The 72,089-nt window shown below is 34.3% G+C and overlaps 4 protein-coding genes and 1 long non-coding RNA gene across 6 annotated transcripts; 3 read left to right on the plus strand and 2 right to left on the minus strand.

Moving 5' to 3' along the window:
* Positions 1-15,937: 15,937 nt before the first annotated feature.
* LOC145128490 (uncharacterized) lies at positions 15,938-16,485 on the plus strand. Its single transcript, XR_013716938.1, has 3 exons — positions 15,938-16,074; positions 16,234-16,267; positions 16,424-16,485. It is a non-coding gene; the product is annotated as an uncharacterized LOC145128490 (long non-coding RNA).
* Positions 16,486-19,469: 2,984 nt separating this feature from the next.
* On the minus strand, positions 19,470-29,233 carry LOC145130649 (adenylate isopentenyltransferase 3, chloroplastic-like; the record flags this gene model as incomplete). The annotated part of the gene is made up of 3 exons (XM_079065420.1): positions 28,833-29,233; positions 27,387-27,830; positions 19,470-19,482 (listed from the first exon to the last, which is right to left on the minus strand). Coding segments are annotated over exons 1-3 (858 nt in total), but the record flags the coding sequence as incomplete, so codon positions are not given.
* On the plus strand, positions 23,907-27,953 carry LOC145132250 (Ubiquitin carboxyl-terminal hydrolase family protein). Of its 2 annotated transcripts, XR_013717959.1 has the most exons (3): positions 23,907-25,417; positions 27,298-27,490; positions 27,596-27,952. XR_013717959.1 is itself a non-coding variant. In XM_079066966.1 (2 exons), the coding sequence occupies exon 1, from the start codon at positions 24,213-24,215 to the stop codon at positions 25,413-25,415; it is 1,203 nt and encodes a 400-aa protein (XP_078923092.1). In that variant the 5' UTR covers positions 23,907-24,212; the 3' UTR covers positions 25,416-25,417; positions 27,298-27,953. The 2 variants fall into 2 exon arrangements, 1 of the variants encoding a protein (XP_078923092.1); XM_079066966.1 differs by having other exon boundaries at positions 27,298-27,953.
* Positions 25,416-26,456, plus strand: LOC145132251 (Tetratricopeptide repeat (TPR)-like superfamily protein). The gene has a single exon (XM_079066967.1). It carries the CDS (start codon positions 25,624-25,626, stop codon positions 26,197-26,199), a length of 576 nt encoding a protein of 191 aa, XP_078923093.1. The 5' UTR covers positions 25,416-25,623; the 3' UTR covers positions 26,200-26,456.
* Positions 29,234-53,489: 24,256 nt separating the features above from the next.
* On the minus strand, positions 53,490-55,058 carry LOC145132416 (adenylate isopentenyltransferase 3, chloroplastic-like). The gene is made up of 2 exons (XM_079067191.1): positions 54,460-55,058; positions 53,490-54,145 (listed from the first exon to the last, which is right to left on the minus strand). The coding sequence occupies exons 1-2, from the start codon at positions 54,918-54,920 to the stop codon at positions 53,593-53,595; spliced, it is 1,014 nt and encodes a 337-aa protein (XP_078923317.1). The 5' UTR covers positions 54,921-55,058; the 3' UTR covers positions 53,490-53,592.
* Positions 55,059-72,089: the final 17,031 nt, after the last annotated feature.

The following is a 72,089-nucleotide window of genomic DNA, read 5'->3' on the forward strand; positions in this document are numbered from 1 at the left end:
TTCACTATTTACGTCGCGTAGTGTCATGCCGGTTTTGTCGCGAAACTTCGACGAGTCATAACTTCTTCATTATAACTCGTATTTCGGTGTTCTTTATATGTACGGAACCCTTGTAACATATACTACCACTTGGTTAAGATTAATCCTTCTAAATAATCTTCCATCAAAAAGTCATTTTGACGCTTATTGTCTTTAAATCGACTAGCCCAAATCTGCGGGCGTTATAGTTATCTCCCCCTTAGGATGATTACGTCCCGTAATCATCAACGAAACATGTATGTATAATGACTCCATACGTTATCTCTTCATCCTAAGTAATAATCGTATCTTCTATGTTGCTTCAAACGAGTATCTAACTCTTGGACTCCATAACTGCAGGCGGTGCTCGATCTTGCACCTGCTCCCTATCTCACGTTGGACTCCAAATTACAACCTTCAAGTCACAATTTCGATCCTTACTGGAGATTTCTTCTTCTTCTTAATAATCTTAGGATTACTACCATGGACCGATGTGTCATATTGTAATGACCTATCATCGTATGTTGCAACGCTTAGACTCAGGTCTTTTAGAGTCAAATTTCCAGAACAGACTATACCTCCCTTCATGTTCTAATGTGATATAATCACATCTTAAAAGGTAGCATTCCTAGCTACAAGCAACTATCGCGATACCTCTACTGATCTCTTTGATTGTCTTTCACTTTAATCTTCTAGCTTAAGTCAGATGCTACATCGGACTTGGTTCTCTGAACCATGTAACATACTCGTCTTAGTCGGACTCAATTTGATATGACCACTAGGGTCGGAATAACAACAATCTTCTTAGTCATTACCGAAACAATGGTAACGACATACTTGAATAAAATGGTATCAATTACTAGCTTCTTGGTAACCTTGTGACTTTCCCTGATCCAAGTGTGAGTCATGTGCTTCCGGTAGTATAGGCCTCTACTACCATCCACACCTACTCATACTCGTCCCAAGTATTGTCTCGCAGTCCCCAAGTTATTATCACAAAAACAATTTTAACACATACAAATGTGTCCAAACAATCATATAATTTTCCCTAGACTCTACTAGGACTTCTTCCATGCGTATCTTCAATCATCCATTCTGCTTTAACTCGGTTGTCAGACGATGGGATAACTTCATGGATTATACCAAAAATCTTTCTTTTTGCTAATCGAAAGTGTACTTCTCCTGTACTAGACGTATTATTTATTAGACGCGTTCTAAAGGCAAGATATAACTCTTACGATATCTTCCGATAGGTATCATTCACTATCGTAAGCCTTCTCATTTCCTCCATTTACTCAATTCACTACGAGTCTTCACCATGATATTCTGTACACCAAAGCAGGTGTTCGGCGTATCGAGACTCGAATATAGACAGAGGAAGATTTAGACGCGTATTCCTCCTTATTACTCCAAAAAGTTACATGCTAGTTCTAACACCGTAATTAAACGTTTAGAAATTTGAACACATAAAATTTCCAGATCCGGTCAGCAACAGACCATAGATCCGATTAATCGATAACATCATAAAGCATATAAGGCAACATAAATCACTTAGCACATAAAAGCAATTTAGTCATCTTCCCTAAATAAGCTAGTGCTTGTGTCAATTCCGGTGTACTACCTAAAATATAATAGACACACTCATCACGATCATCACTTAGCATTCTAAGTTTAAGTCTAGAAATAAATCCTTATTCCTAGTTCGCTTAAACTAATTCTCTGATACCAACTGTGACATCCCCATTTTCTCGGCCAGAAAAGACCGATTTTGTTTATGCTTTATAAAAATTAGAGTACCTCTTTTAATAAAAATGTTGCGGAATTTGTTCCCAGATAAAAAACATGATAAATACGTTATCAAAGCATTTCCGAAGAAATGTGTTTTTATCCATTTTAAAACATTTGGGATGTCATCGTCAATATAGAAACATAAGCATAAACAGAACTTACATTCATTTACACTAGTGATCTACATCTCTTTTAAATCTCTTACTGTAAAGTAGCTTCATATCGACACATGTGATACAAATAAGCTTGAGTGGGTCAGGTTGGGAAACCTGGTGAGTACATAGGGTTTTCAACCCACAATAATATAATTATTATGTTCAACATCAAACAATCAACCTAATTACCCATCCCCATTATCTTCTTTACTCTTAAGGATCTTCCCTAAGATTCAGCTATTCCTTGTTCATTCATTCCTAAGGAGTATCCTAAGGAATCGACACTAAGTCTGCATATCGCCAGGTTTTATCTCGTTTATTCACAGTATCGTTTTCGAGAGTCCACTCGCAATACATGTCAATGGGTTTTTTTAGAGTACACCGGGTGAACACATCGTTCACAACACCTACAGGTTGCGAGCCTGCTACTGTTCCACTAGACTGTCTAGAATAGCCTGTGGTTGTCATCCATACTCTGCTAGATGATGGGGCCATCGTTTGGCTCATCGTTTGGCTCATCATTTTGGCTCATCGTTTTGGCTCATCACTTTGGCTCATCGTTTTGGCTCATCGTTTTGGCTCATCGCTTTGACTCATGTTTTTGGCTCATCGCTTAGGTCATCGCTTCGTACCATATTTTATCACTCATATATCATCGCTCATCATTCATCTCATCTTTCATCGCTCATCATTTATCTCATCTTTCATCGCTCATCATTTATCTCACCTCTAATCTACCCATGTTTTACCCAACACATTTTGTAGATATAAAATACATATACAGTTTAGATCATTTAAAACATGTATAAAACGTTTCATCCAGCATATACAGTTTAGATCATTTTGTAAATAATCTTCCATCAAAAATTCATTTTTGACGCTTATCGTCTTTAAATCGACTAGCCCGAATCTACGAGCGTTACAGGAATGGCTGTCATGGAGCCTTGGCGAACTCCATGATCCACGAGTGTTTGTGCCAGACGTTTGGCACTATCAAAAGTAAGTGGATTTGCAGCTATAACGTTTCCTTGGATCGGGGGAGTTAGTCCCCAGATGTACCGTTCCACTTTCTTACTTTCCGGGGTAACCATCCCGGGACATAATATAGCGAGGTCACTAAATCTGGTAGTATAAGCAGTGATGTCGGAGTCCTTCATCGTCAGACCCCAGAGTTCTTGCTCTAGCTTTTGCACTTCGCCTCTCGGGCAATATTCTGCTAGCATCAGAATTTTTAAATCTTCCCAGCTCATTGCGTTGGCTACTGGGAGAGTCAACGATTTGACATACCCATTCCACCAGGAGAGGGCTCTGTCCATGAAAGTGCATGCTGTAAATTTCACTTTGCTAGCTTCAGGGCACGTACAGATTTCAAACACTGATTCCGTCTTCTCGAACCAGCGTGTTAGAGCAATGACACCTCCGGTGCCATCAAAGGATTTGGGTTTGGCATTCGAGAAGTCTTTATAGGAACACTCCCTTGGGTGTCCGAGACTTTCTCCGTGATTAGAATTGTTGGCATCACTACCTGCCCCACTAGCACCACTTGCGTTAATTTGCGTCATGGTGGTAGCCACGACGGATGTTACTGCTGCTTGGAAAACAGCAGGGTCATACTCTGGAGGTGGTGGCGGTGGTGGAGTGTTGTTGAAACGCCTGTTTGATTTACGTGGCGGCATCTTTTTCTATAAGGTTTAAAGAGCAAGTGATGATAAGTCCTCTATAGTGGTCGCGAGTCAGGTGATATTGAACAAGATATATCTTAGTGCTAAATGCATCATATCCTGACCTTTATAGTGTTCTATCAGCGATTTACAATAGAAGTCTACTAAAATAAGTAAACAATCGCAAATTTCAATTTATGAAATTTATAGCAACACTGTTAAACGAATTTGTATAGTGTGACTCATACCGGGTCCTCCTATAATCACATAGTGTATACAAATTATATATAACCAAGATCAAACAGACCTTCGAATAAGTGATCCTACTCTAAGTCCACAACCAAACAAGGAACAGGAAGTAAAGCGAAATCATCAATTCTAAGTCTATAAAATCTTAATCATATATAACCCTAACGTATACACTTAGCAATTATAAATCTACCAACAAGGATCCTTTGTTTTCACATGATTAATTCTGGTAAGAAGGCCCTTCTCGACTATTAGTTTATATAACTTTCGAGGCCTAAATGGTGTTGTTCTAGTGTTATAGCGTCATAAAATACTCCTATAGTATTTTAACTTTCTGTTTGGTTCTAAAGTATCCTTTTGTATATAGAGTTGGTAAGTTTTAGACTTGTTGCAACACCATAATCACTCCCAAACACATGTTGGTCGTATCTCAAATAAATATAATTGATCAGGCTATATTTATCCCAGATATGATTACATAACTGTCCATGTTTAACTGTAGTGTCCAACTTATCTAAATACTTTTATGTAGTTCTTACTGTGATACTGTTTCTGGTATGTATGCATGTCCGTATACTTTTACAAAAATACTTGTATTTTTAAAAGTATACTTTTAGTCAGAGCTCCTTAGTCCCATTGTACTTATAGTTGTATATCTTTGTGTGGTTTGATATACTTAGTTCACTATAAACAATGCTCTGATACCAATCTGTCATACCCCTAAACCAGAACGGCGAAAACGTTCGGGGGCGGATGACGTCATGAACAGTATCACAACAATTGCATAATAGTAATCAAAGTACAACAACCATGATATTGATAATGTAAAGTTTTATATCTGTGTTCAAATCAATGTTTACTTGACACAAAAATGTATAGCAAAAATTAAAAGACGTGACACTATGAAGCTCCATCTTCCCAAAACCTGTGTGGATACCTGTCTACTGATTCCCTAAGAATACAAGTGGTTTTGAAAATAGTGTCAACAATTAAGTTGGTGTGTTCATAAGCATGTTTGTATTTGAAATCTGTCATTTGTTCCTTGAAAATGTACGTGTTTTCTTTCAGAAAATCCAATATTTTATGTTGTAAATGAATTGTAGTCTTAGTACCTTAAGACTAAAATGTATAAGTGTTGTTGTACTCTGAGATAGTGTAATGTAGTTTTAATTCACATAAAACCATAAAATGTATGTTTCTAGAAGTGTAAGTTTTCTCTGTACTGGAAATAGTATTTTGTATTTGTATTGGTATTTGTATGAAAACTCTGTAAATATAAGTGTTTGGATCCACCAGCTGTACTGTAAAATATTTTATTGTAGCTTTATTATTAAATAAAACCATATGAAGTTGTTTATGTATTCGTACACGAATCGTATTGTTCAATACCAAATTGTGAGTTATTATAACCATGCTTGATGACCTAAGATGGCCTGATACGACATTCTTCAGGCGTCGGAAATGGTACGACATTTGTCATCCCAGGCCTGCCGGCCTAACTGTAGCTAACAGTTTAGGTGCGGGATTGCCAGTCCCGTATAGATTTATACACAAGTGTCACGCTCTCCCTCCAGGAGACTCTGGTTATAATTTCAGAACTTGGTTGGTACGTAGATAAGTACTTGAAGTATGTCTCACAAAGCTATATTGACGGTTACGTGTAGAATAATGAAAAGTCACTTTGTAATGAATAAACTGTATGTATGTTTCATAAACTATACCTATTATAGTTTATATGTTTGTTTCTATTGAATTGAAAACCTTTGTATTATTAACGACTTTGCAAGTTTGAAATCGTAAATCCGTGATAAAGATATTCCGTGAAATTTAACATTTATGTTCAAATGGTAATAAAATAAATTGCAAAAATATTCTTTTTGTTTAACAAGTTTAAATAGTTTTATACTTATATATATATATATATATATATATATATATATATATATATATATATATATATATATATATATATATATATATATAATACTTATATAATTACAATTAAAAAGGAAGTCGAATAAATGATTCTACCATAAGCCCACAACCAAACAAGGAACATGAAATAAAGTGAAATCACAATTCTAAGCGTGTTGAACCTTAATTATATAAATATATACATATAAATAAATAAATATATATATATATATATATATATATATATATATATATATATATATATATATATATTAGTAAAAACAATAATTGAAACTGTTTGAAATAGTTTAGATATTAACACAAGATTCCTTGTGTTTTACTTGTATTCCCCCCTAAAACAATGAAAAATCGTAGAAACGTAGGGATATGAACTCACCTCGGGTGTGTGTTCTTGGTTAGGTACGATGTAGTTGCGATGATCCTCGGGTTAGAACACGTATAATTTCCGGGTTAGAACACGTTAATTAACACTAGTTATATATATATATATATATATATATATATATATATATATATATATATATATACACACACTTACAAGAAGTCTTTGGAATTAACTTGATATATTTGATTTCCTAGGAATACTTGAAGATGTTCTTAAGGAAACTTGAAGATTTGAAGATGATCTGGGTAACTGCTGTGAAGATATGAAGGATTGAATATGGGTTTTGAGAGCAAATGTACGAAACTTAGAAATGAAGAATTGGAATTGTGAAGGTTGATTTCGGTTGGACATATAGATATGGGGAAATTGTGACGTGATATTTGCATAGGGAAGTGTATTCTATCACATTGGGAAGGTGAATAACAAATCAAGTGGCATAAATATCTAGATATTTAGGAGGATTTCAGCCAAAAAGAAAGTGATTTCGGTCGTAATTTGATTCACAAATGGGATTTTGGTCATATACTTCTCATGGAAGGAAGTGATTTCGGTCCAAGCTTCCGTAAAGGAAGTGATTTCGGTCCAAGGGATAAACATGGTAGAGTTTTCGGTTTTGACATTCCCCATGAAGAGATTTTGGTTTTGGTATGGGATTAGATTCCCAAAACCGAAAACCATATATATACTACGAAATATCATGATTTACTTTAAGTGTTTGACTTTTATTTGAACAAGTTTGACTTACATTGACTTTTATTGAGTTGAAATAACGGGTTGTTACATAGTGCTGGAAAGTTCTATCGAGTTACATGACCCCTGTTCCTAACTCCCGAATCTTCTACAAATAAGCCTATGCGACCTTGGTCCTAGTGCTAGAAAGTTATATCGAGTTAAGTGACCCCTGGTCCTAACGTCCTAATCTTCAACAAACAACATATAAAACCCTTGGTCCCGGTGCTAGAAAATTACATCAAGTTATGCGAACCTTGGTACTAACTACTAAATCTTCTACAAACAACTTATATGACTACCCAATCATAGAAAAAGAAAATCATCATAAGTTTCTTGACCTCAAGTCTTAGTTGCAGATGTGCAAACACCTTAAGCATCTATTCATACCAACAACATGAAAACGAAGTCTACGATTCAAATTTCTACAAAGAAAACCAACAATTCATAGAAACAAATGAAGAAATTATCGTAGTACAAACATAGGAAACCATTAAATGGAACAAGCACCACAAAAAAACAAGGAAATGAAAGTTGTCCACATGGCCAAACCGGCCTACAACCTAATACAAAAAGTAATGGTTTTCAAACATAAACCCATCACTCATTAGCGGGACGAACAAACTCCTTCAACTCATTAATATCTAAGCATCCCAAACTAAACAAAGAATCAAATTCCAAAGTAGCGAACGACTCCACAACTCTATCTTCCAAACTCACCATCCTTGCCCGTAAATCCTCTCGAAATTTCCTTCGGCCCTCTTGGCATCCAATATAAATTATGCATCCTGAAACTGGTTCACACCTATAACAAATTCTTGACTATCCAGAACCTTGTAAGAAACTCCTATGCCACCCCCCTCAACAACCACTGAAATTCTATCTCTAACCCTTCCAAAGCAGACATCTTCTCTATAGCAACACAATCACGTTTGATGGCATCCCTCTGTACTCTCTACCTGAGTAGCACCCTTCATTCTCATTTTGTTCTCTCTTCAACTATTCACCTATCTTTATGTTGGATTAGGTGTCTAAGCCCATAACTATTTTGGTATGTACTTGACCCGATTGTGAGCATGGTCCTTTTGGGTTGCCTTCACCATAGCAACTGATAGGATGAATTAAGGAGAAAGAGGATTAATTATGATTTATTAATATATTATATGAATAATATATTAAAAAGAGAAATCATATTGTTTAATTAATATTAGTCAAGAATTAATAAGAATTAATTTTGTGGCTAAAAGAGATTAATTAAATAAAGGGGACTGATATTGTAATTATATGATAGTTGCAATTGGGCTATGGATTCCTAATGAAAATGAGTTTGGACGAAATCTATGGGAACCCCGTATGGATTTCGTCCAAGGGTTTCTAAGGGAACTCCATGGGTTTCTTAAGGCCTAAGCAGAGAATTAGGGTTTCATCTGAAACCCTAGCAGCCCACACAAGTATATAAAGACCCCTAAGGCTCCCAAAAACGTGGCTAAGTGATCTCTAAGGGTTCTTGGACGTTTTTGGTGCTCCTCCTCCTTCTCTTAAGTCATCTTGTTGCTCATGGTGTTTGTGACTCCATTAGAGGTGCAACATTTGAGGCACTAAGCTTTCAGAAGTCAAGATCAAGAAGGTTTTGAGATTGTTATTACTATATAACAATCAAGGTAAGATCTAAACCCTATTCTTATGTTAATATCGTTTATCATATGCTAGATCTAGGGTTTATGAGCTTTGGATGATTATTGCATGTATATTAGACAAACTAGATCCAAAGCTTTAGGGTTTGCATGTACACCATAGGATTGATGTAGTGCTCAAAACCCATCACTTTATGCTATTTTTCTCTAACAGTGATACGAGCTCCTCCAAACTCACTTTCTCAACATTAATTAAATCAAGCTTTTCAGGAAATCCACGAGAGTGTGTCTCAAGAGAATTTCATTTTCCATGTAGAGCCATCCCCTCAGTACACAACTTAACATTCTCAGCAACATAACCATGCAATTCCTTTTGGACCTGCATACGATCGACATCCACCTTCACTAAGTCCTGAATACGGTTTTCCGCCTCATCAAAAGAACAAGAACTTTGAGCAACAACAAAATGAAGAGGAACCACTAAATAAGCTAAAGTATAGTTGGACATCTCTACCTCAGCACTAGGAGGGAAGGCATGGAGAATTTACTCATTAGTAGTTTCAAAAACAGAAAGCCTTGCATCATTACCTACGCTCCAACAAGGATAAAAACGAACTTATTTAAACCCACATCAAGCATCATCACCTGACCCTGAAACATCAGCAACACTAGATATATTTCATGCACCAACTCCCTGCGCCTTGGGACCCAATGATAAAAATTCAACTTCCCTTGGCACATTATTCTCAAAGTGAATGACAAATTTCCCAACATCAACATTCTTCCTATGCTCAACCCCAAAAATCGCATCCACAAAAAAATTCCCAACATTAACAACTACATCCTGCTCTACACTCACACCCACAACAACCGCACCATCCACAACCTTCTCAATATTGGTAACATCTTACCCTACATCTCCTTTAACATGAGAATCATTAGGAATCTCAATAATACCCTCTAGAACCTCAGATTGTTTAGAACTACCCCGACCCCAGATTACCATTTTCGAGGCTAAAGTGAACGAACTAAACTAGATTCAATACCCTTTGGCAGTCGACCAAACCCTCACAACAATACTTTTCTCTTACTCAACACACCCAACATTGCATCCTTTCTATCCTCCACTGACACTCTAGAAACACTCTTTAGCCTAGACAAATATCCGATGAGAACATCTTGTAACACAGAATCGGAAACACTAGTTCTTGAAGCACCAATCATCTGACGATTAGCCTCTTGGATATAGGCAACCTTGGAAATAAATTGCTTATTCCTGGAAGGGAAAGAGGGCAACACGGGGTCCACAAGATCGATTTCCCGATAATGTAATTTCCCAGTGTACTTCTTCTTTAACATATCGGTAAATGGAAAATGTTTCTCCACACCTAAGGATGAATCGCTACATTAACTTCTATTTTTTTAAAAGGGATGAGAGAAGGAGAAGGGAAAATAGCAGAGACAAAATAAATAATATACCCTTCACAATCACATAGAATTCCAACATCTTCCCCTGAAGACGCCATTAGGTATTCATCCTAGCGCCCACAAGAACATACTCGGGAAAATCATCAACAACAACCTCGAAACTCCTCAAAACCTTGACAACATTCTCTTTATCAGAATATAAAGTGTTTGTATCGAAAATTGACTTGGTCATGTGCACCATACAACTAACACGGTCGTTGTTCACTCAAAACTAGTGTTTCTGCTAGTTTTTAGGATATCCTTTCTGATCCATCACCAAAGTATAACTATACTTCCAAACAAAAAAGGTATAGTTTTCATTGGTAAATGAAGAACACAATAAGAAAATATGGAGAAATAGCCGACACAACATCTCAAAAGCAAAAGTATTATTCACGCCGTTAAGAATAAGCCGGTAAATGTGGATCTTATGATGATCCAAAAGCTCCAAGACAAAGTCAGACGATGGTAGATGATAATTGATGTCAAAGTGTTTCATGTAAATCCTCGTCTTTCCAGCAGGTGGAAGTGTGATAAACAAATTCTCAAGGGGAACATCACCCAATCATCCGGTTGAAACCCATATCGGTCTCTTAAGGAATCAGATTATTCTGCAAAAGGACCGATACCGACTGGAAACTCCATAAAATCATAAAGCATAGAGAAAGAAAATAGAGAAAATGAAGGAAATAGAGAAAAAAGGTAAGAAAGAAAAAATGAAGGATAAATATAAAGGGTCGAAAGAGGTGAAAGCGGGAAAACCCCTAACGATAAAAAACCGACATCATCCTGAAAACGCGGCCACGTCAAGGAAACTGGCAAGAGGGTACTTAACTACAATGTAACACCTAGATTGACTAGTCTAGCCATCATGACTAAGCAAGCCTACATCATAATGGCTAAGCCTAAGGAGACCTGATAGCGTGCCACTGAGCCACGACAAAACTTAAGCGGCGAGAAAACCTTGAATCGTATTCTAGAAGCCAAGCAGGACTGCTCATGCGCCAACTTGCAGAAGGCAATGTCTTTGGGCTGCCTTTCCAGCACCAAGTCTTGATCGACATAACAGCGGGAAAGTCTCCTAGCGACAAAACATTATCTAAAGAAAACATAAGTAGTGCACATACCACCACCAACATGCTCTTCGAGCCAATCAAGGTTTAAAACAGGAAACAAATTATACCTCCACTAATGAGCGTCACTGTCCCGAATCATGACTGACGCTCCTGTCTCCTAAAGGAGGAACCTCCACTCATGCCTTACTATATAAAGTCGATGATCACGAACAGAATGGTAAGTGATCAATACTCTCTTTTCACTCTAAGAGAACCCACTCGGAATGTACTAACTGGATCGTCGGAACGTCCTCTCGGGATCCCCTCTAGGAGTATGGATGATAAAATTGTTCCTTGTTTTCCAAGGCTAAACTGCAGGCGTTTCTCTCACCAGAGTTATCGAAAGAAACAATTTTGCATCACCATAATTTAGAAGCCACCTTCTACCTTCAAATTTTGTCGGAAAATTAGACTAATGGGTTTGATTGATGTTGAGTCGGAGGAAAAATAAAGATAATAGATGTTGAGTTTGAACCGAGAAAAGCAGAAGGTTGAATCGGAGGTTATACACAACAACCAGAAACCTGATGAAGATTAAACGCGCACATGAAAGCTATTAGTTTGAGTTTTCCGGTGTGTATGTGCTTTAATGTGTAAAAATGAAGTGTTTGGTGAAAGAAAATAAAAACCCGATGAAGATAAAGATCAAATGGAATTTTTTTTTTTTTTTTTTTTTTTGAGAGAGAGAGAGAGAGGCCCCTACATTTATATTTAATAAAATTTTAATTTTAAAAATAATAAATTCTAAAAAATATAAAGAGGAGCAAATTAGTCTTTTTAATTTGAAGATGAACCAAATCCAAAAAAAAAAGATACACAAAATGACCATGAATCTATTTTTCAAGGTTTGGGCCCGTTTCCTAAAAAAATGCAAATTGCAAGAGAACTTTTTTTGCAGTTTTGTCAATTTTATATTTTGATAATTGACATACGAAAAGTTTGTTTTGGTTTGTATTCTAACAATTTATTATATTTTATAAGACTATGTATATGAAACATAAATTTCATCAAAATAAAGTAAACTTTCGAAAACTAAATCTTGGCTAAAAAAATATGGCAGCATAGGACTTGAGAGAAATTTATTTCAAGAAAGATAGATCAATGTCATGGACATTCCAATGATAGGAAAGTGTTGGTGGTTAATCCGACCCGACTCAATCAATAAAGCAATCAAAAGCTCTGCAATGTTTTGTGAGATAACCCAACTATAAATGTTAGTTTAACTATCTTCTATAGTTGGGTATCTCACAAGACATTGCAAAGCATTCAGTGCATTCACATAATCACATTCTTATCCCCACGTGATTGCTTAAACGATGAGAATATTTTGTAAATGATTTCTCACGTTTAAGTCATGGTCCATGGAGTATCATCTTTCCTTCCTTTAAAACATGGGGTCACAGTACCCCATTCATATTCCCTCAGTGACAAACCTCATGATGGAGAAGGTAGACAAAATATACTTTGGATGATGGTTTTGAGTTCTACCTAATCTGCACATGGTGGGTGGCACAAGAGCACATGACATTGTTTGATTCATGCTAAAAATGTGCAGGGAATAATATTAATTTCGGCGATTCTGAGGCTCAAAAAACGTATACATAAAAAACAAATGTGTTTTGCTTCTAAAGTCACCAAACAGAATTAAGAAAACAAAACAATGAATGCGACCTTAATCTAATTGCACATGAATCTTAACTCAAACTATTTGAAACCTTTATTCAAAACTTTAAATAATCAACATATCGTATGCTTTTAGAACACGTATGCATGTTAATGCGAATCTAATGTCATTTTTGGAGGAGTAAATATTAAATCGTTCCGACTCATCCTCCTAATATCAACATAATGACACAATGCAGAATCCAAGAGAAGATATGAGAGGCACAACCGCACAACAATAATTACTTACATTTACACAACGTAATTAAAACTGACAATCTCCATTCATCTCACATATTTACTAGGTTAAATAGGTAAAGATCAAACAACTTCGCTAAAAAGCAATTGATTTAATAACTAGATCCGTAACGTGTATTCAAAATTTCAAATGGTTACTTTGGACAAACTTGTTGTAATTTAAAAAAAAAATTAGAATATTATTGTATACGTATAATTTTGAGAAATCTCCAATAAAGTCTCAATGTTTTGGGTTAGTTCACATTTTAATCCCAAATTAATTTTTGTTTAGAAAAAAAGACAGATTACCGGTTAAAACTTCGGAATAATCATTTTTGGCCGGTTTCGCAAACTTAGCCAATATTCTGTCTTTTTTGGTTAATTGGTCAAGATATTGAGACTTTTCTAAAGATGCTTTATCTTTTACCAATAACCAAAATATTAAGAATTTTCAGAAAAATTGAGATTTTTCTGAAAATTACTCTTGAACTAATCTATATTATTATGTTATTTTTTACCAATAACCAAAATATTGAAATTATTCTGAAGATTACCTTTGAACTAACTTTGGTTATTGGTAAAAAAATAACACAATCTTCAGAAAAGTCATAATATTTTGACCAATTAAAGTAAAAAGACGGGATACTAACTAAATTTGTGAAACCGGCCAAAAAAGGTTATTTCAAAGTTTTTGCTAGTAATCTGTCTTTTTTTTGTAAACAAAAATTAATTTTGGATTAAACCGTAAACTGATACAAAATATTGGGACTTTATTGGAGATTTCCCAATAATTTTGTATCATATGTAATATTTTATTACTAAAAAATTAAAATAACAAATTAGGAAGCTAAGTAGTATAACGAATTATGAATATTAATTATTACTATTGTTGGAGACAAGATGATCGCTAAACTAATTAGGTACCTTTGTTTGTCATTCATTACAGGGAAAAAAAATAAGGAAGAATGACTTGGAGAAAATTATACTAACAAGTAACAACCACAATCGAGATTTCAAACGAGAAAGATAACATTCGTTATAAATCCGCTGCTAAACTTGTTAATTGTCAGTGGATATGTATATTTTGGATATATATGTTTATATATCCCGGCCCAACTCATGTATAGATGTTAGCCCAATCCATATTTCCTATGTAAATCTCTCTCTCTCTCTCTCTCTCTATATATATATATATATATATATATATATATATATATATATATATATATATATATATTAGGCGTAACCTCGCTCGTTGCGCAAGAATGTATTTAAGTAGTTAAAATAATTATGGGGAAAAAATAGAAACACGTTGAAATTTAAGTTTTTTGTCATGTTTTGGGCATTAACCGAATTATCAAATAACATAAAAATCCATTAATTTATATTTTGATATTATCTAATATAGTTCATACCTTATAAACTTTACTTTTACTTTTATAATATCCAATATATATTATAAGTTTTTGTATAACATTAATATAATCTAATTTTCTTATGTTCAATAATATTTTTTAGATAAAATAAGAAATAAGTTGTTTTGAATGAACTATTAATAAACAATATTGAACTAATAAATTTTGTATTACACTATTTATATTACACCAAAACATCCAAGGTTTCATATATGAACTTTCAAATATTAAACATTGAAATTAAGAATGAAGTCATATAAAATATATCATTATACATAAATGTCATCAAGAGTTTTAAAATAAGTCGATTAGTAAATATGATATTTAATTTTAATTACATATTTTGCAAGGCGTACGTTTGACGTTATGTTGGTGCGTCGATAATCATTTTCCTTAGTTTGTACCTAAAAAATTAAGGTGAATAGAAATATAAAATAGATATTACTAAGCATTAATATAAATAATTAAAAAGGGTATGTGGATCTCCTACCACCGGTTAAAGACAACATACCTCTCTACTGGTATCGAATCCTATGTGAAATTGAAGTAGTCATTCTATGTACACATTGTTTTCTAAACATACCTCTCTAGTGGTATCGATTTCTATGTGAAATTGAAGTAGTCATTCTAACAAATTAAATAATATAAGTTTAAGAGTTAGGAGTTTCAAAACATTAATATTTTTATTAATCAATCAATTAAGTAACACATGTTGAAATTTTTACAATCATTATTAAAAAGCATTTGAAATATTAGATTTTAAATAAATTTTGGTTGAAGTGTTTTGACATCTATTATAATATATATATATATATATATATATATATATATATATATATATATATATATATATATATATATATATATATATATATATATATATATATATATATATATATATATATATATATAGGAGTAGGATCAAATGAGAACACCTAAAAGGTTGAGAACGCGAGAACAGATCTAGACCATCTAAATATTCAAATCTAAGGCTATTATCAGACGGACCATTTATGTAAATTTTGAAAATTATTGGTATTAAAGTGTAACTTTAAATGGTGAAAAGGGTATAATAGTAATTGTATGTTTATTTAATTTCTATAACTTCTCACACACTGATATCTTTCCTTTTAATTTGCCGTCTGTCTCTCTATATACCTAGGACACGCTTCGTCGCCTCCTTCATCTATACACCACCAGAGCATCTAAAAATGTGAAACAGATGAGAGAGTACACGAGGATTCAGAGTGAGATCGAGAAGGAGGAGGGGGAAGTAGCGGTGATGGAGTTATGTTGGCGGCGAACAGTGGCAGACCCCAGCGATGACTTTCGTTCTTCATCGTCTCGATGCAGGTATGTGAGCAAGAGAAAAAATGGCGAGACCCACTTCCTCTTCTTTTCTGATTCGAATCGCAACCCTTTTTCTTCAGAATCAAGTTTTTCTTTTTCATTCCCGTCTCTCACGCCGTCTTAATCTTGGTTGCAGGTAGAAATCGAAGAACAGGGAAAAGACAGGGAACTGGGAATTCTTCCTTTTCTCTGCGCGATTTACGTATTACAGTAGAGTGCTGGCTTGGTGGTGGTCGAAAGTGGCGTTTTACAAGTGTCTTAATCTTGGTTGCAGGTAGAAGTCCACCTCTTCTCTTGATTTGAGCCTTACAATGCTATATATTGTTCGAATCTGTACATGTGCAATCTTTTTTTCTTGCAAAATCAATTGGAAAGCCAAATGTTATGCTGATTTGAACCTCTTCTGTTGTTTATTTTATTGTATGCACCAAAGCTTCGCAATTCTTTTGCTTGAAAATGTTTCTCAGGTATGGTACTTTACTCATTTAAATTGGCTAATAGGGGAAGAAGATAAGTTATGCACATAAGGTGCTCGATGAAATGCCCGAATTCAGAAAAATGGAACTTGAATGCTTGCAGTTGTAATCTTATATGAATATAATGTTAGATGTCTCATTTTGCAGTTAATCATCAATGAATACTCCATGAGGCTGGTCCGAGAGGAGCAAGGCAAGCAACCACAACCAGTATATTTATGTGTGAATTTATGTTTGAATGACTATATCTATTTATGAATAACAGGGTATTCACTTGTGAATATCAGTGTATTTATGTGTGAATGACTATATAATTATACATAATTGTTTCATTAACATTTTTGCAGATACAATGAATAAACATGCATATAGTGGGAGGTGAGAGATTTACCAAATGAAACACCGACACCAATACCTCTTTTGGAAGGAGAAAAAAATGTGTTTTATTCATTTATGATTGTAATTGTAGCACTAGTTTCCGTGTCAAAAAAAATATATATATTGTAACTTATTCATTTACTATTATAATTATATTCTTATATGAATAGAAATGTGTTTTATTTATTTATATATGAGTACCATTTTAGTTGATTTTATAATCTTTTTTTCGGGTTTTATTCATTTATGATTTTACAAGTGTATTCATAAATACAACTGAGTTAATTCATTTATAATTTACAATTTTATTCATTTTTAAATGTAATGTATAAATCATTATTTATGAAGATATGTTTTTTTAAATAAATGAGGTAAACCGATAAATTATTCATTATCAAATATTGTTAGTAAAAATAAAAATATAAAACAAATAAACGTTTTTTTTAATTCATGTTAAATGATATTTTTATTAATTTATTAATTAAAAGGAAGATTTTAAGTATTCTTAATAATTGGGGAAAAAATTCCCATGATTTTCGGAATTGATTAATTACTTTCCATTTATCCATATTTAATTAAATTGTAAAATGCCTCTAATGCCCTTATAAAATAATTGGTCCACAACTGTTCTCGCGTTCTCAACCTTTTAGGTGTTCTCATTTGATCATTTCCCTATATATATATATATATATATATATATATATATATATATATATATATATATATATATATATATATATATATATATATATATAGAGAGAGAGAGAGAGAAAGAGAGAGAGATGAGAAGTATAACATATGTATGAGTTTTAATTAATTATCTTTTTGAAACGATACAATTACAAAACAAAAAAAAACATATTTAAAATATTTAATTAAATATTTTCGACATTACATATATAACATATGATCAATATATTAACGATTAAACCACAATATACAACGACTGTATTACAATAATCCAAAAACGAATAAAATTTAAAAGTAAATTAGTATAATAAACTTACAAATTAAAAGCTCTAATATAATAGCATATCCCCAAAAGTGGTCATAAGACCTCAACCAAACACAAAAACCTTTAAGTTTGTTTTCTTTCTGAAATTTGTATATGATTTGTATGCATGTCTTCCCAAAAGATTGACCTTTTTATAGTAAACTTTTCACTAAATGCTAATTAAACATAATATAAGTTATAAAAATTTTGAGTGTTAAATCATAATTAAGAAAACTTTTGAGTTGCATTAGTTAAAAAATGGGGTTTCAAATGAATGTGGTTTGAGGAAGTTAAAAAAGGAGGTTTCAAATGCGTGAGATTCAAGAAAAAATGCTAGCTTTATAAGTACTAGCAATGGAGACGACGCCTTGCAACAATGAAGTAGATGAAGTTTTTAATTATTTTCCCCAAAACGTCGAAAAGTATCAGAGAAATTAGAGTTGGAGAGAAAAAAGGAATCGTATCAATAAAAATTGAGATCTTGTATCAGATAAACATGGAAACAATTTTGAATAATTCAAGTAATTAGAAAAAAAAAATGAACGTATTAGATGATTTGCTACAAAACGATGGCGTTTCAAATGGTTCTATACCCAATCTTAGTTACCCAACAACCACATATTCACTTTTCTATATATATATATATATATATATATATATATATATATAGGAGTAGGATCAAATGAGAACACCTAAAAGGTTGAGAACGCGAGAACAAATCTAGACCATCTAAATATTCAAATCTAAGGCTATTATCAGACGGACCATTTATGTAAATTTTGAAAATTATTGGTATTAAAGTGTAACTTTAAATGGTGAAAAGGGTATAATAGTAATTGTATGTTTATTTAATTTCTATAACTTCTCACACACTGATATCTTTCCTTTTAATTTGCCGTCTCTCTCTCTCTCTATACCTAGGACACGCTTCGTCGCCTCCCTCATCTATACACCACCAGAGCATCTAAAAATGTGAAACAGATGAGAGAGTACACGAGGATTCAGAGTGAGATCGAGAAGGAGGAGGGGGAAGTAGCGGTGATGGAGTTATGTTGGCGGCGAACAGTGGCAGACCCCAGCGATGACTTTCGTTCTTCATCGTCTCGATGCAGGTATGTGAGCAAGAGAAAAAATGGCGAGACCCACTTCCTCTTCTTTTCTGATTTCGAATCGCAGCCCTTTTTCTTCAGAATCAAGTTTTTCTTTTTCATTCCCGTCTCTCACGCCGTCTTAATCTTGGTTGCAGGTAGAAATCGAAGAACAGGGAAAAGACAGGGAACTGGGAATTCTTCCTTTTCTCTGCGCGATTTACGTATTACAGTAGAGTGCTGGCTTGGTGGTGGTCGAAAGTGGCGTTTTACAAGTGTCTTAATCTTGGTTGCAGGTAGAAGTCCACCTCTTCTCTTGATTTGAGCCTTACAATGCTATATATTGTTCGAATCTGTACATGTGCAGTCTTTTTTTCTTGCAAAATCAATTGGAAAGCCAAATGTTATGCTGATTTGAACCTCTTCTGTTGTTTATTTTATTGTATGCACCAAAGCTTCACAATTCTTTTGCTTGAAAATGTTTCTCAGGTATGGTACTTTACTCATTTAAATTGGCTAATAGGGGAAGAAGATAAGTTATGCACATAAGGTGCTCGATGAAATGCCCGAATTCAGAAAAATGGAACTTGAATGCTTGCAGTTGTAATCTTATATGAATATAATGTTAGATGTCTCATTTTGCAGTTAATCATCAATGAATACTCCATGAGGCTGGTCCGAGAGGAGCAAGGCAAGCAACCACAACCAGTATATTTATGTGTGAATTTATGTTTGAATGACTATATCTATTTATGAATAACAGGGTATTCACTTGTGAATATCAGTGTATTTATGTGTGAATGACTATATAATTATACATAATTGTTTCATTAACATTTTTGCAGATACAATGAATAAACATGCATATAGTGGGAGGTGAGAGATTTACCAAATGAAACACCGACACCAATACCTCTTTTGGAAGGAGAAAAAATGTGTTTTATTCATTTATGATTGTAATTGTAGCACTAGTTTCCGTGTCAAAAAATATATATATATTGTAACTTATTCATTTACTATTATAATTATATTCTTATATGAATAGAAATGTGTTTTATTTATTTATATATGAGTACCATTTTAGTTGATTTTATAATCTTTTTTTCGGGTTTTATTCATTTATGATTTTACAAGTGTATTCATAAATACAACTGAGTTAATTCATTTATAATTTACAATTTTATTCATTTTTAAATGTAATGTATAAATCATTATTTATGAAGATATGTTTTTTTAAATAAATGAGGTAAACCGATAAATTATTCATTATCAAATGTTGTTAGTAAAAATAAAAATATAAAACAAATAAACGTTTTTTTTTTAATTCATGTTAAATGATATTTTTATTAATTTATTAATTAAAAGGAAGATTTTAAGTATTCTTAATAATTGGGGAAAAAATTCCCATGATTTTCGGAATTGATTAATTACTTTCCATTTATCCATATTTAATTAAATTGTAAAATGCCTCTAATGCCCTTATAAAATAATTGGTCCACAACTGTTCTCGCGTTCTCAACCTTTTAGGTGTTCTCATTTGATCATTTCCCTATATATATATATATATATATATATATATATATATATATATATATATATATATATATATATATATATATAGAGAGAGAGAGAGAGAGAGAGATGAGAAGTATAACATATGTATGAGTTTTAATTAATTATCTTTTTGAAACGATACAATTACAAAACAAAAAAAAACATATTTAAAATATTTAATTAAATATTTTCGACATTACATATATAACATATGATCAATATATTAACGATTAAACCACAATATACAACGACTGTATTACAATAATCCAAAAACGAATAAAATTTAAAAGTAAATTAGTATAATAAACTTACAAATTAAAAGCTCTAATATAATAGCATATCCCCAAAAGTGGTCATAAGACCTCAACCAAACACAAAAACCTTTAAGTTTGTTTTCTTTCTGAAATTTGTATATGATTTGTATGCATGTCTTCCCAAAAGATTGACCTTTTTATAGTAAACTTTTCACTAAATGCTAATTAAACATAATATAAGTTATAAAAATTTTGAGTGTTAAATCATAATTATGAAAACTTTTGAGTTGCATTAGTTAAAAAATGGGGTTTCAAATGAATGTGGTTTGAGGAAGTTAAAAAAGGAGGTTTCAAATGCGTGAGATTCAAGAAAAAATGCTAGCTTTATAAGTACTAGCAATGGAGACGACGCCTTGCAACAATGAAGTAGATGAAGTTTTTAATTATTTTCCCCAAAACGTCGAAAAGTATCAGAGAAATTAGAGTTGGAGAGAAAAAAGGAATCGTATCAATAAAAATTGAGATCTTGTATCAGATAAACATGGAAACAATTTTGAATAATTCAAGTAATTAGAAAAAAAATGAACGTATTAGATGATTTGCTACAAAACGATGGCGTTTCAAATGGTTCTATACCCAATCTTAGTTACCCAACAACCACATATTCACTTTTCTATATATATATATATATATATATATATATATATATATATATATATATATATATATATATATATATATATATATATATATATTAATTTGCAAGTTTGGTTTTCGGTGCATGATACTGTTCATTTGTTTTTGACTATTTCCAAAGCACAAATAACTATATTCAAATTAAGTTATTATATAGACATGATACGGTACAAGCTCTAAAATAAGTCTTCTTTTGAAAATAAAGATTTTGTTTCTAATAATAGCAAATCTTTATATTTACCTTTCTTTTCCTTAAGTAATTTTACAGTTAATATTATTAGTATTATAAGTTGGGACTTATGTCTTTTACTATATTTTAAAGTTATGATTTTTGTCACTTACATTATTTTTTGTCTTCTTTTTTATTAATTTCCTTAAGATACATTTTTCAGTATTATTTTCGTCCGCCTTCTCCATTAATAATTTTTTGGATTGAAACTTTATTTTTATACTTTTGTGTTGGTATAATCGTTACCATGATATGCGTGGATTGTTAACAGTTGTAAATTACAATCTATACACAAATTGTTAAGGAGTTACCCCACACATCAAAGTTATGTTTTCGCTAGTCGCATAATTTCTTTTTATAGTTTTTGTTTTTATGAATTTCTTAAGATATACTTTCAACTTTATATTTGTCTGCCTCTAAACTTTATTTTGATACTTTTGTGGTCTATTTTAGATACTTTAATCATCTTTGTGCTATATATGGACTATTGATATTCGTAAATCACATCATATATGTGAATTGCAAAGGAATTAATCCGCACATCAAAGTTATGTTTTGATCTCTTATATAATTTTTTTTTATAGTTTTCGTTTTTATTATTTGAAAACGAGTTCTCCGACGCAACGCACGTAATGACTTAAATACTAGTTTGTATTGAATGTGAAAAACTCTTTTATGAGAAATTAACCGATCCGCATGTTATTAGATCTTATCCTTTCTTTCTAAATCTAGGCCTTCTATTCTTTATATAGGGTTAATGACCGGGAAAGGTAACGAACTTTGGTCTTTTTCTATATTTAGGTAACCATGTTTTTTTCGTACACATTTTACCATTGAACTTGTTTGATTTGTTTAAAATAGGATAATATGACTGATAATTATCGGTAATATTACTCTATTATAAACAGGTCAAACAAGTTTATTGGTCAAATATGTACAAAAAAACATGGTTACTTGAATATAGATAAGAACCAAAGTTCCTTGCCTGTCTTGGAAATATTGAGTTCTTTATGCTAAGTGCAAGTAATCATAATACCGACTAATGTGAGATGAAATCGCCCTGTTAGGTCTATATGTTAGATATAGAGTAGGTGTCGTCAGCGGGTTCCTGACTTGATTCCTAAGTGAGATCATACAACAAAAGTGTTAGAACCGTCTTAGGGACTATGCCCTGGGACCAAGCTCCGACAGTCACGTTAGATCGATGTGTATGAGGAGATTGTTTATCCTGGCCGGAGTGGGAAGAATATATGTATAAACTGGAGGGTTATGTTTGAGAATGGGAGATCCTCCTCATGGAGGAGGAGGAGGAGGTGTAAAGAATTTGGTTTTTATCCATATTTAGGTTAAACATGACCATCTTTTCATACATAAAGACTTGATAGCCCGATTCCATGTCACATATTGTACTTAACATAAATAACCCAATATTTCCAAAACGGGTAAGGAACTTTGGTTTTTGTCCATATATAGGTAACTATGTTTTCTCGTACACAATTGACCACTAAACTTGTTAGACTTGTTCATAATAGGGTAATATTACTTCGAACAGGCCAAACAAATTCAATGATCAATGTATACGAAAAAAACATAGTTACCTAAATGTGGACAAAAACCAAAGTTCGTTACCTTTCTAGATCATTAACCCCTTTATCTAACCCTATTTTCATGGCCTCACCATGACAAAGCTACCTATATAGAAAAGTGCTACCGAGAAACGAGCACAAATGATGCATCCCTTTGATCTTAGACCTAGTCCGTCTAAACTACGATGTATGTTGTGAGTTATTCAATACTCACTGCATCAGTTGAGTTTATCACATCATCTAGACAAGTTTACAAAAGTGTTATGTCAGCAATGACTAAGTTTACAAAAATATAATATCAACAATGACTAAGTAAAAGAAAATGTTAACAAAAGTTCAATGGTTTCACACTTGAGTATACATCTAATCTAAATCTGATAGTCATTGATTGACAACCATCATATACAAATAATAAGACTCTTACGTCTAGTTCCAAAGTTGTAGTGGAGAAAAGAAAGGAAGAGAAAAGGAAGTAAGGAGAGAAAAAAAGAGAAACGAAAAGAAAATAAATTTGTTTTTGTGTTCCCGGGTCGGAGAGAAGTGAAATAAAAATTAAACATTTTGTTCTTTCTCTCCAAATCCTTTCAAATCGGAAGGAAAGTGAGGAGGGAAAGTGATCCTTCCATTTCCTTCCACTTCTTTCATTTAATGAAACTCGCAAACACCAAATTTTTTTTATTTTCTTCTCACTTCCACCTATTTCTTTCTTTTCCTTCGTTAAATTGAACTCGAAAACAGGGTGTAAGTGTTTACAAAAGCCTGAAAAAAAAGACTATCATTTCAAATCTGGTACCAAAAAATAGAACGGTTTTAAGACCGACCTGAAACCAAACTCTCTAGGAGAGCTGATGTGCATCTCTATTTTGGGGTCTCGATCATGTCTGTGAGTTTTTCAAGAACAGGCCGGATGCAATCCGGATATACTTTTTCAGACTTGTTAGTTTAGTTATTAACCGATTTATGAAAAAAAAAAAAAAAAAAAGTTCACCAAGAGCCCACATTTCGTAAACAGGTAGAATGCTAGATACGCTGAACTGGGCCTTTAACTATGAACCATCAAATCCATAATGTGATACCGATTACAGACTTCATGTTCATCAACACAGGTCACACCGTCACCGACTCAAGTCGACTATACTGTAAGAGTTGTGTAAGGTATGTTGTTTCATCGCCACGCTATTTCTTCTCATCTCAACGCATCTAGAAGCTCGACTGCAGTTAGGGTTTGGATTCAATTTACAGCTTCAATTTCGAGTCTCAAAGTAGTTTGGCGTAGAGACCAAAAGCTAGACCAAGCAATCGAGAACGATAAAGCGTGGAGGCAATGTGCAAAAGTTGTTAAAGAGGTGTTAAACGAACCTGGTAAAGTAATCCCTCTTCGATATTTGGAGAAACGTCGTGAACGATTACGACTTCCAGTCAAGATCCGAACTTTTTTATCCCGAAATCCAGGTCTTTTCGATGTCTATTATGATCGAATCAAACCCAAGACTGAACCTGTCAAGTTTTTAAGGTTTAGTGATGCGCTCCAACGCGTTTTAGATGAGGAGGAAATGATTTATCTTGAAAACGAACCGTTACTTGTTGCTAAGTTGTGTAAATTATTGATGATGTCCAAAGACAATGTAGTTAACGCAGATAAATTGCTTCACGTGAAGAGGGAATTTGGTTTTCCTAATGATTTTTTGGTGAATTTGGTTCCGAAATATCCAGAGTATTTCAAATTAAACGGAAGTCCAGGAGAAGGAAATTCATATTTGGAATTGATTACTTGGAACCCTAATTTTGCAAAATCAGTGATAGAACAAAGGGCCGATGATGAATCAGAGTCAACAGGCATAAAAATCCGACCATCTTTCAATTGGAAGCTCCCATCAGGTTTTCTAATCAGGAAAGAAATGAGAGAATGGATTAGAGACTGGATGGAACTTCCATACATATCACCATATGACGATGCATCAGATTTAGATCAAGCATCTCAAGAAATGGAGAAGAGAACAGTGGGTGTTTTTCACGAATTACTCTCATTGTCATTATACAAAAGAATCCCAGTACCAATATTAGGCAAATTTACAGAAGAATATAGATTTTCAAACTCATTCTCAAGTGTATTCACAAGGCATTCAGGAATCTTTTACATGTCACTGAAAGGTGGGATTAAAACAGCAATGTTGAGAGAAGCTTATAAGGGAGATGAGTTAATTGACAGAGACCCATTACTAGAAATCAATGATAATTTCATTTTGTTATTGGCTGAAGGACATAAACAGAGGATAGAAAAACTAAATCTTCAGAAACAAGCAGTTGAAAACAATACTACACCAAACACAGGCTTCCCAAATGTCATGCATATGGAATGAAGGTAACAACATGCACATAATTTTATTCATGTTGCAGTTTGCAAATGGAATGAAGGTGACATTTTTTTGATTGCAAATTTATTCCTGTTATAGTTCTTTTTAACTTACTCCTAATGCACCTACCAAGATCACACAAGTTTTATGAATAAAACTCTATACAAAAACATAGTATGCTCAATATATATGAGGAGAGGTGAATCATTACACAATGGTTGCTATGGACACTTCAAATGTTCATAAGTTGGCAGTTTTTACATTATTTCTAGTATTTCACTTAGTTTCCAGTGTGCCAATTCCCCCTTTTGCCCCTCGTCCGCTCTGTAATTTCCAATTAGCCCTTGCAAATCAAGCGTGTGCGTATCTTCCATCATGGCGACTCCCTCCTTCTCCCCTCTCTCCTCCATCACCTTTCCCACCTGTTTACCCTTCTTCACCTCCTCCACCTGAATATCATAGACACAGGCATAGACATGTTCATTCACACATGCATGAACATGGTCCTGATGAACAAACCCACAATCAAACTCGTGATCATGATCGTGGTCATGGTCATCGTAGACGACATGATCATCATCATAACCATGGTCATAGTCATCATAGACATAGAATGTCACCCGTAGAACAACAATGTTGTAAGTGGTTGGCACAGGTTGATGATGAGTGTGTGTGTGAGTTACTTGGTCGCTTGCCTCCATTTCTTGCTAGACCTGTTCATGAATACACCGTAAGAGTTGCAGGCTCTTGCAACACGACGTACACGTGTGGGGCCCAATTAAGGATTTAAACATTAATTAAGTTTATGTTTTCAATGCATTTTAATATATAAGCAAGGAAGGTTATGATTTTTTTATGTGGTTTCTTGTCTCTCTCTTGTTTTTATCATTGAGGTTATTTTTCTATAGCTTGCTATAAGACCGTGGCATCTACATATGTACAAATTTTATCATTAAAAGGAATTGATTCAATGCTTGTAGCTTTTCCCATATTTGTACATAAAAAGATTGGATTTTGTGATCTTTGTATGTAAGTATTGTTGGCGTATGTTTTTTTATCGACTTAGTTATGTAAATGGTAAATGGTAGTGTACATGGGAAAGTGCAAATGCCACTTTCTAAAGTATAAAATTTTAACATCACGTAATAAACTTATTTTGTAAAAACAAACAACCATAATTAAAATTATATACAAAGTGATTCAACAACCATCCCAAATTCAATTACAAAATCCAACCCGAAATGCCATAAATCTAAAAGTTTGTGGATAGAATAAAGAGAAAACATTGGAAATGGTCCATGTGGTATGCTGTTTTTTTTAAGGTCCAAATTTTTTATTTTAAAAAAATTCTTTTGATAGGGTTTGATTGTGGTTTTGGTCATTTAAGTTAACAGCTGTAAGGTTAAATCTGTTAAGTTATACTAAATCACTATTTTACCCTTCATTATGGATTTCTTAATAGTGCCTAGTTTATCCAATGGACCCTGCCTACACCCATCTCTTCCCCCACAAAACGGCCCCAGCATCCACCTCCTTCGTCTCCCCTGAGTGAAACGAATCAACTAAAAAACCCGAGTGGATTAAGACTTAATAATATGCTATTCTTTTTTTAATAGAGAATGATTTATCAAAAAAATAATAATAATAATAAATAGTGGCTTGAATACTGCAAGTGTAAGAATAAAAGAAATACTAATGCGATTTAAAAATATGCTATTCCTTATAACCCATCCAAACATGCATGACCATATAAATTGGACATATAAAAAAGTTCCAGGGGCAAAATTGTAAAATCTCTTAGCTATCTATCAATTCAAAGTTTAGTCTCCGCCAAAATTAACTTGTGAATTGGTACCTATTGTTGCTTCGATTGACTAGTAACTTGCAGTTGCCACCGCTGTCCCCTTTTCAACCTTTCGGATGTCACTGCCAAGGCTGTCGGGCCCCATGCCGGAAAAACCCTGAGACCGATTGTACAAGAATTCACTTATAATCACCAAAGCAGGCCCAACAACAAGCTCAGTCCATGCCTCATCGGCTTCTATACCCTTTTTCTGAAAGACTTTAGTGGCATCTAACCGGTGAATTTTCCACCCTTTAACGTCTCTTAGCCGGTATATTTTTTCCAGTTGTCGGTTAACAAGATTGTATGTATTGATCTTTGTTTCATTAATGGCCGCTTCTAGTAATTTGGCGCGAGCTTTTTCATCTGAGGATGATGAATATTCAGTACGGAAATACGAGTCGAATTCTGGCACTCCGATTGCTCTACGGATCCCTTTTGAGTAATCGGCATTAGGGTTATACATGTTTCTGACTTCCTCCACCATCCCAGAAGCCACCATCCGGTCAACACGTTCCGCCAAAATTTGGTTGTGCACCACCGTTGCAATGTCAACCCACAAGAAGCAAACATCGTACCTGTTGATGCAATGCAATCAACATAATGTAAATATTTGATGGACATGTTTTGTGTTATATAATCAAGGGACGATGAGATAGTGATTATTAATATTGTTAACAAATACCAGAAGGCTTTTAGCCCAGTGATATCATGTATTGTCTTCTCTCTTTGAAGTTGAGAGTTCAAGTCTCGTTAAGAACATATGTGGTATTTAGGTGTAGTTTAGGAGTAGTAGATTATATTTGTCTTTCCAAAAAAATTGTTAACTAATATTGAATCGTTAGTAATATTAAACCACACAATCCCACACAATCTGGAAAATAATATTGATGATGAAAATGTTAATTATTTGCAAATAATTAATCGGAGATTATTATTATTTAATCATCAAGTTTCTTCTAAAAGATCAAATTGTAAGAAAAATAGAAGAAAAATAATTTAATCATCAAGTTTCTTCTAAAAGATCAAATTATAAGAAAAACAGAAGAAAAGTATGTTTGGTAATTGGTAAGACAATGAATGGGCTTTGCCCAACCCTTAGCATCTAATAAAGCCTTTGATATGATGAGATATTGATTATTACTATTGTAACTAAAATAAAGCCTTTGGTATGATGAGATACTGATTATTAGTAAAATAACTAATATCAAATCGTAAGTAATATTAAAGCATACAATCCGACAAACAAATTGATGATGAAAATGTTTTTTATAGTTAATCAGAGATTATTATTATTTAATTATCAAGTTTAGTCTAAAAGATCCCATTATAAGAAAAATAGAAGAAAACAAAATACTAGGCTTTTCCCTAAAGCCTTTGTAAGATAAAGACAACTAAACCTTATAAATCCACTCAAGGTTAATCCCTCCACCTATGCGGGGGAACTAAAGAAACTAGCCAATTTGCTAATTCATGTATAATTTGCAACACCTTATATATATATAACATATAGTTATTTATGAGAGTTAGAATCATACTTTCATATTAAAAACATAATTATCTTATATTTCCTGAAATACCTTGATTTGAACTCGTATTTCTCATCGTCCACCAATGCTTCAACGAACGAGTTCGATCCACCAGCGATTATCGGCACCTTCCCTCTCTGGGTGATGGATTTCATGGCCAGTAAAACTGCCCTTGCGAAGTTATCAGCAGTGAAATCCGACTCCGGATCAACAATTCCGAGGAGGTGGTGAGCCACTCCATTGCATTCCTCCTCGGTGATTTTATTGGTGACGATATCTAATCCTTCATAGACTTGTATTTTGTCTGCATTTATTACCTCCCCCTGAAACCGGGTGGCAAGGTCAATAGAAAGTTTTGATTTTCCGGTGCCTGTTGCACCCATCACAACCACCACTTTTTCCATTCCTCTAGTGGTTATCTGCATTATTGGTTTTTGAGCTTGCTTGTGCATCGTCCTATTTGTTCTTATTATATATACTCTGTCTAAGAAATTTGAAGGTGTCTATAGCATTCACTCCTTTGTATAAATTGGAAATAATTTTATTGATTATTTGCCAATTTAGAAAAATAAAAGTGGACACTAATCATTGAAATTAAAGAGCAATTTAAAGTTACGTGATTTTTGAAATACATAGAAATCAGGAGATTTTACAATTAACACAAAATATTTAAATACTGAAATTGTCTAAATTGGGAGATACATAAATTTGGAGAATTAAATAAAAAAAAAACTCACTCCGATTTCTTTCTACCTTTTGATATTTCTCTTATGAGAAATTAAATATCCTCCTACCTTTTGTTTCTACAAATCTTCTTATCCATTTAAATGATGATACGTATTACATTAATATACTAAAATATCATTAAATGAACATTAAATGTTACACATGTCACCATTTAATTGGATAGGAGTATTTGTAGGAAAAAAAATAAGAAAATATTTAATTTCTCTTCTCTTATTTATCTGTCAAGGAATTGGCAATGTCAAGGTGTTCCTCACCTTCGCTGTTAAATAGACAAATACTATAATGTTTCCGACTCTCAATCAAATCGGATAGAATGCATACATGCGTTAATTAAAAAGTATATATTTAATTCTTATTAAATTACGTAGCCGCATATTAGTTTATTTTTTTATTTTTCCTAATAAGGTAATTTTTATACTAATAGTATTTTTACCAAATAAGATGACTTTTAAATAAATTACCGTTTAAGCCTTATTAAATTGATATTTTGTGTGAAATAGTTTGTATACGTTATAAAAAGTCTCTATTAGGTAAAAAATAAATATATTAACAAATTTATATATCTAACAGTTTTATCACAGGTAGATATTAATAAATTGATTTTGATTATATATTATTCAAATAGTCAGATGTGTAAAACTGAAAATTTGGATAGAAATGACATTGCCGAGGTAGGTTAACCGTTAACGGACCAAAAGTCACACAATTATATTGAAATGAATATAATTGTCTAAATCCTTTTATTAATACATTAAGTCATTGTTATAGTAATATAATATGATTTTCGATAGCAAAAAGATTAATTATTTGTACTAAAACGGAAAAAAAAAAAAATGTTTCCTAACTCAACTTTTATCATTTTGACACGTATTAACAATTCCATGTTTTATCCGTTTTCAATTCATTTGTTTTTTCACATCTACTATTTTGTTGTTTATTTAGCATCATATTCCTATTAACTAGATCAAATATCAAAATCAAGAGAAAATAGATTAAGAAAAAGAGAGTTAGTGAATTTTACATGTTAGAATTTTATATAAGTAGAAGGATAAATAGAAACAAAATATATGATATTTAATTTTTCTATTTTTATATCCGTTTTTCTCAATGAACCATAAATAGTGGTTTTAAGAGTGTTTCTGGAGTCAAACATTATATTTGAGAGATTATAACCTTTTGTATGTATATAAAAATTAGCTCATAGCATTTTGAATTTTGAAAATTCAGGTTTTTCAGATGTTACATATTTTTGTTAAAGAGTAAAATGTGATTGCATAATTCGTATAAAACTGTTGCATTGATCGAAACAATGAAACATTATATATATATATATATATATATATATATATATATATATATATATATATATATATATATATGTGTGTGTGTGAGAGATTTGATTTACACAACTAGAAAATCAACCATCATCGATAATCCAAATCGCCGTTACACTATCAATAATGATTACGAATAGGGTATACCGTATTAGATCATATCAATGTAAGTTAATAAAGCGTGATGTAATGATGTTAACGATCTTTACAACGGGTTAAGTGATGGATTTTGAGAATAAAGTCAAATCGGATAGTCATTTCGAATTTGAAAGTTTATTAAATATTATATCCAAACTTGACAAGGGTCTTGTGATGATACTTAAAAACGTAAAATAAATAATTTTTAAGATAAAAAGCAATTATTTTATATCCATTATGGTATGTATGTTGCACCATTCGTGTACACACAGAGAGAGAGAGAGAGAGAGAGAGAGTAATCTTTGGTGAACTTGTATGCATGGTATGATATCATCAAACTTATTCAATAAGAAAAATGATAAACACAAAGAAGCACCATGACTCTAGGTATGATATCTAATTGCTATGATCCAACTAGTTAAGTTTAAGTGAATCCAACTTAGTTCCAAGAAAACATGTCATTACTTCTCCAGATATTAAAGGTTTAGTTGACCATATTGATAGATGTGGGTCTTTATCAATTCCTGCAAAGGATAGAAATTGCCATCTTATGCTACCCAATCATAAATACCTCTCCTAGAACTTTTCTTTGAATTCATATAACCAAATTGTATCAACCATCCTTAATTATTTGACATGTAGTTATGGAGGTTGAGGATAAGGATTTGAGTTTACAATATAGAAATGCGCTAACACATACCATTCCTTCAGTAAATATCTACTCAGTCACTAAGGATATTACAAGGGGAGCCAATTCATTCACGTCTTTCTCTTAATAGAATATCAATGAAGACCATGTCCATGAGTTATAATAGCTCTAATATTTTTATACTCACTTAACTAAACACCTTTATATGAGTCTACAAAATGGGGGCTTTTTCTTATAATATATTTTTGACGATATATTCACTTTGACTTGTGTCTACAATTTCAAAGGTTCACAATAGGAGCCTTCAAGGCTCTAACTATTAAATATATGGTCGATAAATTATATGGCTAATATCACTAGTAAGGCCACAAAAATCAAACATTATATGTATGCAACCATTAAATAGTTTCCTTATGATCCTAAAACAATTATGCCAATGAAGCCTATAAGGCGGAGAACTCCTCATTTAATGAAATTGCTCGTCACTTTGATCAATAATTATTGAGGCTACATTTAATAATGATGTACATAAGGTTCTCTTAGTTCTATCCCATACAATTGAAGTAAGAATATAACCACGGTTCAGATGATAAACTTAAATCCACATCACTTTTCTTCCTCTGGATACACTTGTGATTCATGATTATATTCACTACTCCAAGATGGAACAAACTGAGATCGATCTCAATGCTCCACCAAAATAAGCAACTGATGTTGATGCATCTAAAATGCGATTATGTGTTGACCCATCAGGTAATCATGAATAAGAATACCAACTTTCCTTCTCTAAGACATCTGTATTAGAAATCCATTGTCATTATCATATATATATATATATATATATATATATATATATATATATATATATATATATATATATATATATATATATATATATATATATATATATATATATATATATATATAAACTAATATTGATTGTCAAGTCCCTTCATTAACAACTTAACATTTGAAACATCCATACATACAGTTTTATGTTACACTATATACTAAAAAAATCGATGCACTTTTACTCAATAACCATGGAAGCATCCTATTTGTTTCGTCTTTCTTTTATGGATTAAAGTTTAGGAGCAGGTATTACTTGATCACAACATTCAAAACTCTCATATTGAAGTTCTATCTACTACTAAAATATGGTTTATGTGACTTCTAGAAAGTGTATATTTATTCTTGTTGAAATTCACAACTAGTATTCTTTACTGGCCACACTTGAGAAAGTTATGTGTATGCTCTCTACTATCCAAAACTATATTTCTTCTATCACTCGCATGATTTCTATTATCTCTCACTAAGTTTCTTTGCTTTATTTGATTCCTTAGATTGATGTTGTCAACAAGGAGTAGAGAAGGTTGCAACAAAAAAATACATTGAAGTACGTGCCTAAAAAAGACAAGGGATAATTTCACTAAGGCTCTACGAAGTTTCCCGTTTTTTTTAAAAGGCCCCCAATATTTTTTTAGCTTTCTAGGTGCTTAAACTCCAAATGCTTTGTTTTGTAGGGGTATAAACTAGAGCTTTTTGGTTTAAAACGATTCTAATAAAAAATGTAAATGGGTAAGCTGGTTACCCCATGCCTAGTCATTCAGTGAGATGTGTAATCATTAAATGGCAGTGCAATATAAGTGCTTGGTCAATTATAACAACCAAATTCAGAATCCATTTCTGAGTTCAAGTAACTGATATAAATCCTAAACGATATTATAGACAAAACCTATCAAATCAAACAATAATGTAACGTCCTGATTTTCAAACCAAAATTTTCATTTTTAAAAGATAATATTTCATTCAAACATTTATTCACAAAGAAAACCACTATTTGATAATCAAAACCCAACCATTCAAATCAGAGTATAAAATAGAACATGCAGAAATCTTAAAACATGATGTTGATGCGCATGTACAGTCAATCCGTACCCTTTCCCACAATCTAATGAAGTACCTGAAAAATAGTTAATCCACAACTATAAGCACAATGCTTAGTGAGTTCGCCAAAATGTCACATACCACAATACACATACAATGCATACAAACAAATGGCTCGCAACATATAGTCGTTCCGCCATAAATATTTGGCTCAAAACCTTTCGTCGTTTCGTCAACCCCTTGGGTATCTTTGACACGCAACCCTTCATCGTTCCATCATCAACTCCCCAAACATAACAAATAGTTGACTCACAGCCTTTCGTTGTTTCGTTTACCCCTTGGGTATTTTTGTTTTGTACATCCCGACTACCGAGCACAGACGAGGGCCACACATGAAGCACTGGAGGGCAGGACTATTTTGGCAATTAAGTTGTTCTGAAATCCAACAACCCTATGCGGAACTTCAAAACAGATTCCACGTACAGTAAGTAGTCGAGAAGTAGTGTTATTATTAATAATACTTTTATTAGAAGCTAGTTTGCTATAGTTGTATTCCTCTTTCGAGGGTACGAGTTCTCTATAGCCAATTTAGCTCTGATACCATTCTGTCACACCCAAGACCAATGCGGAACATGCCGAGAGTGCGACTAAGTTCATAGATCACAGATAAACTGAATATATAGCACAAGTACAACGATAAACAAAACAACATTTGTATTCTATCATTAAGTTTGAATACAGGGTTCTTACATATAATAATAGTAAGTAGTTAGCATAAACAGGCAAGCAGATAACAAAAACTAGATAGCTAGGTCGTCTATAATCCATGACCAATCTTCTGTTTGAACGCTTGTCTAATGATCTCCTGAGAATACATGTAAGTTTGAGTGTCAACACAAAGGTTGGTGAGTGTCACAGGTTTTCTAAAATAATGATACTTTTAATATGATCTAAAAAGTATTGCCTTTGTTGTAAGTAAAATTTTGTTTGGAAATGTTTGATAAAGATGGAAATCTAAACCGTGGTTTCTAGATAATGAAATCTAGTTAAAGTTTATAGTGACAAAGTTTGTACGGATAACGGATAAACAGACATACGTATATACGGATAAAGTTATCTTCCAAGGTTGTACTTAGCAACCGCAACCACAGATATGGATAAATGGACGGAAGACAAGTATGTTTGACAAGCGTAAACGTAAAAGTGTACGATACTTGTTTAAACAGTTGATAAAACTTAAGGTAGTGTACACAAGCACATGTATGAGCCTAAGATACAAGTTCTATAACTTGTATAAATATATAAACCTAAATATTTTTGTGTATGTATGAGGTATATTGAAACTACCAAGTTGATAACCGTTTATACAGTCATATCACATTTGTAGTCGAAAAGTATATGTTATTTTTATTAATTGTATCGTTTTAAGGACATAACATATATTGATATTGAGGTTTACAACTAGCTTGTTTACTTAAAACACATAATCGTTTAAACAAATATTTCACCAACTAGTAATATGTTTACACAAAATAATGATATTTTATGTTTATTTTGTACGATAAATATTACTTAGTACCCGTACTACCATGTAAAGACGAGGGCCAGACATGAAACAACGGAGGGCAGGATCATTTTAGCAATTAAGTTGTTCTAAAATCTAACAACTCCATGCGGCCCTTCAAACCAGATTCCCCCTAACCTAAGTAGTAGAGTAGTAAATAATACTTTTGTGTGTGTTATATTGCATAAAAATGATGATGTTGTTTGTATAAACAAAACATTTACACACACACACACACACACACACACATATATATATATATATATATATATATATATATATATATATATATGTTGCTGTGGCCAGAGGAGTGTCTCACGGTGACAAAATTTCGTCGGCAGCCCTTTTTGGCTGCTTCCTTCGTTGTTTCTGGCAGCACAATCGACGGGAGGAAGAGAGAGGAGGGTGGGGGATTGGTTAATAGCAACACGGCAGAACACAGTTGGTGGTGGTGACGGCTTTTGATGGCAGCAACAGTGGGCAGTAGGAGGCTGCTTCGGTGGCCTTCTGCTGCTTCCTTCTTGCTTACCTTTCAAGGGAAGATGAATGGGATGAGGGAGAAGGCTGTGGTCGTCGAAAAAAATAGCAGAAGTAGGTTGGGGAGGTGATCCTCGGTGGTGGCAGTGGGTGGCAACTTGGTGGCAGCAGGTGGTAGGAGGGTGGCTGCCTTCGTGTTTCTTCCTCCTTTTGGGCTGGAAAAACAGTGAGGTAAGGAGGTTGAGGTGTTTGTTGATGAACAAGGGGTTATATGGAAGGTTTGGGTGGTAGAATGGTGGTTAAGGGTGTAAACCGAGAGAGATTCTTGGAGAGAGTCTAGAGAGAGAGATTGGGATAGAGAGGGATAGAAGAGAAGTTGGTTGTTTTTTAGTGAGTTTATGAGGCTCCTCATGCCTCTTTTTATAGTGAAAACACATACTCACATACCAATTGAAGTCATACTCATATCCCATCACTTGTACTCTTTGGGAAGACTTGCACTCAAGAAGAAGAGAGGGAAGAGAAGTAGTCCACGTGGGTTTGATTCCAAGGAGGGAAAAATCAGATTTTTTTAGTCTCTTGAGTCACATGTGGACCCCACATAGGGTTACACCCCCATTAAATGCCCAAAAACACTCCAAACCGGGTGCATCGGGATCCGAAAGTCGAGAATTTTTTCGAAGGTACCGTTAGATAGAGTTTAATTCAAGGATTCCGGAACATCAAACAGATTAATTTTTGGAGTTACCGAACTCCAGGAATTTGCGTTCGAAGTTTTGCGTGTAAATAGCCGTAAAGTCCGTTTTTCGTAACTTTTGTAAATATTTTTGTTAAAAATATTTCAAGTATAAAATTAAATAATAAACTATAATATGATTCCAAAAACGTTCTCGGAAATCCTGTCGGCAAAGCGTAAGTGTCTCAACGGGTCGATTCGGTTTTACGCAATTAAAGAAAAAAGTGTTTTATTGTCTGTTTTCTTAAAACTGTCGTATCTTTTGCATACGAACTCCGTTTTGGATGTTCTTTATATTTTTGGAAACAGGGGAACATGTATTATAATATTTTAATGTTTACTTTTCTCATAACTTCTTAATGCAAAATTTCAGTTTTTCAGTCGCATTAATCAGCGTTGTGGTTTGAGCTGTTTGATTCGGTTGACAGTTTACACATTTGGAAGTAAGTTATCATCTGACATCTTATAGTAGTTTAAATGAACTTATTTATTTTACTTAAGATGCACTAAAGCTCAATAAGTCAAGTTATAACGAGATTCGTGGTGACTTGGCCGTCTATAATATTAGCCCTAAATTCTGGGATGTCACATTACCTCCCCGTTAAAGGAATTTGTCCCAAAATTTAGTTTGTGCCGATTGTACATGGGGTTTCGATAATTAGTGATGTATGTTTGTTGTAGTATCTGATCGATGCCTGGTCCTTCTATAGTCTCCTTGTGTATACAAGTTGTATATAATCAAGATTGAATAGACGATCGAATAAGTGATTCTACCTTAAGCCCACAACCAAACAAGGAACATGAAGTAAAGCGGAGTCACAAATTCTAAGTCTATATAATCTTATTTATATACAACCTTAACGTATACACTTAGCAAACATAGATTACCAGTAAGGGTCCTTAGTTTCTATTCGAATGACGTGACTATTCAGGATGAGAAGGCAATTGGTGAGTATTTCTAAAGTGCTTTCTATTTGGTGGATTACCATATCTACTGTGTAAGTTTCATTGAGTTTGCGGAATTTATTTTTTTCGTGTTTCTAAACTTATGGTCGATAAAGCTTTTATCGGCACCAGTATCAATTAATATCGAAGCTTAAACATTATTGATATGAAACGTACCAATAACCACAGGTGGTTCTTGGAGAGTATCTCCAGCAGTGATCATAAGTGCTCTTCCATTGCCACCCTGATTCTTCAGTTTCGGCAGTCTTTCCTAAAATACCCTGGTTTATTGCATTCAAAACAGTTACAACTTCCTCCTGCCGTAATGGTTGGGGTTTTTCTGCAGTACCTCGAGATGTGACCTCTCATGTTACACGTGTTGCAGATTATCTCCCTGTAATTTCCGACATGATGGAAATTGCACTCTGTACAATGAGGTAAAGTCTCAGTTTAGGACTTAGCTGGGGTGGGAGTGTTGGTAATTGCGACATAGACAACAATAGGTTCTGGTTCATTTTTGTGATGCTTGGAGTCCCCCTTTGATTTCCAATGAAACTTCCTTTTGGTACTTCCAACATGGTTCTTTTCTACTGGTGGGGCCATGGTACCCTGAAGGATACACTGCTCAGTCAATTGATATGCCAATTTCTTAGCACTATCAAAAGTGGATGGTACGGATGCAATAACCAGACCTTGGACTGGTGATGCTAGTCCCCAAATGAATTTCTCTGTCTTCTTATCTTCTGAGGGTACCATTCCTGGGAAAAGGTTAGCAAGGTCATTGAATCGGGAGGTGTAGGCAGCTATCTCAGATCCTTGCATAGTCAGATTCCAAAGCTCTTGCTCCAGGGCTTGGATTGCCTGTCGGGGGAAGTACTCTTTGATCATCATCTGCTTCAGTGGTTCCCAACCCATGACATAGGCTTCAGTGATTCCACCAAGTTAAGGTGGCGTCCATTAGTGTACAGGTAGCGTACTTAACTCGACAATCATTGGGGCACACTGATGTGAAAAATTGCTCCAGTCTTTTCTATCCAACGAGATAGACCAACAGCTCCTTCAGTGTCGTAGAAGGATCGATGTTTGCAGCCCATGAATTCCTTGTAGGAGCGGTGTTTGGGGTTGTTCTGGTTAGTTATTGGAGTGCCACTTCCAATATTCCCAGTGTTTCCATTGCGGGATGCCTCATATGCTGCCAAGGCTGTAGCAATTCCTTGTGCAAGCATGTTTTGCATCATGGTGGGGTCCATTTGGAATGTTGGGTTCACATTCATTACGTCAAGATTTTCTTCACAGTTTGGAGTTTCTATCGAGGTTTGAGTTACTTGTGGGGCTTTCCTCCGGATGCCTCGGGGAGTTGGCGGTGGACGAACTCGTGGTTCCTTTCGTGGAGGCATTTTCCTAAACGTTTAGAAAAGACACACTTAAGTTGTTTATACTACTTTATCATAAACAAGTATGTAGGCATTGTATTGCATGATAGTGTATAAGTATAATTTGTTCCTATAATCCGTACATTTCCAAATCATAGAGTGGGATTGACTTCCTGAAATCCTACAGATTTCTAAACGATAGGGGAAAGGTGATTGGTTCAGAAATCTTCTATATTTCCAAATGATAGAAAAGAGATCTTAATTGCTAATGATTTTGAAATGTATAAGTGTTTTAAAATGTATATATGGATTTTAACGTACTAGGTTGCTGCAGCGATTCTGGAAAACATTCTTCAATCTCTAAAACTCTCAACCGTTGTAGTCTGTCAAACTCCTTGCTCAAGGTTGGTTGTGCACCGGCCCGAACATAAACAACATAGGTGCACATTCCAGATTTGTTTATGGTATGACTTATGTACGGTACTAACCTTAATTGAGGCGTCTGACCTAAAGGGTTGAGTTGGTACTTTTAGTTGAAGGGATGTTTAGAATTTTATTAAGTGTTCTCATCGCAAGTCAGAGTATATATAAACTTTTATATATTATGGTTGGCGGGGTTTGTAGTATTATTAGGTTTTGTTTTGTACTCCCTGACTACCGAGCACAAACGAGGGCCAGACATGAAACACCGGAGGGCAGGACCATTTTGGCAATTAGCTGTTCTGAAATCCAACAACCCCATGCGACACTTCAAACCAGATTCCCCATACTGTAAGTAGTCGAGAAGTAGTGTAATTATTAATAATACTTTTATTAGAAGCTAGTTTGCTATAGTTGTATTCCTCTTTCGTGGATACGAGTTCTCTATAGCCAATTTAGCTCTGATACCATTCTGTCACACTCCCGACCAAGGTGGAACATGCCGGGAGTGCGACTAAGTTCATGGATCACAAATAAACTGACTATATATAGCACAAGTACAACGATAAACAAAACAACATTTGTATTCCATCATTAAGTTTGAATACAAGGTTCTTACAGATAATAATAGTACAATATTTGCCATAAACAGGTAAGCAAATAACAAAAACTAAATAGCTAGGTCGTCTGTAATCCATGACCAATCTTCTGTTTGAACGCTTGTCTAATGATCTCATGAGAATATATGTAAGTTTGAGGGTCAACACAAAGGTTGGTGAGTGTCACAGGTTTTCTAAAATAATGATACTTTTAATATGATCTAAAAAATATTGCCTTTGTTGTAAGTAAAATTGTGTTTGGAAATGTTTGATAAAGATGGAAATCTAAACTATGGTTTCTAGATAATGAAATCTAGTTAAAGTTTATAGTGACAAAGTTTGTACGGATAACGGATAAACAGACATATGAATATACGGATAAAGTTATTTGCCAAGGTTGTACTTAGCAACCGCAACCGCAGATACGCATAAATTGATGGAAGACAAGTATATTTGATAAGCATAAACATAAAAGTGTACGATACTTGTTTAAACAGTTGATAAAACTTAAGGTAGTGTACACAAGCACATGTATGAGCCTAAGATACAAGTTCTATAACTTGTATAAATATATAAACCTAAATATTTTTGTGTATGTATGAGGTATATTGAAACTACCAAGTTGATAACCGTCTATACATTCATATCATATTTGTAGTCGAAAAGTATATGTTATTTTTATTAGTTGTATCGTTTTAATGACATAACATATATTGATATTGAGGTTTACAACTAGCTTGTTTACTTAAAACACATAAGCGTTTAAACAAATATTTCTCCAACTATTAATATGTTTACACAAAATAATGATATTTTATGTGTATTTTGTACGATAAATATTACTTAGTACCCGTACTACCATGTACAGACGATGGCCAGACATGAAACACTGGAGGGCAGGATCATTTTAGCAATTAAGCCGTTCTGAAATCCAATAACCCTATGCGCCCTTCAAACCAGACTCCCCGTACCGTAAGTAGTAGAGTAGTAAATAATATTTTTGTGTGATTTATATCGCATAAAAATGATGATGTTGTTCGTTTACACAAAACATTTACACACGTGTGTGTGTGTGTGTGTATATATATATATATATATATATATATATATATAGTACAAGTAGTACATGTATTCCTCCCTCCCCCCCCCCCCCCCCCCCCCGAAAATATGTAAAAGTAGTACATGTAACACTCACCTTATCGAGTTGTTTTGCGTATTAGATGCGAAATCCGGGATGTGTTGTCGAGAGGTCGTGATCTCCGGGATTAATTCGATTTCCTAGAAAATTTTGATATAAATTAATATTTGGGAGTGATTTGGTATTTTGACTAAGTATAATGATTTATTGAATAAATTTCCAAGTTTTGTTAATTCAAAATTTATTTAAATAATTATTTATTCAAATAAATTTTATCTAAAATTTTACTAATTTAATTTTTCCAAAGATTTTAATTTAATCCAAAATTTATTAAATCAAAATATAATTAATAATTTCTAAAATTTAATAATCTAAGGTTTATTATAAATTGAATCAATATATAAAAAGAAAAAAAATTATTAAATTTTATATTAACACTTTGGATTAAATTGAAAGGGTTTTTCCAAAATGGGGGCTGAAAATACACATATTAAAACTGATTTGGAGTTTTAGGACCAAACTTGTTAATATTTTTGAAGAGGGGCTGATTCTGATTAAATTAAATGGAAGTTTGTAAGGGTGGGACTTGTTTTGAATAGGATTTTCAAAGAGGGGTATTTTGGAATAAAACGATTCAATGTTTGAAGAGTTTGGACCTAATTTGTTAGGAATTTCGAGCAGGGGCTATTTGAATTTATATGGAAACGAAGTTTGAATAGTAGGAGGAGGTCCTCCTCCTGCTTCTTGTTCATGGACGCAAGAAAGAAAACAAACGGGTCCCCAACCCTGATCTCGTTTGCGATCGAAAGAAACACGACACACACAAAAAATGTAACGAACGTGGTGGTGGACTTACATTGTAACAACAGCTGCAGGAGCTAGGTGATGGTGATGTCGTAAGGTTGCTGTGGCCGGAGGAGAGTCTCACAGTAACAAAATTTCGTCGCCAGGCCTTTTTGGCTGCTTCCTTCGTTGTTTCTGACAGCATAATCGACGGGAGGAAGAGAGAGGAGGGTGGGGGATTGGTTAATAGCAATACGACAGAACATAGTTGGTGGTGGTGACGGCTTTTGATGGCAGCGACAGTGGGCAGTAGGAGGCTGCTTCGGTGGCCTTCTGGTGCTTCCTTCTTGCTTACCTTCGATAGGGAATATGATGGGGATGAGGGAGAAGGCTATGGTGGTCGAAAAAAAATAGTAGAACTAAGTTGGGGAGGCGATCCTCGATGGTGGCAGTGGGTGGCAACTAGGCGGCAGCAGGTGGTAGGAGGGTGGCTACCTTCGTGTTTCTTCCTCTTTTTGGGCTGGAAAACAGTGAGGTAAGGAGGTTGAGGTGTTTGTTGATGAACAAGGGGTTATATGGAGGGTTTGGGTGGTAGAATGGTGGTTAAGGGTGTAAACCGAGAGAGATTATTAGAGAGAGTCTAGAGAGAGAGATCGGGATAGAGAGGGATTAAAGAGAAGCTGGTAGTTTTTGAGTGAGTTTATGAGGCTCCTCATGCCTCTTTTTATAGTGAAAACACATACTCACATACCAATTGAAGCCATACTCATATCCCATCACTTGTACTCTTTGGGAAGACTTGCACTCAAGAAGAAGAGAGGGAAGAGAAGTAGTCCACATGGGTTTGATTCCAAGGAGGGAAAAATCAGATTTTTTTGGTCTCTTGAGTCACATGTGGGCCCCACATGGGGTTATACCGCCATTAAATGCCCAAAAACACTCCAAACCGGGTGCATCGGGATCCGAAAGTCGAGAATTTTTTCGAAGGTACCGTTAGATAGAGTTTAATTCAAGGATTCTGGAACATCAAACGACTTAATTTTTGGAGTTACGGAACTCCGGGAATTTGCGTTCGAAGTTTTGCGTCTAAATAGCCGTAAAGTCCGTTTTTCGTAACTTTTGTAAATGTTTTCGTTAAAAATATTTTAAATATGAAATTAAATAATAGACTATAGTCTGATTCCAAAAATATTCTCGGAAATCCCGTCGGCAAAGCGTAAGTGTCTCAACGGGTCGATTCGGTTTTACGTGATTAAAGAAAAAACAGTGCTTTACTGTTTGTTTTCTTAAAACTGTCGTATCTTTTGCATACGAACTTCATTTTGGACGTTCTTTATATTTTCGGAAACAGTGGAACATGTACTATAATATTTTAATTTTTGCTTTGCTCAAAACTATTTAATGTAAAATTTCAGTTTTTCAGCCGCATTAATTAGCGTTGTGGTTTGAGCGGTTTGATTCGGTTGACAGTTTACACATTTGAAAGTAAGGTATCATCTGACATCTTATAGTAGTTTAAATGAACTTATTTATTTTACTTAAGATGCACTAAAGCTCAATAAGTCAAGTTATAACGAGATTCGCGGTGACTTGGCCGTCTATAATATTAGTCCTAAATTATGGGATGTCACACAAAAACATTGGGCCTCTTGCCTGAACCCTCTGAACTCTGAACCTGATCCGGATTCCTCTTCCTCTCCATATCCAAGTTAATCTCCCTTTCTCTGGGTCGCACTATCATATCATCCAGTGTCTTGCAACTGGATCTACTCACAAACTATCTAATATCGCTCCTCAACATCTCATGATATCTCGCCTTCTTCATCTCTTCGTCCGCCATATACTACGGAACCAGTAACGCCCTCTCTCGGAACATAGAAGTGATCTCTGCCACCATCTCAGTAGTCTGAAGAAGGTCCTGAAATTCCCTCGCCAACTGCTGGACCTCAATCACCGGCGTAAACTCAGCTCGAAACCTCGTCACGAATTCTTCCAAGTCATCGAATCAAACGCCACGCCTCCCACGGCGTGTCCAACCTCCTCCCACCAGTCTCGAGCTCTGTCTTTCAGAAGACAGGATGCAAGTCGGACCTTCGCCTCCTCGGGATAGGGCAAGATCGTAAGGTGTTCCCGATGTCTGCTAACCAACGCCTGTTCGCAATCGAGTCCTTCTTCCCGAAGAACTTCGGGGCTCCATATGCCCGAAAATCACGGAAGGTCAAAGTGCGAGCTCCCATCATCTCCACCATCTCAGAACGAAAAGCGCCCAAGCGCTCATCTAGAATCTTCATGATACCCTCCTTGACCATACCGAAGATCATAGGAGTCTGCTCAAGAATATTACGGGTAATCTCTGATGAAATGAACTCCCAGTTGATCATCCATATTTACGGCCCCAAAGACCGAACCCAAACCATCAGTGACACAAAAACAATGGTACCCCCATCTGCACTAGAACCTCCTCGAGTGACCACCATACTAAAACATAAATCATATAACCATCAGAAAACACTCAGAAAAAAATCCCACACTCTACAAGCTTTCTGGTACCATCGTGACTTCCCTTGACTCGAGTACAGATACTTTGCTTCTAGTAGTACAGGCCCATACTACCTTCCACATCTATTCATACTTTGCTCAAGGATTACCCCGAGTCCTCCAAGTCACTCCTTATCAATCCAAACAACCCTCGACAAGACAAGGCTCTCGACACCGAATCACCTCGTAGGTTTTCCTATGGTTACCACCTCACCACTCTCCACCATCAGCTGCGGAAGGAACTCCCCCTAACACCCTCTCACTAGCTTACGAATACAATTACATACCATAGACACCAGATAATTCTTTGAATGAAAGGTCTCACACTACAACGGTTGGACTCAAACAAGAGTTGCACAATAGAGTTAAAACCTAACCTTATAAAATTATATAGTATCAAAAATATGTAACTTAACATATTCGCTTACTAGTAGTTGATGTTAATGGGAACTCCTAAAAGCATAAAGTAAGCAACATTCGAGCATGAAGTAATCAGAATCAAGGAATAAGCTAAACAGGCCATCCTAACACTGACTGATCAGTACTAGCATGCAAGTCTACAAGCTCACATAGTAGGAACATAAAGACATCTATCCTAGCATTCTATCATGCAACCCTGAGTAGATCCTTAGCCCTAATATAGCATGCGATTCACAGATTCTCCATTCAGAGTATAACATAAAACATGTATAGGTATTTTGGGAGAACTTACTTGAGCTCGGTCGATTGCATGCATCACACCCATTTCTTTTATTAGAAAAACTCCTTTTTATTAAACATTTCTTTTATGAAAAATCTACCAAATCCTCAGTTTGAGTTCAGACACACACAAGAGTGTGTCCAAATCCCTCAGACCAGGGCTCTGATACCAACTTATAATGTCCCAAAATTTTAAACCAAAAATTTCTTTCTCGTAATAATAAAACCATCAACCAAACATGTTCATAAAACCATAAAGGAAAATCAGAGTATGTCAAATAGTCATCCCAATACATCAAAATTAGATAAGGCGGAAATCATGGTGTGTGCGATGCGGTCACCCCGAGCTCTTCCCTTTCGATGCGGAAGTACCTGAAACATAAACTAAAAATCGTAAGCGCGAAGCTTAGTGAGTTCCCTAAAATACCTCACACCATACATATCAAACATACAATGGGTCATGCCCGACAGCCATCGGGCCCCGCTCGGCATCGAGCCCCACTCGGAAAAAATCTGTCTATATCTTGTGATGGGTCGCGCCCATCACACCCATCAGGCCCCGCCCGGTATACATACATTACATACACACATGAAAGGTCACACAGATAACTAGCATACAGATAACCATAATCCATGGGTCGGCATTGGTGTCTTCGACCCGCTAAGTATTGGGAGGAAACTTACCTCAAACTGCTAAAAAATCAGATAAATGCTCGGACTGCTGATTCGGGAAATCTCCGCACTAAATATCATTAAACCATACGTTAATAATAATTAGGTCATAAACCATAACCGGGGTCCCAAATCATCATCCTCAACCTCTAGGGTAAAAGATTATTTTACCTTTTCCTTACTGGGCCCAACTAGCTTGGCCCAATAACCCTATAGTGACCCAAGGCCCAAAAATGGCCCAAACCATAAACCTAAGGTCCAACTATGGCCCAATAGATATAAAGCCCAAAATCTAGCTAAGGCCCAAAGATCAAAAGAAGTCCAAGTCCAAAAAGGGCCCAAAACGATAAAAACCCACTTCATAGTGTACGCCTTGCGTACTCCTCGTATGTGTAGCGTATGAGCGTAGACTCGAAAAATGGGCACTTGACCTAGTATGCCCCATGTACTGACCAGAGGGCCAATCCTCAATTTTTGAATTAACCTCTTAACGTCTAAACTTCAGATCTACATCATTTTAAGGTTTTAACACGTAAAGTTGGCAACTTTATAGTTTTGCATGACTTGATGGGACCCAATACTCGTTTTTGACCATTAAGACCCATGATAAGAGACCTAACCCATGCATGGTCCAATATAACATATAAAGATAACATTTTTATGCACAAGGAACATCAGAGAGGCTAAGATCTAGCATTCCTAGCTCCTGGAGTGGCTCAAACTCACAAGGAGGACTCATGGGGCCAAAATATACCAAAACAAAACCCTAAACTAGATCTAGTAAATGGAGTTATTAATGTAAAATCTTTATACCTTAGAAATCTTGCAAAGTTGATGAAGACTCTGGATCTTCAAGCTCCCATTCCACCAACACTTCACCACCAAGCTTCACCTTCTTCAAAGTACCCCAAAACACGACAAGATCACAACAATGGCTCACAACACTCAAATGGGGGCTAGGGTTTCATTCTCAGTGTTTAGAGGGATGGAGGCTGGTCATATGAAGGTCGAAGATCAACTTAAGGTGTTTAAATAGGGATCAAACCCTAAAAATTAGGATTTGTCCCAAGTGGCGCTATACCTCGTGTACTCCATGTACGCCCAACGTACGTGGATGCCTCTGCAACCAACTTATCGACCCAGTACGCCCAACGTACTCCTAGCGTACGCCCAACGTACTGGCCAGGGACCCAAATGCAAAAAGTTTTAAGATTGAGGGTAAAAGAGGAATACCTGAAGTATGAATGTTACAGACGGCATCATCATATTGTTGAAACATGTCTAGCCTTACTCTCTCATGCTTCTATTCCAAACACCTTCTGGCCCCATGCTTTTGATGCTGCTGTTAAAATAAATAGACTACCAACCTCCACTTTAAACATGTCCTCACCTTACCAGTTGATTTTCCAGAATACCCCTAACCATTATAAATTAAAGTTGTTTGGATGTTACCCATGGTTACGATCATACTCCACTCACAAGCTCATGTCACGATCCCATCCATGTATTTTCCTCGAGTATTCTCTCTCTCTCTCTCTCTCTCTCTCTCTATATATATATATATATATATATATATATATATATATATATATATATATATATATATATATATATATATATATCTTACTATATTATTATACAAACCTTATTATTTCTAAAAATAAATTTAAGACGTCCAAACCATTAAGCTTTAAGTACTATAATTTATGCATAGTGAATTTTATATTTCTTAAATTTTAAGTTGAAAATAGAAAGACTAATTCAAATTTTTTTGAAAGCTAACAAAAATGCATAATTAACTTGTCTCCAAACTAAGTCAACACAAAAATCGGGTGTAAGCTTTAGAATCTCTCTTCAAGCTTGTGACCAAGTCATCAACTGAAACCAAATCCCTCTATCTCGATCACATTTTCCTCTATCTCGGCCCGTCCCCATATATTCCCAACGTTCAATCTTCACATCCACCTCTCTCTCCCCATCTATCCTCTTTACTGTACTATCTCCCTCCCGTATGAAAAAGCCCTAAATTACCGCCGTTACCCTGATCTTCACAGCCACCACCACCACCAGGATCTTCATCAACTTCGATTTCCGCCGTCCCTAACCATCACCGTTACCCTCTCCGTGATCACACTGGTCACCACTACAGAAAATAAGCACTTGGAACGTTTCTCTCCACCTCTCTCACTCGAAAAATTCCTAAATGTCCTCTCGGTCACTCCAGAAACCCTTTAATTTGAACTAGGTATGAAATTGAAGGTTACATGTACCTTTCTATCTTTCTCCCGTCTTTCAACACATAGAAACATCAACATTACTTTTAATTTTACAATTGATTGTTCGTTTTATAGTGAAGTTGCGTTGAAATGTTTTTGCTTATTTGGGTGTTTGTGATAATTTTTTTTATCAGGGCACAATATTGATATACATCTGGCAAGAAGTAGATGGCCAGTCAAGAAGTGGATGAAAAAGACCATGAGATCTTAATGTATGATCTAGAGGTAAGTCATCTGTTTCAAATAAAATGTTTTCACTTTTTCTTTTTTGATTCAGTGTTTCTGATTATAGTGAATACTAGGATTAAAACCTAAAAAGTCGTCTGCACCACCATTGTGGTCTCTCTCTTTCTCTCTCTCACACACACAACATATGGTGAAATCGGTCAATTTTAGCATATACTTCACATACCATCTTTCTTCCCTTTAGTTTTTTGTTAGAAGATCTTAATTTTGATATTTATTGGCTTTTCTTCATCTAATGAAGATTATTATTTTGTGGATATTGATGAACTTAATTTTAGGTATGTTCTTTCTCTAACTTCTGAAGAAAATATCTCCTGGTTGGTAATTTTTACCAACTGCATATGATTCTCTTTGGGATTTAATTATGGGCTTTAGATTGCTTTTGTGCTTTGTATATTAGGACTACAATATTTCTTTCTCAAGTTCCCTATAATTCCAAGCTTTTTAATCTGCTCATAGATTGCATGGTGTTTATTGTTCTCACATAAATTTGTATTTGGTTCTTTGTTAGGTTACATTCATAATTCTTGGTGTTGTTTAAATTTGGTAGATGTTGGGGTTGTGGATTTGGTAGGGGTTTTTGTTTATTGCTCTTAGGTTTCTTGTACTTGGCTCAAGTTCTTGTTGTTGTCCTCTCTTTTTATTAAAATAATCGTTCAAAAAAGTGTGGTTTAGCTATGCAGAACTTAAAGAACTCAGGAAATCATGTGAATATGCCATTCATATGAGTCTGACTTAGGGTCTTTTTTTCATTAAGTTGTAGTTATATATAATTCAACTTCTTCTTAGTGGATTGTTGCATCCTGCTTGATTGAATTGTACTTAAAAAGCATTATATCACCATACTTAATTGTTTATAACATCATATTTTTATTGTATTATAGTATCCAAATTTATTGAATTTTAGTGTATATGTTGATTTACAAATCTATTGTTTTTAAAATCTTTATATGTTGATTTATATTCTTTTGCTTGGCAGGTGATTTCAGAGTTAGTTTGTACCAAAAACTAACCATTTGGTGATTTCAAAGTATAATGCTTTTTTCTGTTTATGGCATTATAGTACATTGCCCATTTTAGTGGTTGCTACATTCAATTTGGTGCAAGCATAGGCTGGCAACCCTTCTATAAAAACGGTGACAACAAAAATTAACCTATATAATAGCATTTAATGGCTTACAAAGACTGTGATTCTGATTTCAATCATAGTCCAACCAATGTTCTAATGTAGGGGTCAAACAGGATTTGGTTTGTGATTAGAGTTTCTTGTGTGTTCTATACTTGTAATAAAAAAAGTGGCATTTGGAATAAAACGATGAACCAATGCAATATTTTGGACTTTATGCTATCAAATGAATAATTTAATGATAGTAAAATTGATTAAGAAATTCATAGTAATAATAAAACGTCAATATGTTCCTAATAATTTGATTTTGTAATTTTTAACTATACTGAAGAATATCTTTATATGTAATTGGTAGATGGTATTGGAATTAGTTACAAATAAATGTAGATATATTTTCGTAGATTTTCATTATTCACTTGCCTATGATCACAATATATTCCAAATTATTAAGTAAAGTTGACACAAGCTAAACATAATTTAAGAAACAAATATCATGTCAAATTGTGTAAAATGATTATAGGAGTCATGAATTTTTATGCGAGAGTTGTATTGGTCTATTGATTTTATTATGATGCTTACAAATTAAAATAAACAAAAATATTGATAATATTCCGGAATAAAACCACACAACATAATACTTTTAATTCTATAAATGCTAATATAGTTTGCAATTGTTTCGGGATAAGCATCCGAACTTATTAATGATTGTTTTTTCAACATTATTTTATCAAAATACTTTATCCATTTTTTATAGCTTTTTACTATTCAATACTGGGAAATACTTAAAATAGTTTTTGAAAAGGGAAAAAACATATACTTAGCGATTAAAACATAAACAAAATAATTCAACCAATTTCTCTCATTTCTCTTTTCACATTCTGTTAATGTTGTGATGTGTTTCAATACTAAAAAGGGAAAACTACAATAAAGTCCTTACATATTGGCCTCATAATCGATTTAGCCCTTATATTTTTTTTATTCAATTAAGTCCCAAATACCGGTAATCGTATTCAATTTAACCCTTTGACCCGGTCAACAGGTCATCCAACTTTCAAAAATTACATTTTCGGCCCAGATTTCAAAATTTATTACAAATTTGGTACAAAATTTACATTTTTGGCCCAGATTTTAAATTTTTTTACAAATTTTGTCCAAAATTTACCCTTTTTGCCCAAATTTTAAAATTTTATTATGAATTCATCCTAACTTTAGTTTTTTTTACAACTTTTTTTTCTCAAAAGTTTGTTTCTAATATGTTTTTTCTTTAAAACTCATATTTATACAAAAAAAACATATTTTCACATAAAAATCTTATTTTTTCTATATAAAAACTTTTTTTAAAAACTTTTTTGTATATGAAATATCTAATTATAAAAATAGGTTTGGATTATTTGTGTGATTTCTCTTAAAAAATCAATTAAGAAATTAAAAGTAACCCTAAATTATACTATTAAATTATAGTTTGTCAAAAACTAGTTACACTAGTTACCCTAAATTAAAAGTAACCCTAAATTATACTATTAATATAGAGATTTTAATATGTGTTCTATTTAGTGTGTATTCTTTTTTCTATGAGATTTTAATATAGTTGTTTATATGTATTTTTCAATCTGTTGCATCTTTGTAAATTAAATCATACCTTCGATCACATATATATGACAAAAGGTATGTAAAGTTGTTCTAATCTCATATATGACAATCCATATTGATTTCAGTAGGAGTTGTAATTATCAACGTTTGTAATACTTTTTTACATTTGTTAAATGCCCTTTTCTACCAAAAACCTCCTTATCGACAAATGACAATTGCTCCATTCTAGATAGTTATTTTTTGTTATTACAACAAACAAAATTGACACATGAATCCGATTTTACAAAGAAGTTTAAATAAAGAAATCCATAGTGATGATGAACTATATGTATGAACATGTATTCAGCAAGAAACAAAAAATATGAAGTTTTCAATATGTAGCATCTTCTATTATTTAAACTTTTCCTATAAATGTGATTAAAGAACAAATAAATAATATTAAAATGAGTGTAACTAGTTTTTGACAAACTATAATTTAATAGTATAATTTAGGGTTACTTTTTATTTTTTAATTGATTTTTTAAGAGAAATCACACAAATAACCCAAACCTATTTTTATAATTAGATATTTCATATACAAAAAAGTTTTTAAAAAAAGTTTTTATATAGAAAAAATAAGATTTTTTTAATGAAAATATGTTTTTTTTTGTATAAATATGAGTTTTAAAGAAAAAACATATTAGAAACAAACTTTTGAGAAAAAAAATTGTAAAGAAAACTAAAGTTAGGATGAATTCATAATAAAATTCTAAAATTTGGGCAAAAAGGGTAAATTTTGGACCAAATTTGTAAAAAAATTTAAAATCTGGGCCAAAAGTGTAAATTTTGGACCAAATTTGTAATAAATTTTGAAATCTGGGCCGAAAATGTAATTTTTGAAAGTTGGATGACCTGTTGACAGGGTCAAAGGGTTAAATTGAATACGATTATCGGTATTTGGGACTTAATTGAATAAAAAAAATATATAAGGGCTAAATCGATTATGAGGCCAATATGTAGGGACTTTATTGCAATTTTCCCTACTAAAAAGCTCCATAATTATTTTAAAAATAAGTAAAATAACTTGATACAATTATTTGGAGAGGTTCGTGAAATGTTCTTAAAATGATTGGAATTCATAAAAAAAATTAACCGTTTGTAGTAACTAATTTATGAAAAAATATCTGCATCCGTCGCTTGGCGCGGGTAAACGGCTAGTATATATATATATATATATATATATATATATATATATATATATATATATATCTTCTCTCCCTCTCTCTCTCTCTTTCTTTCTCTCTCTCTCTCTCTCTTTCTCTCAAAGCACGTATATATGTTTTGAACCATCTAAAAACATGTTTTATTTCTCTCGTCATGTTCAGTTCGTTGATTCTATCTTACCATATGCCTCACTAGTTCTGATCTTACCCATTCAACCTCCACAAACATAGACACTTGGATTCCATATATCACTACAATTTCCATCTCTCCGCCATCCCAAGAAGCGCCAAACACTCCATCAACAACAACCTCTGAAGAGACACCTCGGTCGAAGACAATGCACCCTAATAACTCAGTCACCACCATTAAGTTCACAACCACGTGATGTAAATCTATCAGAAGAACAAGTGATCACAACACCACCCCCTTCCACAAGATCATATGACTACTTGTGCTAAGAATAATATAACAAACCAATCCAAAAGCTTAATCTTCATACCAGAAAAAAAAATTCTCAACCAACAGAACCTACCACAATCTCAAGTGCTCTCAAAGATCCAAGGTAGCGTCAAGTAATGTCCGATGAATATGATGCACTTGTGAAAAATGGAACATGGGAACTAGTTCCTCCAAATGGCATTTCTAACTTGGTTGGTTGTAAATGGATTTATCGTATTAAACGAAAATCTGATGGTTCCATTGACAGGTACAAATTCCGGCTTGTCGCAAAGGGATTTCAACAAAGACTTGGCATGGATTACCAAGATATATTTAGTCCGGTGGCGAAACCAACCATGGTGAGACTTGTTCTTAGTATTGTTGTGCATTATAGGTGGTCTCTACGCCAATTAGATGTCCATAATGTGTTTCTCCAAGGAAAGCTTTCCAAAAATGTTTTTAAATTAATTTACAATAATAATAGTTAAAAATAACATAAAGTTATAAATTAAATTATGTTACATTAGAAACAATGGTTGATAATTTAAATAATTATGATGATGAATTTAAAACATCATCAAATAGTTTTAAAATTTAATAAATCATAGCGATAGTTAATTAAAATAGTTGAGAAATATAACTAATTTTATACGCACATAAAGCGTAAGTAGAGACCATTAAATAATTTGATTTTAATAAGTGTTATTTTATCTATTGTTCAAATTAATTATAATTTTACATTAACTAAACGTAATAAGTATTATTTTATAGTTAATATAAACCACATAAAAATTTTCAATAACATATGATTATCAAAAGTTTAACTACACAGTTTTATTCCGTAAAACGCACGGGTATTTGTCTAGTTTTATATAATTTATTCTTAAAACTATTATATTGCTAAAATACATATAAAGATATGCCATTGTTTTAATCCAATGATTTGTTAACCAAAGAAGTTTTTAAATTACAACGAGTTTAAAAACAAACGAAATATAATACTAGTATCATATATAATTCATACAACATTTATATATTATTCCATAAAACCCATCCAAACATGCCTCACCATATTTTACAACAATGCACGTCAAACTAAGTTCAAGAGTCAAAATTTTAAAATCACTTAGCTATCATATATGCTCATCTCCTCAGAGTTTTTAGTATATGCCAAAATTAATAACTTATGATATGTTAACCTTAACCCCTTGATTTGGTTCTTCCATTAATTGCCTAGTTAAAAATTGCAGTAGCCATCGCCGACCCTGTTTCAGCCACTCTAAAACCTCTGCCACGGCCGTCAGCTGTGGCGGCGAAACCCCTGGAATGACCGAAACTGTATAGAAATTCATTCACGATCGCTGAAGCAGGTCCAGTCACCAGCTCCCCCCACGCCTCATCGGCTTCTCTACCTTTCTTCTGAAAAACTTTGGTGACATCAATCCGGTGAATTTCCCACCCTTTAACGTTTCTAAGCCGGTGTATCTTTTCCAGTTGCCGGTGAGCCAGAATGCATGTATTGATCTTTGTTTCGTTAATGGCTGCTTCTAGTAATTTGGCGCGGGTTTTTTCATCTGAGGATGATGAATACTCAGCACGAAAATACGAGTCAAATTCCGGCACTCCAATTGCTCTGCGGATCCCTTTCGAATAATCAGCGTTTGGGTTATAAATGTTTCTGACCTCCTCCACCATCCCGGCGGCCACCATACGGTCAACACGGTCCGCCACAAATTGGTGGAGCACAAACATTGAGATGTCAACCCACAAGAAGCACACGTCATACCTGTCGATTATATGCAATCAAATTAGTAAGTTAAAGCGAGGGATTGACGCGTTGTGTTGTGTATATAATTTGTGCGTAATTAAATGGTAATGTAAATTAAAATTACTGACTTGTTTACATCAGTTAAAAAAAGTTTATATGTTATGAAAAATGGAGAAAGTTGGAGGGCGTCAAAAAATTGATAACCACTTTGTTTGTGGCTATGGTTAGTTATGAGAGTTAAAATCGTGCGTTGATATTCTGTGGGGTCCATATGGCAAAACTGTAATACGTAGTGGGTTATAAACGTAATTATGGTACATTTCGAACAGCACCTAGATCGGAAGTCGTAGTTCTCATCGTCCACCAATGCTTCGATGAACGAATTGGAACCACCGGCGATTATCGGCAGCTTGCCTCTCCCGACGATCGATTTCATGGCCATTGAAGCCGTGCTTACGAAGTTTCTTGCAGTGAAATCCGATTCTGGATCAACAATTCCGAGAAGGTGATGAGCCACGCCGTTGCATTCCTCCTCGGTGATTTTATTGGTGACGATATCTAATCCTTCATAGACTTGTATTTTATCGGAGTTTATGATCTCCCCCTGGAACTGGGTGGCGAGGTCGATAGAAAGTCTTGATTTTCCGGTGCCGGTGGCACCCATTACAACTACCACTTTTTCCTTCTGTGCACGTCGCCGGAGCACTGATAAGTCCATTCCTCTAGTGGTCACTTGAATCACTGGTGCTTGAGCTTGCTGGCACACTATCATCGTTGTTCTTATGATATGCATACTCTAAAATTTAAATGCAATAATTAATACTGAAAATCTGATGGATGGTGCTTGATGGCGGAGTTGACCTGGTGGTTGCAGTGGTGGCACGGTGACGCTGAGTCTATCGGTTGAATAAAGAAAGAAACACAGTTGAATTAATGTGCACTTGTGGAGCTCAGGCATGGGATATTTATAGTAACAGGATAAAGTCTAAATCAAATTGAAAAGGATGTATACATATATATGCATGCGTTAAATTACGTAAATGACTCAAAATAACTTCTTTTTTTTTCTTTTTTCTTTTTTCTGTTTTTTTTTTTTTTTTGCAAATAATGACATTGGTTAAACTTTTATTTATATAACAATATATCAGTTTTATAAATTTATGGTACGGAAATTTTTAACATATTAGAATTATGCCATTTTATAAAGATACTACGGACAAGAAAAGGGGCTAACATTAACAAGCCCAGACATATCGACAACCAATCTACAATCTACTTTTTTACCCTTACGAATGTTAGTAACCCAATTAAAAGATGAGAGCATAATCGCATCAAGAAGACAAGAAGACGATCAATACACCCTTCTGGACAAGAAAAGTAACCTCATTACACAGCTTCCATAATTTATACAACATATTTTTATAACTTAGCTTTAATTAACACTCATTAAATTGATATTTTATGTAAAGTAATACGTTAGAATGTGACTTTGACTTTAAGCCTTGTTCTTGAGTTTTTTATTATTTTTTCAATAAAAGAAAGAAAAGGAAAATATTGATTGAAAGAAAAGGAGGATACGGAAAAATTTTCTTATTTCGTGTTCTCGAGTTCAAAGGAAATGAAAGGAATTTTAATTTTCTGTGTTCCCGAGTTAGGAGAGAAATGAAAATAAAACTAAAATATTTTCTTTTTCTCACTTTCTTTCCGAATCCGCTAAATTTGAGAGGAAAATTTGGAAGGAAAATATGGCTTCAAAATTATTTTCTTCCCCTCACTTTCCTCCCATTAATTAAATTCGGTAACACGATTTTTTCTTCAACATCCCTCACCTTCCATCCATATACATCCGTATCTCTCCTTAAATAAAACTTAGAACAAAACGTAGTGACGTGAAATTGTAATTTCCTGCGGAATAAAAAGAATAAATTCAAATGACGATTTCAAAAGGATAAACGTTTGGGATCGGCCCAATAGTTGGAAGACTTTATGAGTAAATGATAGGCGTATTCTCGATATTTCGGATTCCTTGTGCAAAAATCAAATTGTGTCCCCATAATTTTATTTTTATTTTGTAACATGTTGTTATGTAACATCTTGCTTTGAGGTGCTTTCACTTTTAACCCTTATAACGAGATTTATTACATTTTGGTCCTTAAAATATAAGATTTGTAGATGGGAGGGACTACTATTGCCATTTTTGGAAATGTGTATTATGTTATGTTATAACTCACCAGACTTATAGTATGACACATATTATTTCCATGTGTTTATAGGTTCAGGTAGGAAGCATCAAGGACATCGAACTAGAATTTTGTTGCATGTTTGTCATTGTTTGCTTTAGTTATGGTTAGAATATGAATTGGTAACGCCCATTGTTGTCTTCTAGGAATAAATTTTAAAGATTTTTGAAGCTATGGTTTTTGTGACATGAATGTAAAATCTGATATTTTCCTTGAATTTTAACGTTAAATGTTTATGAAAGTTACGGCTCGATACAATTAATATCAGAGCCAGATTTTGAGCGAACTAGGTTGGATTGTCCCAACCTAAGATTAAACTATGTTAGAGAAAGAAAGAACCAGAGTGTTTTAGGGTCTTTTCCTTGAATACTTTTATTAATTTAAATGATTAGATTTCATAAATCACCATATTCATGTTAGTGTTTTATGGTTATATAATTGTTTGTACTAGAATTTGAGTAGTTTCGCAAGAGTGAAAAGGGACTTCCATGCCTAGAGTGAGTCCCCATCAAGTAACCATGAAATCTATTAAGAAGCTTCTTGATGAGTTGAAAGAAGAGAACTGCCAAGAGATGAATCGGTTGTTGGATGATCGTTTGGGAGCACCCAAACAACCTCCGGTGATCAAAGATGTTGCACTGTTAGCTATGGGTTCATCGTCCACTGAGGGTGCATCGTCTGTTGTAGGTGCACCATTTATTGGGAGTATGCATCTGTCATTGGTGCATAGTCCGTTATCAATCGATCCTAAACTCAAGGTTCCTATCTTGTTTCGTGCCATCAAGTACACTCAACGAAGAGGGTATTCTCTTTCAATTCGCTTATGTCATGCAAGCAGAGTGAATATATGGGGAGTTGTGACCCGAAAGTGACTATGAAGTGGATCACTAAAACTATTTGTGTTCTCAGGGCTAGTGGATGTCAGGGTAATCAGAGAGTTATTTATGCTTCACAAGTTCTTAGGGGTGAAGCCCTTATTTGTTGGGAAAAAGTATGCTAAACCTTGGAAGATGATGTTGAAGCTAATATGACTTGGGATGAGTTTGTTAGTCAGATTACAGTGAAGTATTTTTCTCCTTGTGATATCGAGAAGATGGTTGGTGAGTTCTTTGATCTATAGAAAGGAGACCTATCGGTGGAAAAGTATGCTAGAGAATTCTCTGATACGATGTTGTTTATTGGGTATATTCTCCTGATAGAGAGACATCATACTATCCGATTTTGGATAGGCTTGCCTGTGGATTATGAGGTGGGGAAAAAGAAGTAAACTTAATTGCTGAAAAGAAGTTCTCTGAAGGGGCTGAGATAGAGTTGATCAGAAATAAGCTTTGGGGGGGGGGGGGGAAGAAAAGAAGATTTATGGAAAAAAGATTAAAGAAATAGTAATGATTTTTGCTGAGAAAGTTTCTGAAAAAGAAAATCTGAAAAGAAGAAAGTTTGAAAAGAAGAAGGAGAAGATTTCTAGAAAGAAAAAGAAGATCAAAAAAAGAAAGAAATCTAACAATCCGAAAAACTTATCTAATAATAATATGAAGTCTTTTCAGTTTGTTGAACAAGTTCCAAATCCGCCAATTCTACCATATTTCAAGGGATCTAGACTGACAAGGAAACTAGTTGAGCTCCAGAGAAGTCCTAACCAATGTTTTAAAAACCGGTTTTTTAGTTGAACCGGTATGGTGACCGGTTCACGGTTCAACCGGTTTAACCGGTTCGACCGCCGGGTGAACCGATTTTTCTATTTTCATGTCTTTTTTTATTTTCCTACACATACATTCTTATATCAATTATGAATTTGAAATAAACATAAAAATAATTATTAAATGAATCCAAATACATTAAAATAATCATAACCATATGTTTTAGTGTTTACATAAATCCATATACGTCAAAAAGAAAATAAAATATAATACCGAAACGAAATATAGTTTTAGATGAATACAACCAAATCAAAAAACTTTATAACGTTAATCATATGTTTTTATCTAGAGAAAACTCAATAGATTTAGAAAAAAATCATCAAAGTTTATTATATAAATGGTTCTTTTTCATGTGTTTTTATTCGGTTTAACCGGTTTAAACGGTTTATTTTGACCGGTTCAACCGGTTTTTTCTAAAAACTGGCCGGTTCAATACGATTCAGAAATCAATGTAAAACCGGTGATAATTGAACCGCTCCCTCCCCCGGTTCCCGGTCCAACCGGTTCGACCGGCCGGTTCAAACCGGTTTTTAAAACATTGGTCCTAACCACACCAGTTAATAAATCTGGTTGGGCAAAGTCGGGCCAACGACTTTAAAAATGGGCGGTTTTTCGGGAGGCAACCCAAGGAGTAGTTTTAGCTTTTTTATGCTTTCAAGAAAGATATGGTCACAGTTCGAATAAAGATTGGGGAAATCAGAGGATCTTGATAGTTGCTGAAATTCAATTTTTTCGCCAACGTCATCGTCAAAATCAAAATTTCTACAAACTTATCAGGTACAATCTTTCCTAGCTGCACCCTTTTTGCTTTTATATTTTTTATTTAACCGTTCATTCCTCTCTGCGCATTGAGGACAATGCATCATTTAAGCTGAGGGAGGAGGTTAGTGAAAATTTTGCATTTTTAGTTCAAAAATTTTAATTTTTATGTTTTTTGAGTTTTTCATTTAATATTTTCAAATTTATTTTATGCATTGCATTTGCATATTTAAAAATTCAAAAAAATCCAAAAAAATATTTTCCTTTTTATTTTCTGCATTTATATAAAGAAAAAACCCAAAAATATTTTATATCTAGTTAGTTTAGTTTTTTTTTATTTTCTGCATTTTCAAAAAAATTAAAAATTTTAAAAAATCAAATAACTAATTTTTTTATATGAGATGAGGATATCTTTTTACATTCGATTGCTCTGTTAAGATGAAGTGTGATAAGAGTCGAAAATAACAGTCTCATTATAATTGATTTTTTTTTGAAATTATCTTTTCAAGTGCTCTAAATGTTTTCGAAATATGAACCAACATAAGAGTCGGATAATTTTTACAATAGAAGCCTGGGATGGAAAAACGAACAGTGTTTTAGAAATAATTTCCTTAAATGCCTAAAAAAGAATCTAGATTGGATAACCCTTATCTTTCCTTGAAGTACTGAACCCTATAGTTTCTACGCCTTTTGAGGTTAGGAGGGAACTCTTGTTACATCCACACAACTTATTATCATTTTTGAAGTATTGAACATATGGTGTGCCTCAAAGTAAAATCTGTGCGCAGTCAATATATATGTTAGAAATGATACATCAAGAAACTTGAAGAAACCTGAAATTCAAATTCAAATCCAAGTCAAGTTGAAGTCGAAATCAAGAACCAAGCAAGTTAAATCTAAAGAGTTGATCAAGACAAAGAAGATGTGTGATATAATAAGATTGATCCCTCGATAGTGGAATCATAAGGGTAAGCTTAGATTTTATGTCCATAATGGAGATTACCGCGTTTACTAGACGAATTCGGAAAAAAGGAGGGGTTGGTCAAGCTAAGTTTTTACAAAACGATTAACAAAGAAGAATGTAATTTTTTAGTATGGGCCTGAGCAATGAACATCATTTGAGTTTTTGACTTTTGAGGCAGAAATTATATGAGGCTCCGGTGTTGACCCTTCCCGAGGGTGTTGAGGATTTTGTAGTTTACTTCAATGCATTGATTTTGGGTTTGGGTATTTTGCTTATGCAAAAGGGTAATGTGATCGAGTACTCTTTGAGGTAATTGAAGCCTCACGAGGCCAATTATCTTACTCATGACGTGGAGCTAAGTGTAGTGATTTTTTCCCTCAAGATTTGATGTTATTACTAGTACGAAGTTCAGTGTACTATTTTTATGTATCATAAGAAATTGTGATATTTTATGGATCATCCGAGCCTTAACATGAGACAATGTTGATGGTTAGATGTGCTGAAGGAATATGACTGTGAGATTCTTTACCATCCACGCAAGATGTAACATTCGAACCTTGTAAGTTTCCTTTTAACCCTTCTTAAACAAAAATATTACAATTTGGTCCTTTTGGCTAGTACGTGGGGCGTACTCTATGAGTACGCTTGGCGTACTAGCTGAAGTTTGATCGTGGGCATCGACCACGTACGTTGAGCGTATGTAGGTTACACTGGGTGTATGTTGGCCAGAGGCAAACCCTAATTTTTAGGGTTTGTGCAATATATAAGCATCATTAACCCACCTCTTGGACATTTTAGACTAGCCTCCATATCCTCAAACCCTAATTTCGTCCCTTATCCTTTGTGTGGTTCTTTTGAGCTCTTATGAAGCATTTTTGGTGTGTTTTGTGCATCTTGAAGAGGAAGGAGAAGATTGAAGACTCATCATTTGGAGGGGAGCCTAGAGATCCAAATTTAGCTTCATCATTTCGTGACTTTTGAGGAATAAAGTCCATATCTTGTCAAATCTTTGCTTTGATCTACTCTTTAGCTTGTTTATGGTCATTTTGGTCCCTTTTGGTTGATCTTGGTGAGCTAAGGCCGTTTAAAAGCTAAACATTTTAGATATGGACATATTAGGGGTCCCTTAAGCATAAAAATGCAAACTTTATGTTGTTTATGGACTCATTCATGTGCTAAGACATTTGTTAATCCCTTTTGAGCTCTAGAGCCCCCATTAAGCCATGCATGCATGTAAAGTTGCCAACTTTACATGATAAACCACCTTAAGGAAGTCAGATCTAAGAGTTAGGTTAAAGTCTTAACCGAATATGAGCTTAATTATGAAGATTGGCCAACTGGGGAGTATGTTGGGCGTACAAGCTAGTATGTTGTGCGTACTTGTCCTAGAGCGTGTACGTTGAGCGTACGAGCTGAGTACGCCCTGCGTACTCAGCAGTGGGCTTTAGAGTTTTAGGCTTTTTGGTATTGGGCCCATGTTGGACCTTTGGAGTCTAGGGCTTTGTTGGTCCATCTGAATTCTATTTTTGGGTTGATTCTATTTTATTGGACTATTATGTTTGAAGGCCCATGAAGGGATTTGGGCCTAATTTGGAAAATTGGGCCATATTTGGGCCTTGGGTGATTATTTTGGAATTTAGGCCTTTTGGATAGTCGGCTTGGGCCTTGGCCTTAGGCCAAGTTAGGTAATGGGTAAAGGGTCTTTTACTCTTGTTTGTACTCTTAGTGTGAGTTGGGATCCAATTATTACCTGGATGTTGTTTTATGTTGATAGCGCGGGGAGTTTAGTGAGCCAACAAAAGATTTATCTGTGAGATTCATTATTCTGAGGTGAATTTCCTCACTATGCTTGACGGGTCGAAGGCACTAATGACGACCCATAATTGTTATGTTTAGGATGCAAAATGGCTGTGTGACTCTTGCATAGGTTTGTTGATTTTATATTACCTGGCGGGGTCCGATGCCGAACGACGCCTGATGTCGGGCAGGGACCCAATGCACATCTTGTATGATATCTATCTAATGATTATGGCATCTGTTATGTGTATGTGTGTTTACTGGGTAAGACCTGATGTTGGGAGGGGGCCGATGAGTACCCTGCATGCTATTATCTTAGCGATTATTGCTTGTGATTATGATGTTATGTTTATATTTCGTATGAGTACCGGGCGGGGCCCGATGCTAGGTGAGGCCTGATGACTGACATATCTATATACCGAGCGGGGCTCGATGCGCGACGGGGGCCCAATGTATGTTTGATATGTATGGTATGTGGCATTCTGGGGAACTCACTAAGCTTTGTGCTTACAGTTTTCAGTTTATGTTTCAAGTACTTCTGGTGCTAAGGGGAAGAGCTCGGGGTGATTGCAGTGCGCACACGATATTGTTCCGCATTTTCATGATTACTCTGATATTCTACGATGTATTGATACATTTCTTCTACTTGAGATTTATGATGATGTTTTGGGATACTGTTTTATAAATTTAAAAAAGAAATTTTTGGGTCTTATTTTTGGGAGGTTACACAAGGCCAATGTAGTGGCCGATGCGCTGAGTCGGAGGGCGACTGGTGTACCTACTTGGGATTTGTGCTTATTTTTCTCCACTCTTGGATCTTATCATGGGGGCCCAGACTAGGGCTGTCAAATCGGGCAGTCGTGTCGTGTTTTTGTCTGACACGACACAATACGACAATGTTTTGTATAACACGAACACGACACGACACGATGTCGTGTTTTTTTTTATTAACACGAAAACGAACCAATTAAAACACGACAACATGACACGACATGAGAAAGATAATATTACATAACTATTAGTGTATTTCGTTCATACTTAAAGATATATAACACGACAAAAACGACAAACACGAAAAACACGACAACCACATGCTTAATCGTGTCAATTTCGTGTCGATTTATAAACACGAATACGACACGACACGACATCGTGTTTTTTAATCTTGACACGAAAACGACACGAACACGAATTCGAATTTTGATTTCGTCCTGATTTCGTTTCGTTTCGTGTATTTTTGTCGTGTCGTGTCATAAATTGACACCCCTAAGATTTACTGAGATTTGAGGCATAACTATTGGTGCATGTACATGAAGAGAGACATATCTTGGTATGCGAAGCAATGCTTAACTTGTCGGAAAGTCAAGGATGAACATCAACACGATCATGGCAAGTTGCAGTCATTGGATATCCCACTATGGAAATTGGAGCATATCACAATGTATTTCATTGCAAAGCTACCAAAGACTGCTAGTCGATTTGATGCTATTTGGGTCATTGTTGATTGTTTGAGCAAAAGTGCCCACTTTATTGCTATCCAGGAGAGCTCTTTAGCTGAGAAGTTGGCTGACAACTACATTCGTGAGGTGGTTGCTCGCCACGGTGAATCGATTTTGTTGGTTCGGATTGGGATGTTTGTTTTACTTCTTGATTTTGTTAGAGGTTCCAAGATGATTTGAGTACTCAATTTCATTTCAACACCTTTTACCACCTACAGACGGACGACAAAGCAAGCAGACTATTCAAACCTTAAAGGACATGTGGAGGGCTTGTTTCCTTGATTTTGGTGGGAGTTGGGATTCATATCTTTCTTTAGTACAGTCCTCCTAAAATAATTGTTACCACACCAATATTGATAAGCCTCCCTTCGAGTTGCTCTACGGAAGGAAGTGTCAGACCTCGATTTGTTAGGGTGTGGTCAGCCATAGAGTTATGAGGAACATCGAGAATTTGACAAAGATCAAAAAGTTGATCCATGAGGTGTGTGGGAGACTGCAGACCGCGCAGAGATGACATAAGAGTTATATAGATCAGTGTCGGTCCGATGTTGAGTTCTAGATCGGGGATTTTTTTTGTTTCTGAAGGTGTCACCCTGGAAGGGTGTCTTCTGATTTTGGAAGTAGGGAAAGCTGGGCCCCAAATTTATTGGACCATTCTAAGTATTTGCCAGGGTGGGCAAGGTTTCCTATCAGTTGGATCTTCCTGAGAAGCTTAGCCAGATCCATAACACTTTCCATATTTCCCAACTATGGAAGTGTTTAGTAGACCATTCAACGGTGGTACCTTTGGTCTATATTCAGGTAGACGAACGTCTAAATTATATGGATAGACCGATCGTGATCTTGGATATGATGACGAAGATTTTGTGCAAGAAGGTGGTGAGTTTGGTTAAAGTGTAGTGGAAGCATCAGAAAGGTTCTGAATAGACATGGGAACATGAGGAGGAGATACGCGGGCACTATCCAGAGCTTTTCTTCATAGCAAATTTCAAGGACGAAATCTGATTCAAGTGTGGGAGAGTTGTAGCATCTATATTCCTGGTATGTAATTTATTTTTGTTTTATTTTGCTTATTTTCTGAAATCGAATAAACTAAGAATCTAGAATTAATTGCAAACGATGTGGGGCACCTTTTATAAGGCGTTGTGCGCCCTGGACCATGGGGTGAATGTCCTTTATGTTTTTGGGGGATATATAAGCATCATTAACCCGAGGATTAGATCAATATCAACCTCTATCACCCCTAGAAAGAAATTTAAAAACCATGGCCCTCTTTCTCTTGTTTTGAGCTTGGATTTCATTTTAGGAGCTTATTTGTCATTGTTTTAAGTGAAGCTTGAAGGCGAAGGTGTTTTTTGTGTGCATTGAAGGAAGGCTCAAGTGTAGATCCATCAAGTTTACATCATTTCTGGACTTTTGTGAGTAAAAAGATTCAAACTTGCTCTTTGATTCATTAGATCTTGCTATATGTCTTGTTATGAAATTTTTTGTCCATTTTGTTGGTGATCTTGGAGTTGAGAGGACTCTAGCACATTTTGAGCGATTAGCAATGCTTTATAGACCTTATGGACTAGGAAAGTTATGATCTTTTTCCTTCCCAATAAGTTATGCAAGTTATCTTGGTCTTTTAGGTCATTTTGGTGTAATAAAGTTTAGATATTGAATGTTTATGAGGTCTTAATGGATAAAGCTGGAAACTTTATCCATTAATATCTTATTAAGGACCAAATCTGGAAGTCTGAGCTTTGACTTAATGGATTAAGTCGAGTTTCCCTTGTGATTATGTTCTGGACGCGATGCATCTTTACTAAGCGCGATGCATCTTATGACATATTCTAATGCGTGTCTGTTTAGACTAGAAACCTGACTATTTTGTCTTGTAGTGGGCGTGGGTCATCACTTATAAGGCGCGGAGAGCTTATTTGACAAAATGTTCAAATGTTGACATTTTAACTAAGTTTGACATTGGGTCAAATTTTAGGGTTTTAGGCCGTAGATTGTGGTTTGACCTTTTATTAAATGTTTAGGTGGTTTTTGAGACCGACGTTCACATTTCCTGTGAGTTGTGGTGATTATCTGTTTTATCTATGATGTGAGTCTTCTCATTATACTATGTAGTATACTAAGTGTTATGGTACGCTAGACTGTCTTTGCAACATTTTCATGAAAGACTGTAGCGGACCATACCAATTGTATGAAAGACTATGGGGAACCATAGCAGGAAAGACTGTAGGGGGACTGCAACAATTGAAGTGATTGTAAGACTATATGGGAACCATAAAATTTTCCTAGGTTGAAATATACACCTAGGGTGTGTCCAATTTTATTGATATATGTGGTATCTTTGGGAACTCACTAAGCTTTGTACTTATGGTTTTAAGATTAGATGTTTCAGGTATTTCTGAGAGCATAGGGAAGAGTTCGGTCTGATTGCATCGCATCCACCGGAGATCTCACATTATCAATTTTATGATGTTACTCTGATTTTTTATTGGAACTTCAAACTCTTATTATGACTATCTTGTGTTGGAAGGGTGTCTTAACAGTTTTATTATGTTTTAAAAATGAAAAACTTACGGTATATTTTGGGACGTTACATTTACCGTCTTACGTTACCTACAAAAACGAACCAAATCAAAGCCACCTACTTTGATGTCTTCACATCTGTTTATTATGCACCTCCGGTTAGTCTCTTTCCATTGTTAGAACAAGCTCGATCAAGAGAAATTAGGGTTGTTGAGCTGCTTCAACTTGTGATAAAAAACCGACTCACACGCCCTTCAGCCGAATCGTTCTTATACCAAATGTAAGGTATCAACCTGATGATACATTGATGCCCAAGGAAAAAAGTAACATCAAGGGGAAGAAACCAAGGAATAATAGGAATTTATTTTGGGAAAATTTCATCTATATCCTTTGTAAACTTTCATAATTACGTCTATATATCTTTGTACAACTTTATACTACATATATATCTTTATAAAACATATAAAGTCACATATATACCCAAATACTTAATCAAAATCATATTTAATATATTAAAATAAATAAAGGCACTATCTTTAGATTGATTTTTTTATTAGGAAAACAATTAACTTATAACATTACAGTATCACCTTTCTCCCACATTTCTATTCTCGACCTATTTACTTCATAAGTCCTTAGAAAATATTGACACCTGTATTGAAATTAGTTTTTCCGTGATTATGCCTATAACCGGAGAACTAGAGGAAAAACAAAACTGTTTAGAAGAGAATAATCGATGGTCTCCTAAATCGATTGTAGAAGATAAAATATATTATTTAGCAATCGATTAGTAATATGTAATCACCAGGTTTTGCTAATGAATTATGTAAAATATGATGTTACAAAGAATCAGGTCGTAATAACCATATGGTAAATAAGGAGATTGATTATGGGTGAGATTGCAAATAAGTATTTTAATAATTTAGTTATAATCTAATTTAAAGATAATGTTTTTAATTTTTAAATATATTAATTATCATTATATCTGGATATATATGTGAGTTTATAGGTTTTATAAGGATACATGTGTAGTTTGAAGTTTTATAGTAGACCTAATTATATAAGTTTATAAGGATTTAGACGATTTATTTATTTATTTATTTTTTATTTTTTTATCAATTGCTGGAAAAAACTTATAAAAATAACATAAAATTAATCACTATTTATTCCAGACTAAATTAGAATCATAATCTGATAAAAACATTGGAGAGAATAAAACTCAAAGACTAATAAAAAGAAAACTTTCCTGTTGCTTTTTTAAAATCAATTAACCCAACATAAACACCATAAATAGATTGGTGCATAAATCTTTTTACAGTCAACTTGAGAGTGGGAGACTGATCCTATTAGAACTAGAACCTCTTAAAGCTCGAGTTATTTTCCAATTAGTCTTTAGATGCTTACATACTTTTCTTAATGGAGGTTCCTTTTACCATACTAATTAAAAATAATTAAATATCAAAATACCTTTTAATCATATAAAATTATATATACATAAAAAGCATAATGGATCCTATGCGTATGTTAAAATGGGTATTTTTTTTATATATATTTTTTTTAATCTCTTTTTATTTGACAACTAAAACAAGTTAAATAAGTCAATACATATTGACGGAAGGCAAGCGGATGATAACATTTGCTGTTAGTTCTTTCTGGATTGTAAAACCACTATAATCAAATCTCAGAAATTGTATCTCGAAGACAAGTCAAAACGCCAAGGTATTGATAAACATATAACATTCCCACGAATTTGTTGGAATTACATATTTTAAGCATCTTAATTTACCTACTTAAAAAAAGTATGTGTTTCGCATTTAGCAACGGAAATTAGTGACAGTTTGCTTAAAAATTGTGTACAGAACAGTTTTTTATTTATCTATACGAACTTTACTTATAATCGTGTAAACTGATGTTGTACATTTATAGCTATATCAAAGTATTATATTATTACATTTATACACTCATAAGTTCGGAGTTTCTTACAATATTATAAGCGTGAGATATTTCTTTTTTACTTGTTTGCATGTATCTCAAATAACGTGTCTTTACATGTTTGTTCTAAAAATAAGGATGGTTGTTTAGCAAGTGTGACCTCATGATCAAACATGTACATCAATTTACTTTAGGAACATTGAGATTACCTCTTCTACATTGATCGTGAGAGCGATTGGTGGGGAGCACGAAGGAGTGGTTACAGTTTACCCTTTTCGAATCCAAAATGATGTACTTTGTAGATAGGATTATTGTGAATTTTCCGCCGTTTCTAATTAAAAGTCTTTTATTTCATAATTTTGTTATTTTTGTTTTCTTAAAAACATAATATACATAACGTGTGTCTAAAATTGTGGAAACTGGTTTTGTTAAATGTTAATAAATATACTAATTAAAATTGTATCTATTTTTTTTAAACCAAAAAATCTAATCTATTCCTAAGTTAATACCTAATTAAAATAGTCTTTTATTTCATAATTTTGTTATTTATGTTTTCTTAAAGACATAATATACATAACGCATGTTTAAAATTGTGGAAAATGGTGTTGTTAAATGTTAAAAAAATACCAAAGTTGTATATTTTCATTTTTTTAAAACCGACAAATCTAATCTAATCCTAAGTTAATACCAAATTTCACCTAGGACTACAACATGACTTGAGCCATCGACCTTAAAGAAAGATGACACCACCTGATACCGTTGGAGTAGAAGCCTTTGGCTGTATCTTTTTACGTATAAAAATATCTAGAATTAAGTTACCCGAATTTATATTTAATATTTACTATGTTTAGGAATATTCTTTTATAAGCATGAGGATTTTAGGTGAACCATTTTCGATAGATTCTCGGTTAAATTGTTGATTAGACAGAACGGACAAAGAATATGTTACATAATTCCTTAATGGATCCATAAAATATTGTAGGTTAGCTTTTAGTTGAGAATGATATATTCGATTGAAGAAATGCTTTATTTTATTCCAAGACTTGTATATTTTTTGAGCTATATAGTTATAAAAAGCAACGACCCTATTGTAAGAGGTTAATAGCTGAGATGTGGAAGTTTTCTGTTTAAGAAATTGATTTATCTATATAAAATATTTTAAGATATTATATTTTGTGTGAATAAATCAAGTTTTTAAATATAATAATCATCATTATTAAAAAAATTGATGGTGGTCCAATGCATGTCTCACCAAAACCTAGGTTAGAATGGTAAGAAATGAAGTCAGAACAGAACTTCATCCAAGATATGCAACATATAATGTTCTTGGGACCTTTAAGAGTAACAAATTTGCAAACTTTATTCCCAAATTTCTCTCAAAACTCTTCAACATGGAGTAAAAATCATAATATTTCATGATCCAAAGACAAAATACCAAAAAGGAAGGAACTTTGTGACTTACAAAGAGCCAAAGGATAGGTGAAGGTAGAAATCCACAAGCTTCAAGGTTCCAAGCGCAACCTTTCTTGCTTCATCCACCAAAACTCCCAAAATATGCACCAAAAGAGGTTCCAGGAGAGAGGAGTAGCTCAAATCATGAAGAGGGAGACTACAGTTTCTCTCAAGGAGTTTTAGATGTGATGGAGGCTGATAAAATGCCCTAAAACACAAATCATTATCTTTAAATACATTAAAAACCCTAAAAATCATGGGTTTGGGTCTGCCCAGCTTCCACTATATGGAAAACAGTTCTCCAATCCGTGGTAATTTCCACGTCGTGGAGACCTGCTCTCCACCCACTAGAGTCAGGTTTTCATCCAAATCCATTCCAACTTCAAGCAGTCATAACTTCTTCATTTCCACTCCGTTTTCGATGATCTTTATATGCACGCGAATGTATTGATGAGACCTACAATTCTATCTAATTACTTTTGACTAAAAACATACCAAACTAAAATAATTAATTCATGTAAGAAGCTCGAAATATTACCTTTCCCATTTAACCCTTTTTTTTAAATAGAGTTCGAGGGTTTTAATCAATTAACTAACATTATCAACATCTGATAGGTTATAAACGCTTTTGCTTTGAAGCCAAAGATATTTACTCGATCAAATTACGACCTGTAATCCTGAAATTAGAATCATCATGGAAACTAGGTGTTACAACTCTCCCCCACTTAAACTGGATTTAGTCCTCAAAATATGACTCAGTTAGTATTCCTAGAAACTGTACTAACACAATTCATATGTTCCCTCCAATCACTTCATAACATCAACATATCCAAACTAAAAACTCGAGAGACCTTCCAGAACCCAACTGATGCTAGCAAACAATTCCAACACTTGAAAACATTCAACTACAACAACTACATCTCTCTCCCTAAAGGTATGACCCCACTCATAGTGAAGCTACTCAAACCGAGAAAAGTCTCGAAAATACGACTAAACTGATTCATACTTCACAAAACTGGGAATCCATCAACCTAAAACTCTGGGGATATACATAGTGGCTGACGATTATCCACTCAACATACTTGCCCTAAGTCCCTAACTAGGAACACCACTATACCATGCTGAACGAACATGCATGCCAATCCGATCGTGAATTCCCACAAATTCCAAATCCATAAATTACGCCTAAAAGAGCACAAATGCACACATGATTTTTGACAAGTCCTCACTTATCCACTACCCCCAAGAGCGAAACAATGGTCAATCCGGAAGAAAATCCCAGGCGGAATCCACACTCTCATACGCATAGGGGCAAAACCTTCTAACGAATCTTCCAAGATTCCTACAACGAACTCCATCATTGGCAACTCAACCCACTCGAAACCGTTCTCCCAAAAACAAATAAGGATCCACTATGAAAACTCCATGAGGAATTGTCGATAAACAATCGTGAATTTTCCAACAAGTCAAAACCTACAGATGCCTGACCCAACCTGTCGGTCATTGAGCCACCAGTGACCACACCATACCACTCAAACACCCGACTATACCAAATGACTAATGAACCAACAAACGGGTCCCCATTACACAACCATTGGTTCTAACTCACATAAGTGAAATCCATGATGGTTCATGATACACCGTGACACCATCCAACCATTGGAATGAGAAGTTCATGGTTCCTCACTGTTCTTGCCATCACCTAACCACAGACATGAAGTCTCTCGACCAACACCCAGTAGGAATGCAGGCACACGACTGTCATCCCACTGACCATTCTGTAACATACAACCATTGCATAGTACAAGCTGCCACTAACATATCATCATATGAAAACATGGCCACACACAATTAGAAAATAAGAAAGACAGTTGAACAGTTGCTCTAACTCGAAACGATGAACCTAAAAAATAAATAGAAACACCTTTTTAACAACCAAACAAGATCCCACAACTTAAATGAAGCTAAATAGATCCAACCAATGCACAAATAGACCAATAAAACTTCTAAATTCAAAGAAGAATTCCAAAATTATCCATAAATGTTGCCAACACCCTGGTCGAATCAAGCCAAAAGTCAACCTACTCGACACAACATGACAAAACTGGATTCGACATAGGCCATAGGCACACCTGAAAAATTGTACAACGTTGCTCTGACATCCAAACTCCCAATAACCAAGGAGAGTTACAACCTCAAGCCTACTAGGAAAAACAATTCCACAACAAAGAAGTTGAGAGTACACATACACAAAGACCAAGATATACTTCATACAACACTTGAAGAAGGGCTGAAGCATCAATTACACTTTCAACTAGTACTGCTCGAAGATCCTCAAACGACTCCCAAATGCTAATAAGGAATGAAATCACCAATCGATCAGAAATGTATCGAAAACTCAACCAAATGATCCCATACATACCGAACAAAACCCATGTGAAAATAATCTTACCAAACTTTGAAGCCGATCGACAGATCAACAATTGCCCATCTCAATCAAAGATAACCAACCCATATCGTGAACTGATCATGCTCTCTATATCTGATGCATAACTTGAGCAGCTCAACGCTCTTCTATCAAGATGACCGATGCTTTGGAAAGGAACTACAAACCACAACGAGTTCCTTACCCATCAGCTTCCTGTTGTAAGGACAACGCATGCGTCCTTGAAAACATAAAACTAATGCAATGTGCTCTACACCCACAATATAACCAATCATTAAATTCTTCGCGACCATGGAGGACTCTAACGGGTTCTCGGGAAATGCAACAAGAAACATCCTAACCATGAGCACTTTGATGGTTGCCCACTTTCCTTCTCTTATACAACAATAAACCCGAACCAAAATCTAGCATACCTGAACCGCAGATTCCTCTGACCCATTATGCTGAAACCATAAACTCGAACCGGCCAATGATCATCCAACCATAATACCCTGTTCTCCCTTACTTAGGGTTCGAACCTTCATTATATGACATCTAAAACATCAAAGCCTCAGACTGGATCAACCAGATACATACCAACCTTGACTCTCAAAATGCATAACATAACACAAGATGATCCTTTGAATAATAATTATGCAATCATAAGGAAA

This window comes from Lactuca virosa, chromosome 8 (assembly GCF_052849685.1).
Source record: "Lactuca virosa cultivar CGN04683 chromosome 8, Lactuca_virosa_CGN04683_v6, whole genome shotgun sequence".
Taxonomy (NCBI): Eukaryota; Viridiplantae; Streptophyta; class Magnoliopsida; order Asterales; family Asteraceae; genus Lactuca; species Lactuca virosa.

Bases quoted from the DNA above. Each gene is read 5' to 3' on its own strand.
- LOC145132416 (XM_079067191.1), bottom strand. From the start codon at position 54,920: ATGCATATCATAAGAACAACGATGATAGTGTGCCAGCAAGCTCAAGCA. The intron at 54,146-54,459 runs GTGCTGTTCGAA...TATAATCGACAG, and splicing joins AACTACGACTTCCGATCTAG to GTATGACGTGTGCTTCTTGT.
- LOC145132250 (XM_079066966.1), top strand. From the start codon at position 24,213: ATGTTGTTTCATCGCCACGCTATTTCTTCTCATCTCAACGCATCTAGA.
- LOC145132251 (XM_079066967.1), top strand. From the start codon at position 25,624: ATGGTTGCTATGGACACTTCAAATGTTCATAAGTTGGCAGTTTTTACA.